This window comes from Amphiura filiformis, chromosome 14 (assembly GCF_039555335.1).
Source record: "Amphiura filiformis chromosome 14, Afil_fr2py, whole genome shotgun sequence".
Taxonomy (NCBI): domain Eukaryota; kingdom Metazoa; phylum Echinodermata; class Ophiuroidea; order Amphilepidida; family Amphiuridae; genus Amphiura; species Amphiura filiformis.
In genome coordinates, this window is record NC_092641.1 from 39,619,072 (window position 1) to 39,691,160 (window position 72,089).

The following is a 72,089-nucleotide window of genomic DNA, read 5'->3' on the forward strand; positions in this document are numbered from 1 at the left end:
TTTATCGAACAAAGAAAAAAATTCGAGTGGGTCCAATTTTTTGTTACGTATTGGGCTCTATACATTCTTTATGCGTTACACGGTCGGTAAAGCTCTTTTATCCGGATTTTTCGCATATATGGACATGACCTGACCTCCAGTTAATATCGAAGAAAGAAAAAAATTCGAGTGGGTCTAATTTTTTGTTACGTATTGGGTTCTATACATTTTTATGCGTTTTGGAGGTTACACCGTCGGAAAAGCTCTTTTATCCGGATTTTTTCGCATATATGGACATGACCTGACCTCCAGTCAATATTTATCGAAGAAAGAAAAAATTCGAGTGGGTCTAATTTTTGTAACGTTATGCGTTTTGGAGGTTACACTGTCGGAAAAGCTTCCTTTATCCGGATTTTTTCGCATAAATGGACATGACTTGACCTCCAGTTAATATTTATCGAAGAAAGAAAAAAAATTCGAGTGGGTCTAATTTTTTGTTACCTATTGGGATCTTTACATTTTTATACGTTTTGGAGGTTACACTGTCAGAAAAGCTCTTTTATCCGGATTTTTTCGCATATATGGACAGGACCTGACCTCCAGTAAATATTTATCGAAGAAAGAAAAAAAATCTAGTGTGTCTAATTTTTTGTTACGTATTGGGCTCGTTACATTTTTATGCGTTTTGGAGGTTACACCGTCGGAAAAGCTCTTTTATCCGGATTTTTTCGCATATATGGACAGGACCTGACCTCCAGTTAATATTTATCGAAGAAAGAAAAAAATCGAGTGGGTCTAATTTTTTGTTACGTATTGGGCTCTATACATTCTTTATGCGTTAAACGGTCGGTAAAGCTCTTTTATCCGGATTTTTTCGCATATATGGACATGACTTGACCTCCAGTTAATATTTATCGAAGAAAGAAAAAAAAAAAATTCGAGTGGGTCTAATTTTTTGTTACCTATTGGGATCTTTACATTTTTATACGTTTTGGAGGTTACACTGTCAGAAAAGCTCTTTTATCCGGATTTTTTCGCATATATGGACAGGACCTGACCTCCAGTTATTATTTATCGAAGAAAGAAAAAAAATTCGAGTGGGTCTAATTTTTTGTTACTTATTGGGCTCGTTACATTTTTATGCGTTTTGGAGGTTACACCGTCGGAAAAGCTCTTTTATCCGGATTTTTTCGCATATATGGACAGGACCTGACCTCCAGTTAATATTTATCGAAGAAAGAAAAAAAATCGAGTGGGTCTAATTTTTTGTTACGTATTGGGCTCTATACATTCTTTATGCGTTACACGGTCGGTAAAGCTCTTTTATCCGGATTTTTTCGCATATATGGACATGACCTGACCTCCAGTCAATATTTATCGAAGAAAGAAAAAATTCGAGTGGGTCTAATTTTTGTAACGTTATGCGTTTTGGAGGTTACACTGTCGGAAAAGCTTACTTTATCCGGATTTTTTCGCATATATGGACATGACTTGACCTCCAGTTAATATTTATCGAAGAAAGAAAAAATTTGAGTTGGTCTAATTTTTTGTTACCTATTGGGATCTTTACATTTTTATACGTTTTGGAGGTTACACTGTCAGAAAAGCTCTTTTATCCGGATTTTTTCGCATATATGGACAGGACCTGACCTCCAGTTAATATTTATCGAAGAAAGAAAAAAAAATCGAGTGGGTCTAATTTTTTGTTACGTATTGGGCTCGTTACATTTTTATGCGGTTTGGAGGTTACACCGTCGGAAAAGCTCTTTTATCCGGATTTTTTCGCATATATGGACAGGACCTGACCTCCAGTTAATATTTATCGAAGAAAGAAAAAAAATCGAGTGGGTCTAATTTTTTGTTACGTATTGGGCTCTATACATTCTTTATGCGTTACACGGTCGGTAAAGCTCTTTTATCCGGATTTTTTCGCATATATGGACATGACTTGACCTCCGGTTAATATTTATCGAAGAAAGAACAAAATTCGAGTGGTTCTAATTTTTTGTTACGTATTGGGCTCTTTACATTTTTGGTGCGTTTTGGAGATTACACTGTCGGAAAAGCCCTTTTATCTGGATTTTTTCGCATATATGGACATGGCCTAACCTCTAGTTAATATTTATCGAAGAAAGAAAAAAATTCGAGTGGGTCTAATTTTTTGTTACGTATTGGGCTCTTTACATTTTTATGCGTTTTGGAGGTTACACCGTCGGAAAAGCTCTTTTATCCGGATTTTTTCGCGTATATGGACATGAACTGACCTCCAGTTAATATTTATCGAAGAAAGAAAAAAATTCGAGTGTTTCTAATTTTTTGTTAGGTTATGCGTTTTGGAGGTTACACTGTCGGAAAAGCTTCCTTTATCAGGATTTTTTCGCATATATGGACATGACCTGACCTCTAGTTAATATTTATCAAAGAAAGAAAAAAATTCGAGTGGGTCTAATTTTTTGTTACGTATTGGGCTCTTTACATTTTTTGTGCGTTTTGGAAATTACACCGTCGGAAAAGCCCTTTTATCCGGATTTTTTCGCATATATGGACATGACCTAACCTCTAGTTAATATTTATCGAAGAAAGAAAAAAAAAATCGAGTAGGTCTAATTTTTTGTTACGTATTGGGCTCTTTGCATTTTTATGCGTTTTGGAGGTTACACTGTCGGAAAAGCTCTTTTATCCGGATTTTTTTTCATATATGGACATGACTTGACCTCCGGTTAATCAAAGAAAGAAAAAAATTCGAGTGGGTCTAATTTTTTGTTACGTATTGGGCTCGTTACATTTTTATGCGTTTTGGAGGTTACACCGTCGGAAAAGCTCTTTTATCCGGATTTTTTTCGCATATAAGGACAGGACCTGACCTCCAGTTAATATTTATCGAAGAAAGAAAAAATCGAGTGGGTCTAATTTTTTGTTACGTATTGGGCTCTATACATTCTTTATGCGTTACACGGTCGGTAAAGCTCTTTTATCCGGATTTTTTCGCATATATGGACATGACCTGACCTCCAGTCAATATTTATCGAAGAAAGAAAAAATTCGAGTGGGTCTAATTTTTGTAACGTTATGCGTTTTGGAGGTTACACTGTCGGAAAAGCTTCCTTTATCCGGATTTTTTCGCATATATGGACATGACTTGACCTCCAGTTAATATTTATCGAAGAAAGAAAAAAAATTCGAGTGGGTCTAATTTTTGTTACCTATTGGGATCTTTACATTTTTATACGTTTTGGAGGTTACACTGTCAGAAAAGCTCTTTTATCCGGATTTTTTTGCATGTATGGACAGGACCTGACCTCCAGTTAATATTTATCGAAGAAAGAAAAAAATTCGAGTGGGTCTAATTTTTTGTTACGTATTGGGCTCGTTACATTTTTATGCGGTTTGGAGGTTACACCGTCGGAAAAGCTCTTTTATCCGGATTTTTTCGCATATATGGACATGACCTAACCTCTAGTTAATATTTATCGAAGAAAGAAAAAAAAATCGAGTAGGTCTAATTTTTTGTTACGTATTGGGCTCTTTGCATTTTTATGCGTTTTGGAGGTTACACTGTCGGAAAAGCTCTTTTATCCGGATTTTTTCTCATATATGGACATGACTTGACCTCCGGTTAATCAAAGAAAGAAAAAAAATTCGAGTGGGTCTAATTTTTTGTTACGTATTGGGCTCGTTACATTTTTATGCGTTTTGGAGGTTACACCGTCGGAAAAGCTCTTTTATCCGGATTTTTTCGCATATAAGGACAGGACCTGACCTCCAGTTAATATTTATCGAAGAAAGAAAAAAATCGAGTTGGTCTAATTTTTTGTTACGTATTGGGCTCGTTACATTTTTATGCGGTTTGGAGGTTACACCGTCGGAAAAGCTCTTTTATCCGGATTTTTTCGCATATATGGACAGGACCTGACCTCCAGTTAATATTTATCGAAGAAAGAAAAAAAATCGAGTGGGTCTAATTTTTTGTTACGTATTGGGCTCTATACATTCTTTATGCGTTACACGGTCGTTAAAGCTCTTTTATCCGGATTTTTTCGCATATATGGACATGACCTGACCTCCAGTCAATATTTATCGAAGAAAGAAAAAATTCGAGTGGGTCTAATTTTTGTAACGTTATGCGTTTTGGAGGTTACACTGTCGGAAAAGCTTACTTTATCCGGATTTTTTCGCATATATGGACATGACTTGACCTCCAGTTAATATTTATCGAAGAAAGAAAAAAATTGAGTTGGTCTAATTTTTTGTTACCTATTGGGATCTTTACATTTTTATACGTTTTGGAGGTTACACTGTCAGAAAAGCTCTTTTATCCGGATTTTTTCGCATATATGGACAGGACCTGACCTCCAGTTAATATTTATCGAAGAAAGAAAAAAAATCGAGTGGGTCTAATTTTTTGTTACGTATTGGGCTCGTTACATTTTTATGCGGTTTGGAGGTTACACCGTCGGAAAAGCTCTTTTATCCGGATTTTTTCGCATATATGGACAGGACCTGACCTCCAGTTAATATTTATCGAAGAAAGAAAAAAAAATCGAGTGGGTCTAATTTTTTGTTACGTATTGGGCTCTATACATTCTTTATGCGTTACACGGTCGGTAAAAGCTCTTTTATCCGGATTTTTTCGCATATATGGACATGACTTGACCTCCGGTTAATATTTATCGAAGAAAGAACAAAATTCGAGTGGTTCTAATTTTTTGTTACGTATTGGGCTCTTTACATTTTTGGTGCGTTTTGGAGATTACACTGTCGGAAAAGCCCTTTTATCTGGATTTTTTCGCATATATGGACATGGCCTAACCTCTAGTTAATATTTATCGAAGAAAGAAAAAAATTCGAGTGGGTCTAATTTTTTGTTACGTATTAAACTCTTTACATTTTTATGCGTTTTGGAGGTTACACCGTCGGAAAAGCTCTTTTATCCGGATTTTTTCGCGTATATGGACATGAACTGACCTCCAGTTAATATTTATCGAAGAAAGAAAAAAATTCGAGTGTTTCTAATTTTGTGTTAGGTTATGCGTTTTGGAGGTTACACTGTCGGAAAAGCTTCCTTTATCAGGATTTTTTCGCATATATGGACATGACCTGACCTCTAGTTAATATTTATCAAAGAAAGAAAAAAATTCGAGTGGGTCTAATTTTTTGTTACGTATTGGGCTCTTTACATTTTTTGTGCGTTTTGGAAATTACACTGTCGGAAAAGCCCTTTTGTCCGGATTTTTTCGCATATATGGACATGACCTAACCTCTAGTTAATATTTATCGAAAAAAGAAAAAAAAAATCGAGTAGGTCTAATTTTTTGTTACGTATTGGGCTCTTTGCATTTTTATGCGTTTTGGAGGTTACACTGTCGGAAAAGCTCTTTTATCCGGATTTTTTTTCATATATGGACATGACTTGACCTCCGGTTAATCAAAGAAAGAAAAAAATTCGAGTGGGTCTAATTTTTTGTTACGTATTGGGCTCGTTACATTTTTATGCGTTTTGGAGGTTACACCGTCGGAAAAGCTCTTTTATCCGGATTTTTTCGCATATAAGGACAGGACCTGACCTCCAGTTAATATTTATCGAAGAAAGAAAAAAATCGAGTGGGTCTAATTTTTTGTTACGTATTGGGCTCTATACATTCTTTATGCGTTACACGGTCGGTAAAGCTCTTTTATCCGGATTTTTCGGATTTTTGCACATGACCTGACCTCCAGTCAATATTTATCGAAGAAAGAAAAAATTCGAGTGGGTCTAATTTTTGTAACGTTATGCGTTTTGGAGGTTACACTGTCGGAAAAGCTTCCTTTATCCGGATTTTTTCGCATATATGGACATGACTTGACCTCCAGTTAATATTTATCGAAGAAAGAAAAAAATTCGAGTGGGTCTAATTTTTTGTTACCTATTGGGATCTTTACATTTTTATACGTTTTGGAGGTTACACTGTCAGAAAAGCTCTTTTATCCGGATTTTTTTGCATGTATGGACAGGACCTGACCTCCAGTTAATATTTATCGAAGAAAGAAAAAATTCGAGTGGGTCTAATTTTTTGTTACGTATTGGGCTCGTTACATTTTTATGCGGTTTGGAGGTTACACCGTCGGAAAAGCTCTTTTATCCGGATTTTTTCGCATATATGGACATGACCTAACCTCTAGTTAATATTTATCGAAGAAAGAAAAAAAAAAAATCGAGTAGGTCTAATTTTTTGTTACGTATTGGGCTCTTTGCATTTTTATGCGTTTTGGAGGTTACACTGTCGGAAAAGCTCTTTTATCCGGATTTTTCTCATATATGGACATGACTTGACCTCCGGTTAATCAAAGAAAGAAAAAAAAAATTCGAGTGGGTCTAATTTTTGTTACGTATTGGGCTCGTTACATTTTTATGCGTTTTGGAGGTTACACCGTCGGAAAAGCTCTTTTATCCGGATTTTTTCGCATATGAGGACAGGACCTGACCTCCAGTTAATATTTATCGAAGAAAGAAAAAAATCGAGTGGGTCTAATTTTTTGTTACGTATTGGGCTCTATACATTCTTTATGCGTTACACGGTCGGTAAAGCTCTTTTATCCGGATTTTTTCGCATATATGGACATGACCTGACCTCCAGTCAATATTTATCGAAGAAAGAAAAATTCGAGTGGGTTTAATTTTTGTAACGTTATGCGTTTTGGAGGTTACACTGTCGGAAAAGCTTCCTTTATCCGGATTTTTTCGCATATATGGACATGACTTGACCTCCAGTTAATATTTATCGAAGAAAGAAAAAAAAAAATTCGAGTGGGTCTAATTTTTTGTTACCTATTGGGATCTTTACATTTGTATACGTTTTGGAGGTTACACTGTCAGAAAAGCTCTTTTATCCGGATTTTTTTGCATGTATGGACAGGACCTGACCTCCAGTTAATATTTATCGAAGAAAGAAAAAAATTCGAGTGGGTCTAATTTTTTGTTACGTATTGGGCTCTTTACATTTTTATGCGTTTTGGAGGTTACACCGTCGGAAAAGCTCTTTTATCCGGATTTTTTCGCGTATATGGACATGACCTGACCTCCAGTTAATATTTATCGAAGAAAGAAAAAAATTCGAGTGTTTCTAATTTTTTGTTACGTTATGCGTTTTGGAGGTTACACTGTCGGAAAAGCTTCCTTTATCAGGATTTTATCGCATATATGGACATGACCTGACCTCCAGTTAATATTTATCGAAGAAAGAAAAAAAAATTCGAGTGGTTCTAATTTTTTGTTACGTATTGGGCTCTTTACATTTTTGGGGCGTTTTGGAGATTACACTGTCGGAAAAGCCCTTTTATCTGGATTTTTTCGCATATATGGACATGACCTAACCTCCAGTTAATATTTATCGAAGAAAGAAAAAAATTCGAGTGGGTCTAATTTTTTGTTACGTATTAGGCTCTTTACATTTTTATGCGTTTTGGAGGTTACACCGTCGGAAAAGCTCTTTTATCCGGATTTTTTCGCGTATATGGTCATGACCTGACCTCCAGTTAATATTTATCGAAGAAAGAAAAAAATTCGAGTGTTTCTAATTTTTGTTACGTTATGCGTTTTGGAGGTTACACTGTCGGAAAAGCTTCCTTTATCAGGATTTTTTCGCATATATGGACATGACCTGACCTCTAGTTAATATTTATCAAAGAAAGAAAAAAAATCGAGTGGGTCTAATTTTTTGTTACGTATTGGGCTCTTTACATTTTTGTGCGTTTTGGAAATTACACCGTCGGAAAAGCCCTTTTATCCGGATTTTTTCGCATATATGGACATGACCTAACCTCTAGTTAATATTTATCGAAGAAAAAAAAAAAAATCGAGTAGGTCTAATTTTTTGTTACGTATTGGGCTCTTTGCATTTTTATGCGTTTTGGAGGTTACACTGTCGGAAAAGCTCTTTTATCCGGATTTTTTCTCATATATGGACATGACTTGACCTCCGGTTAATCAAAGAAAGAAAAAAATTCGAGTGGGTCTAATTTGTGTTACGTATTGGGCTCTATACATTTTTTATGCGTTTTGGAAGTTACACTGTCGGAAAAGCCCTTTTATCCAAATTTTTTTCGCATATATGGACATGACCTGACCTCCAGTTAATATTTATCGAAAGAAACAAATTCGAGTGGGTCTAATTTTTTGTTACGTATTGGGCTCTATACATTTTTTATGCGTTTTGGAGGTTACACTGTCGGAAAAGCTCTTTTATCCGGATTTTTTCGCATATATTGACATGACCTGACCTCCAGTTAATATTTATCGAAGAAAGAAAAAAAAACTCGAGTGGGTCTAATTTTTTGTTACGTATTGGGCCCTTGACATTTTTATGCGTTTTGGAGGTTACACTGTCGGAAAAGCTCTTTTATCCGGATTTTTTCGCATATATGGACATGACTTGTCCTCCGGTTAATATTTATCGAAGAAAGAAAAACATTCGAGTGGTTCTATTTTTTGTTACGTACTGGGCTTTATACATTTTCTATGCGTTTTAGAGGTTACACTGTTGGAAAAGCTCTTTTATCGGGATTTTTTTCGCATGGACATGACCTGACCTCCAGTTAATATTTATCGAGGAAAGAAAAAATTCGAATGGTTCTATTTTTTTGTTACGTATTGGGCTCTATACATTTTTGTGCGTTTTGGAGGTTACATTGTCGGAAAAGCTCTTTTATCCGGATTTTGTTCGTATATGGACATGACTTGACCTCCGGTTAATATTTATCGAAGAAAGAACAAAAGATCGAGTGGATCTAATTTTTTGTTACGTTATGCGTTTTGGAAGTTACACAGTCGGAAAAGTTCTTTTATGCGGAATTTTTCGCATGTATGAACTTGACCTCACCTCCGATTAATATTTATCGAAGTAAGAAAAAAATTCAATTTTTTTTGCATAAATGGAGTTGACCTGACTTACGGTTAATACCTATCGAAGAAAGAAAAAAGCGGAGAGGGTCTAATTGTTACGTTATGCGTTTTGGCTCCGACACTGTCGAAAAAGTTCTTTTTCCGGATTTTTCGCATAAATGCACTTGACTTGACCTCCGGTTAATATTTATCGAAGAAAGAAACAAAACCGAGAGGGTCTAATTTTTTGTTACGTTATGCGTTTTGGCTCCGACACTGTCCGAAAAGTTCTTTCATCCGGATTTTTTCGCATTTTGTCTTGACCTCCAACATTTATCGAAGAAAGATAAAAAAAAAATCGAGTGAGGATTAAAAAAAAAATTGTACAGATATAGAAACTAAATGGTTTTTTTTAATTTAATTTTTTTTGAAAGACTAGTCTTAATTGATTATCTAACAAGTAGGCCTATTCAGTAGTAAAAATTGACAATGTCCCTAATGGATGAACCAGTATTTAATACTTGTTAGGATTTTTAAAAGCTGAAGGTTTAAAAAATCGACTGGACCGACCGGCCCATTTTGAACATAGAATAGCTTGTTATTTAGAGGGCGAATGCGTACGGGATGAGAATGTGCTGGGATGAAAATGTGCGGGCCGCGTGGAAATATACGTGGTGAAAGTGTGCGGGGTGAAGTGTCCAGTATTATCCCATACTTACAATTTATTATGAATCGGATATTCATATTGGTATCGGTACCTTGCGAAAAAGTTATATTCGATCATCGATTTTTATTACACAAGATAATAATTATCTAGCTCAGTATGGGCGAATATCGTGAGTAATTATACAAAAAATATGTCCAATATACGATATTTGTTAATGTCACTGATATAATTTGATAACAAGCTATTTAAACGTGTGTGCAAATCCTATTGGGTGACGCACGTTATAAAAATGGAGAAATTATGAAAAATTATAAATTATTATCCTGGTGGGCCAGAAAATGTGTTATTTTAATGCTTACATTCTTAAGAGGGTTGACCATGTGTTGTATTCTTTCTTTTTTATTTTAAATTGTTTTATTATTATTGTTTTTCTCTCAAAACTTGCCCCTTCTCTAGATCGTGGCCCCATTTACTCCCATTTTTTATTTTACTGAGAAATTTGCTCAATTTTGCTGGGAGAATTTGCTTTAAAATGAGTATATATGGCCGTTGCCATGGAAACTGCCTTCACTTTGAATGCTCCTAATAGCTTAAAATTAAAGCTTGTATATCAATAATATAAAGTGTAATACAAACTTTTGTGATAAACATTTTCATTCCCCACAAACACTTTGTGGGTCAACCAGGAATCAAATTTAAAAGAAGAGAATCCATTTTTCTGGAATCCGTCACCCCGCCTCTAGCCTCCTGTTATGCATACGGTGCGCCTAACTTTATAGGCCATATGCCTTTAACCATTATTAGTTTTCTAAATCACACCAGAAAGCATCAAATTAGTTCAAAGTAGTCGAATGTCAATTTTCCGGGGGGCTTTCCCACTGAAGCTCTGGACCCCGACAGAGGCCTACCTAGCATTGAGCCCCTGGACCCCCTGTCGATGTCTTTGGGCACGCCCATGATATTCTTGCAGCAATTTCATGTTCAAGGGGGGGCAGGACACGTCATTCTCCTCCATAGTAATTGCTAACTTGTTTTTATACTTTTGTAGGCCTACATCGCGGCATCACATAATCAGTTGTACAGTGACTTGTTAACTCTAAAAGTAAATCTATGATTTTAGTGCTGTAACAGTTTGACTGGATAATGTGAGAACCAGTACAAGTGTCAACCGAAAGTATTCGATAAAAACAAATCAAAAACAAAAAAGACCAAGGACTTGTTTTTAGTTTAAAACATCAATTTTTTTTTACCTGATTGGTGGGGGAACCTGAAAGGGGAACGTAAAAATCGAGAAAAAATATGGAAATCCTCCATCCCCCTTTTCTGGCGTAGATATTAAATGACCGCTCCCTAAATACTGCAAAAATCTGAAATGTGTGAAAATCATAGATTTTCTATTATGTTGTCCTGCAATCACACCAAATTTGTCTGAAACCAATTAACATGAGTTTTGTGTAAGTTTGGCACATGTGTAAACATACAACAAATTTGCAAAAAAGGTTTTTAAAAAAACTGAAAAAAAATCGTGCATTAATTGTGGCTTTTAAGGGGGTATGCAAAATGAAGGGGCACATCTTCTCGTTCTATTGGTGGCATCGGTATCAATGTAACGTACATGCTTTTAAAGGTAGAAGCCAAAAGGTGGTACATCACTGGTGTTTTATATTCACTTCATTTTGGAAAGCTTACTATCAACGGATTTCGTTAAAATTTTGGATATGTGTTGCTAACACATTAGGGAAATAAAGTTGATATGTAAAATGGAAATAAGCGCTTCCTGATTTCTTTTATGACTTCATGAACTTGGTGCTCCACAAAAACAAAGTGGTTAAAATGCTTCTATTTTCAATTTTGAGCTATATTTTTAACTTGCGACATTTGCATTATTTCACTGAAACTTAATTAAGCCATAGGTAACAGGTTACCACAACCACACTACAGCAATTCTTGTCACCTATACCACCATATTAGGTAGTTTTTCGTAAGCCTCACTTTTGTGATTTTGGTAACTATTTTATATTTATGTGTCCAATCCATCTCAACTAGGCAATCTAAATTGTACTCACCATTTACATCCCAAGGTATTTTAGTATATCCACCTCACACCTTTTCAATATTATATCCAGTAAAAAACAAAATATTAAAATTGATGCCTCATTATAATATCACAGACTATCACAAGTTTTCAAAATGGATGCCTAAATTTGACCTGAACCAAGTGACCTATAACCTGACCTATGATGACATATAGCCTTTTTTTCGCTCAGGTACACCTGAGTGAAAATATACATCCAGTTTTGACCTTGGAATTAAAGTCGACCTTTGAACCTAAGTAGCTCCAAGTCAGGCTTCTTCTGCAAATGCTTTTGCTTTGTCTTCACTAAAAATATTTTACAGGATAATATTTGATAGGATAATGCCTGGTAATGGAAATGCAGACTATAAATGCTAGCTACTAAATTAACCTCACTCCCTATGACATAGTTCATAATATATATGCAGCAGTGAGATATCTAACTTGAGGTGGGCATAGAATATTAGCCTCATTTCCCATGAAATTACTTATAAAACTGTTCTGTAGCCCATAGTGGAGGGTTTTTTTTACCTGGGGATGATATTAGTTTCAATAGTTATAGGTGTTGACAGATTGATAGTGGTCTGGAAGTTCAAGTTAGTAAATTACATACTGCTCAGGAACTTCTTTAGATCAGATTTTGTTTGCCAGCCAACTAGATCAGTGTGCATGGCCAAATATACAATACCAAATGCCCATGAACTTCTTAAATTTGCATTGAGAGGTACTTGTTCTGACTGATATGGATTTGATATAATCAGCCCAGCATAACAACATTATTTACAACATTGAATTTTAAGGCCAAATGTTTATATCTTCTCCATTATTGCACACAGTATTTTGATGCATTATCTGAATAGGTATAGTTTCATACACGTAGCCCTTAAGGCTTCAACTTTTACTTTTCCTCTCTAGTTGAAAGTAAGTGACCACTAATGTAATGAAGTTCTTAGCATTAACCAAAACAGGTCCAGTTTTAAACCTTTAACTTGTTGTTTTCATACAATTTTAATTGATTTTGTATTAAATTATACAAGTTTTTGGTTATTTCATGATCCCACCAGCTACATCATAATTTTGCACTTCTGTACCAAAAACAAAACCAAAAACAGATAAAATGGGATATTCTTATCATTTTGGACAATGATAATCAGCCTTCTGGAACGTTAAACTTTTACTGTATTTCCTAAAAATCACCCAAGTCTTAAGAAACCTCATCATTATCATTATCTATCACACATCATATCATATCTATACATATCCCAACAGGCTCTACATTAGTAGATATGCAGTCTCTAAATATTGAAGAGCTAATCACCCTAGTGGAACGTTATATTTACCCTTTTAATCAAAATGCTTAAGGATCTTCACAATCTTATATCTTAATCTTATGTAGGCCTACATATAAAAAACAGTATCATTAGCCCTAATTATAAGAAACGCGACCTTATTCAACACCAACGACCTACATTGCATAACTATGTGTTCTAATCATGCCTGAGCACTCTCTTTTAAAGGGGTTTTTATTAAATCTCTTTTCCTAACAACACATTATAGAAGGTACATAGTATTAAATTGACTATGCATCCATTGTGGAAAAGTTTATTTAATTTATTCAGTGTTATTTAGCATGCATTGCTGAATAAGTTTTCTAAAGATAGTATCACAAAGGATTTAATGTATTCTATTCATGTACTCTACTTAAAGAGAATAAATTATAGTTTGTTATGAAACATGTACTTCATATATTTGTAACAAAAAAAAAGAAGAGGGATACTGATCAAAATCATGGTATTATATCCCCTTAAGCAGAATCCATATTACCTTCCCTGAGTCCTCGACCATACCCGTCCTGAGGGCCAGGTCGATTCGCACCCAAAACAATTCGGTCCCACGGCAATTCGGCCACAAACCACTTTGAGCACATGCAATTTCTGTTCCAAACAAAATCGGTAATTTACCAATAAACTGTATATGGTTTTTAATATAAATGTTACGTTCATCATTAAACAGAGAAAATTAAAAGATATATCATGAAAGAGGACGCCCCAAAAGGACAAAAACATGAAACTATACGAAGGAAGGAATATATGCTAGTATGGTGCCCAGTCATTCCTTTTTGATTGCGGTAACGTAACTTTGCGGGCTGCCGCTAGAAGGGGGTGGGGTGGTATGGGTTGAGACACCCCTCCTCCAATTTTTAATGTTGTCGGCAAAAGTGACGGTTGTCGGCAAAACATATAGGATTGTCGGCAGATTACAAAAGCCAATGTGCGGAATATTGTTATTGTAAAAGTAGTTAATAATGAAAAAAAAAATATTGAGGAAAAATTTTGATAATTACCCCCCCCCCCCCCACACACACACACACTTTTTAGATTCTTAAGAACAATTGTATTAGACAGACCAAGATCTTTCCGGCGGCAAAATTATGCCGTATACCCCACCACCCCCAATCCGATTGGTCTAACGACGCCTCTGCTTACTTTGGGTCAGGGTGCCTGGGGCCGAAAGTAGATCGGGTGCACTGACAAAGGGTGTAAAATGTTACTAAAGGTTCGCTATTCCGAAAAAACGGTTCTCTATTTTGAAGGTTATCTATTCCGAAAATTGTCAAAACACAAACAGGCTCTCTATTCCGAAAACAAAAAAGGTTCTATATTCCGAAGATGAAATAAGTTCGTTATTCCGAATATGAAAAATGGGTTCTCTATTCCGAAATCGAATAAAGGTTCTTTATTTCGAAACAAGTCACCGTGTTCTCTACTCCGAATATGAAAAAATGTTCTCTATTCGGAATATGAAAAAAACATTCTTCATTCCGAAATCTAAATAAGGTTCTTTATTCCGAAATGAGTCACCGTGATCTCTATTCCGAATCTGTCGTTGTTGAATCATGTTTGCGCCCTCTAGAAAGGTCCTTTGAAGTTGACCAAAGCACCACTAAACTAATGTGTCATGTGTGGAAGAACCGTAATAAATGTCTGGTTTAAAAAAAAAATATAATTCGATAGAGGTATCTGGAGTTCCTCTGATTTCTTGTGAAGGTAGAGAATAGTTTGAAGTTTGTAACTGTGGAGTCTGCAATGCTTTGCACGTGAAGAACAATTATAGAAAATTAGCTAATTTGCATACAATTTGCATGGTCACCTCACCGTCATCATGCATGGTCATCAAGTATATTGCTAATCAGACAATCTGAACATTCAACAAACTTTAACCATTATGTAGGCCTAATAATCACATATAATCACATAATCACTTACTTGGAATGAAGCAAATTTAAAACATTGCTGTTCCTTACCTACATAAATTTGCATACTACATTTTAACAATTTGGGCAATTTTACAATCTTGTAAATTTGCGTTGTTAGATAAAATATAATTCATATTTCTTTTATTGAGTATAGCTATAATCAAGGAAAAACATTTCTTCAGAAGAAGTTTGGGGTCCGGGTGTGAGCGTATTCGTGGGGAATCTACTGAAGATAGGTGATGGCGATGTCATTGCTATCTACTAAAGATAGCTGATGACTATGTGAAGTCATTTCTATCTACTGAAGATGGCTGATGGCTATATGTGATGTCAGTGCTACCTACTGATATTAGCGGAAGGCTATGTGAAGTCTTTGTTATCTGCTGAAGATAGCTGAAGTTATTCTCACCTACTAAAGGGAAACAGGCAGGCCTCGAAATAAGAAGAAAAATCCAAGGGTCCTCTGGACCCTTGGCCTTGAAATTTCAAGGGTCCTCACCAATTTTCAAGGGTCCGACCTCGGACCCTTGCCTTTATTAGCTACGGCGATAACAGTATGTAGATTGTAGAAAATTGAAAACCCGGGTTGAAAACTTGATGGGAAACTAAAATGAAAGTGTACCCAGGGAGCTGGACGTATAATGTGAACCAGATGTTCCAGTGGAACAACAAAACTAGGATTTTCTGCTCTTTGCCTAGTTCAATTTTTACGGGTCACGCGGACCCGTACCGTAGGAAATTTGTGGGTCCGCGCCTACTTTCACGGGTATTTGACGCAAGGACGCGCCTTATTTCGAGCGCTGGAAACAGGACATTTCGCATCCCTACCATTTCACCCCCTACGTGCTGAACTGCTGGATATAGTGCCCACACACCATGTATCTACTAAAGGGAAACAGGACACTTCGCCTACCTGACATTTCGCCCCCTATATGCTGAACTGCTAAATACAGTGCCAACCCACCGAATTAGTTATGGTTAGGGTTTAGGGTTTGGATTAGGGTAATGGTTTAGGGTTTAGGATATTCGGGTTAAGGTTTTCAGAGCGTAAGGGTAAGGGCGCTGCTTGTGGTTAGGGTTTTGGTTTGGGACTTGGGTTAAGATTTATAGTTATAGGGCTTAGGGTTAGGGTTAAAGGTTAGGGTTAGGGTATTGTCAACTTGATACAGTATTTGCCAATTTAGAAATGGTCATATAAAGTCATTGTTATCTATTGATATTAGCTGATGACTATGTAAAGTCATATATATTTACTGAGGTTGCTGATGTGAAGTAATTGCTATCTACTGAAGATAGCTGATGGCTATGTAAAGACAGTGCTATCAAATGATAGCAGGTTGTTCTGTGAAGTCATTGCTATCTACTGAAGATCTACTGAAGATCTACTGACGAGGGTCATTCAAAAAGTTCTACCTCCACTCTTATAACTTCTGTCCTGTATAAAATGATAGCTTCTTCAAGCTTAGCATAATTGTACATTTAAATGTTACCTACACTGTATTTTGATACATTTTCCATATTTTTGTAGGTGAACTCATAACCAGAGTAAGATTTTATATTCCGGAAACGATAAAAAGTCGTAAACATTTAAATGAAAATATGTGTGTATTCCTCTTAGGAGATTAGATCGATCTACAAGTGTTATGATTAGGTAAAGAAAAAGTTGTTGCATTGCCCTCCGCGGCCGGGTCAAAATCGCGAAAATAATTATGGGCCCGGTTTTTTGGGGTTTAAAAAATAAATAAATCAGTAAACTAAGAGTTAATTGTGAAAGACCTTGATATTATTTACTTCAATAAAAATTTCTTTAAACATCGGGTAGAAAATACAGCCGATATTATGCATTTGCCTCTCTTCACTCATGTTACTGTAAAATAGTAGGTATCAAATGGTTGAGTTGGTACAAAAAAGTCCGGCCGGCTGTACCAAGATTTTAGGCTTGGGAGGGCAAGACAACAATTTAGTTTTTTTGGCCTAATATGCTAGCATATTATAACTGAAACAACATCAAATGTGTAACCAAACATCAATAATACCAGTTATAACAATGTATTTTAGGTTTAAAAACATATCCCAGCATCCCATTATTTTCGGTAAATCCCATAAGCCTTTGCGAGTACACCTGAGATGTCGTTACTTGACGTCACGTCGACATATATAATGCGCAGTAACGATGTTTGCTAAACGATGTTCGCATCGGCCTGACGCGTACTGAAGTCAAATGACGACATATCAGGTGTAATCGCAAAGGCTTATGGGTTCACCGAAAAGATCAATTACACGAAATAGATACTGAAGTAATAATTTAGCAAGATTGAAAAAATATTTGCGTGTCCGATTACCGCTCCGCACCACACCCTAAATCAGCACCAATGGAGTATGGAGTAGGCCTATTTTAGAACCGGAAACTGGGGCGGGTTAATGGGGTTACAGAACTTTTTGTTCATAGGTCGTACGTAATTATGTATCATTCCATTATCCAACCGAACCAAGATTGTGGGACAGTCTGTGCACACATCTCACACAACACGCATCTCAAAGTTTGTTCGGTGCATCATGCAGTTATTGTTGCCTACATGTATGCACACAACACAGGGGCACTCACAATAGGCAATTGATCCCTACTGGTAGCGCTGTGTTGTAGATATAGGAGATGAATTAGTTAGCGTCATATATCAAAAAGTATAAAAGCTATGATTTTAGTACTTGCTCTATGTTTCAATTACTTATTCTTTTCAAAATTTCTGAATTTTCAACCCGGTACATGCTTCAATAACGAGGGACCATACATTTGTATGAGAAAGAAATCCTACCATCTATATCCAAACTCCCGTGTGTCACGAAACCGTAATAGGTACAAACTTAGTACTTTCTGTCAATCAAGTATGGTTTATTCTCTACATGTCAATCTTTAAATCAATAGCATAGTCCTTAAAATAACGGGGGACCACCTTGATGAGTAAATGACAGCAAACCATTGCAAAATACCCCAAAACTCGGTCAGTGGAGCTCTGCCCGTACATGTCAATAACGTCATTATCCATTGGATTAGTCGACCGTAGCGGACAATTCGATCGCTCATTGGATTTATATTATCACGTGGTAATAAATTTGCATTGGACAACCGATTACTACAGGGTGAGTCAAAAAAAGTGCAATAGAGAAAAGAATCCATTTTTATTTAAGAACCGATTTGAACCTTACAGGTTTTAAAACATTTTATGAATGATATATCCATTAGTAACATTGTGTGAAAAAACCAAGGAATTAGCATTTACCGTTTTGTTTTTATGATACATTTTATAGCGATACCCAATTTTAATGTTTGTCCAAGAAACATCTAAAATTTGAAAGTGAGCCCACTTTGTGTAAGGTAGATTTGGAACAACTGCTATTTTCTTAACCTCATTGGCGTTGAAATAAAATGGAGCACCCAAATTGTTATTGTCCTTGGTCTTGTTTAAGGAAAAGAAACATTATTTGTTGTTATTTTCATTTTACCTTTACTTTAAAGATGTTTATTCTCTATCAAAAACATACAAATTTGCAGGCGGATTTTTTCAAATGACAAATTGAAATGCGCGTAAATTGAAGTGGAGCGAATTATAAAATATCCAGTAAGTTGGACATACTGGGATTAAAAAAACTGGAGCTGTTGGAGTCGAGTGAGGTGTGAAGGACTTAAAGTAATGTTTAAAAGTTTGTTTGAACAGAAAAAGAAATGAAAATAACGCAAAAATCAACCAAGTTTAAGTTAAAGTCAGTTTCGGAGCTGATGCCTTTATCGTGCATTGTGTGCTCTCATTCAAAATACATGGTACCTCGTGGACAAATAATGAAATTGGGTATCATAGCAAAATGACTCATAAAAATTAAACAATAGATGTGATTGACTTCAGTTTTTCACAGAAGGTGCCTATTGAGTGTGGCATTTATTAAAACTTTCAATAATAGGAAAGTTCAAAGTAATTCTTACGTAATTATCGATTCTTTGCGCTATTGCACTTTTTTTGACTCACCCTGTATAATGGTTTAGTACTGCATATCTCGGTTTAATCTTCACTAAGCGGGTTTATGGTTGGAAATGTCACGGTGAATTTGTCGTGGACATAACTGCACTATGGTTTTAACAAGCGATTTGTTACATGGGTATTGTTTCAGTTGGCTTCGCCGCTAAAAATATCAGAATAAAACCATTTTTTTTACATTAACACCTACACATGGAATAACCTATCAAAAATAACACTTTTTTGTCTATAACTAATATTAATGGGATATCAAATGAAGTCGAACCATGAAACCAAAAAATCCTATAAACCCCATTTTTTGACACGCAAACCTCCAATCGCATACCATAACAAAATCTGTGAACTTTTAGTCCTAATGTATATGGCATATTGGATGGCCTAGGGGAAAGTTAGCCCATATTTGCAAGACTATCCTTGCCTTCAAGGTAAAACAAACATACTCATGTTACCCTGGCCATGGGCTGGCCTGGTGTCAGATCTTACCCAGGGAAAGAGGACATGCCAATACGGTATGCGCCTATAAAAGAAATAGTCGGTACTTCATGTTTCTTCAATAAATAAATATTAATTGGAGATCAAATCAAGTAAATCCTTGCGAAAATCCGGATAAAAGAACTTTTCCGAGAGTGTAACCTCCAAAACGCATAACGTAACAAAAAATTAGACCCCCACTTGAATTTTTTTCTTTCTTCGATAAATATTAACTGGAGGTCAGGTCATGTCCATATATGCGAAAAAATCCGGATAAAGGAGCTTTATTGACAGTGTAACGCATAAAAAACGCAAATACGTAAAAAAAAAATTAGACCCACTCGAATTGTTTTTCTTTCTTCGATAAATATTAACTGGAGGTCGGGTCATGTCCATATATGCGAAAAAATCTGGATAAAAGAGCTTTTCCGACAGTGTAACCTCCAAAACGCATAAAAATGTATAGAGCCCAATACGTAACAAAAAATTAGACCCACTCGATTTTTTTTCTTTCTTCAATAAATATTAACCTGAGGTCAAGTCATGGCCATATATGAGAAAAATCCGGATAAAAGAGTTTTTCCGACAGTGTAACCTCCAAAACGCACAAAAAATGTATAGAGCCCAATACGTAACAAAAAATTAGAACCACTCGAATTTTGTTCTTTCTTCGATAAATATTAACTGGAGGTCAGGTAATGTCCATATATGCGAAAAAATCCGGATAAAAGAGCTTTTCCGACAGTGTAAACTCCAAAACGTATAAAAAATGTAAAGAGCCCAATACGTAACAAAAAATTAGACCCACTCGAATTTTTTTCTTTCTACGATAAATATTAACTGGAGGTCAGGTCATGTCCATATATGCGAACAAATCCGGATAAAAGAGCTTTACCGACCGTGTAACGCATAAAGAATGTATAGAGCCCAATACGTAACAAAAAAATTAGACCCACTCGAATTTTTTTCTTTCTTTCTTCGATAAATATTAACTGGAGGTCAGCTCATGTCCATATTTGCGAAAAAATCCGGATAAAAGAACTTTACCGACAGTGTAACCTCCAAAACGCATACAAAATGCAAAGAGCCCAATACTTAACAAAAAATTAGACCCACTCGAATTTTTTTCTTTCTTCGATAAATATTAACTGGAGGTCAGGTCATGTCCATATATGCGAACAAATCCAGATAAAGGAGCTTTACCGACAGTGTAACGCAAAAAAATATATAGAGCCCAATACGTAACACAAAATTAGACCCACTCGATTTTTTTTCTTTGTTCGATAAATATTTACTGGAGGTCAGGTCATGTCCATATATGCGAACAAATCCGGATAAAGGAGCTTTACCGACAGTATAACCCATAAAGAATGTATAGAGCTCAATACGTATCAAAAAATTAGACCCATTCGATTTTTTTCTTTCTTCGATAAATATTAACTGGAGGTCAGCTCATGTCCATATATGCGAAAAAATCCGGATAAAAGAGCTTTACTGACAGTGTAACCTCCAAAACACATAAAAAATGTATAGAGCCCAATACGTAACAAAAAATTAGACCCACTCGATTTTTTTTCTTTCTTCGATAAATATTAACCGGAGGTCAAGTCATGTCCATATATGCGAAAAATCCGGATTAAAGAGCTTTTCCGGATCCAAAACGCATAAAAATGTAAAGAGCCCAATACGTAACAAAAAATTAGACCCACTCGAATTTTTTTTCTTTCTTCGATAAATATTAAATGGAGGTCAGGTCATGTCCATATATGCGAAAAATCCGGATAAAAGAGCTTTTCCGACAGTGTAACCTCCAAAACGCATAAAAAATGTAAAGAGCCCAATACGTAACAATAAATTAGACACACTCGAATTTTTTTTCTTTCTTCGATAAATATTAACTGGAGGTCATGTCATGTCCATATATGCGAAAAATCCGGATAAAGGAGCTTTACCGACAGTGTTACGCATAAAGAATGTATATAGCCCAATACGTAACAAAAAATTAGACCCACTCGAATTTTTTACTTTGTTCGATAAATATTAACTGGAGGTCAGGTCATGTCCATATATGCGAACAAATCCGGATAAAGGAGCTTTACCGACAGTGTAACCCATAAAGAATGTATAGAGCCCAATACGTAACAAAAATTAGACCCATTCGATTTTTTTTCTTTGTTCGATAAATATTAACTGGAGGTCAGGTCATGTCCATATATGCGAACAAATCCGGATAAAGGAGCTTTACCGACAGTATAACCCATAAAGAATGTATAGAGCCCAATACGTATCAAAAAATTAGACCCATTCGATTTTTTTTTTCTTCGATAAATATTAACTGGAGGTCAGCTCATGTCCATATATGCGAAAAAATCCGGATAAAAGAGCTTTACTGACAGTGTAACCTCCAAAACACATAAAAAATGTATAGAGCCCAATACGTAACAAAAAATTAGACCCACTCGATTTTTTTTTTTCTTTCTTCGATAAATATTAACCGGAGGTCAAGTCATGTCCATATAGGCGTAAAAATCCGGATTAAAGAGCTTTTCCGACAGTGTAACCTCCAAAACGCATAAAAAATGTAAAGAGCCCAATACGTAACAAAAAATTAGACCCACTCGAATTTTTTCTTTCTTCGATAAATATTAAATGGAGGTCAGGTCATGTCCATATATGCGAAAAAATCCGGATAAAAGAGCTTTTCCGACAGTGTAACCTCCAAAACGCATAAAAAATGTAAAGAGCCCAATACGTAACAATAAATTAGACACACTCGAATTTTTTTTCTTTCTTCGATAAATATTAACTGGAGGTCATGTCATGTCCATATATGCGAAAAATCCGGATAAAGGAGCTTTACCGACAGTGTTACGCATAAAGAATGTATATAGCCCAATACGTAACAAAAAATTAGACCCACTCGAATTTTTTACTTTGTTCGATAAATATTAACTGGAGGTCAGGTCATGTCCATATGTGCGAAAAATCCGGATAAAAGAGCTTTACCGACCGTGTAACACATAAAGAATGTATAGAGCCCAATACGTAACAAAAAATTAGACTCACTCGAATTTTTTTCTTTCTTCGATAAATATTAAATGGAGGTCAGTTCATGTCCATATATGCAAAAAATCCGGATAAAAGAGCTTTTCCGACAGTGTAACCTCCAAAACGCATAAAAAATGTAAAGAGCCCAATACGTAACAAAAAATTAGACCCACTCGAATTTTTTTTCTTCTTCGATAAATATTAACTGGAGGTCAGCTCATGTCCATGTATGCGAAAAAATCCGGATAAAAGAGCTTTACCGACAGTGTAACCTCCAAAACACATAAAAAATGTATAGAGCCCAATACGTAACAAAAAATTAGACCCACTCGAATTGTTTTCTTTCTTCGATAAATATTAACCGGAGGTCAAGTCATTTCCATATATGCGAAAAAATCCGGATAAAAGAGCTTTTCCGACAGTGTAACCTCCAAAACACATAAAAAATGTAAAGAGCCCAATACGTAACAAAAAATTAGACCCACTCGATTTTTTTTCTTTGTTCGATAAATATTAACTGGAGGTCAGGTCATGTCCATATATGCGAAAAATCCGGATAAAAGAGCTTTACCGACCGTGAAACGCATAAAAAATGTATAGAGCCCAATACGTAACAAAAAATTAGACCCACTCGAATTTTTTCTTTCTTCGATAAATATTAACTGGAGGTCAGCTCATGTCCATATTTGCGAAAAAATCCGGATAAAAGAACTTTACCGACAGTGTAACCTCCAAAACGCATAAAAAATGCAAAGAGCCCAATACTTAACAAAAAATTAGACCCACTCGAATTTTTTTCTTTGTTCGATAAATATTAACTGGAGGTCAGGTCATGTCCATATATGCGAACAAATCCGGATAAAGGAGCTTTACCGACAGTGTAACCCATAAAGAATGTATAGAGCCCAATACGTAACAAAAAATTAGACCCATTCGATTTTTGTTCTTTGTTCGATAAATATTAACTGGAGGTCAGGTCATGTCCATATATGCGAACAAATCCGGATAAAGGAGCTTTACCGACAGTGTAACCCATAAAGAATGTATAGAGCCCAATACGTAACAAAAAATTAGACCCATTCGATTTTTTTTCTTTCTTCGATAAATATTAACTGGAGGTCAGCTCATGTCCATATATGCGAAACAATCCGGATAAAAGAGCTTTACTGACAGTGTAACCTCCAAAACACATAAAAAATGTATAGAGCCCAATACGTAACAAAAAATTAGACCCACTCGATTTTTTTTCTTTCTTCGATAAATATTAACCGGAGGTCAAGTCATGTCCATATAGGCGTAAAAATCCGGATTAAAGAGCTTTTCCGACAGTGTAACCTCCAAAACGCATAAAAATGTAAAGAGCCCAATACGTAACAAAAAATTAGACCCACTCGAATTTTTTCTTTTTTCGATAAATATTAACTGGAGGTCAGCTCATGTCCATATATGCGAAAAAATCCGGTTAAAAGAGCTTTACCGACAGTGTAACCTCCAAAACACATAAAAATGTATAGAGCCCAATACGTAACAAAAAAAATCCAGCCGAAAAACACTGACAAATATTTTGTTCTAAAAAAAGAGCTTTACCGACAGTGTAACCTCCAAAACACATAAAAATTGTATAGAGCCCAATACGTAACAAAAAAAAATCCAGCCGAAAAACACTGACAAATATTTTGTTCTAAAAATACTCAAAATGATTCTAGAAAGAGTCACAAATGACTCAAAATGAGTTACTGGGTCAATATAAAGTAATTCTATAACAAAAACACGCACTAATAATCATAATTTGCTTTAAAAATAACCAGAGCCCAATACGTAACAAGAAAAATTCTATGTCTAAAGAAAAAAACACTGTCAATTTTTTTTCTAGACGACTCAAAATGACTCAAAATGAGTTACTGAGTCAATATAAAGTAATTCTATAACAAAAACATGCACCTAATAACCATAATCAGCTTTGTTCTAGAATTATTCAAAATGACTCAAAATGAGTTACCGGGTCAATATAAAGTAAGTTTATAGCAAACAAAAAATGCAACTAATCACCACAATAACCAGAGACCAATACGTAACAAAAAATTCTAAGTCTAGAGAAAAAACACTGTCAAAAATTTTTTTCTAGAAAGAATCAAAATGACTCAAAAGGATTTACTGAGTCAATATAAAGTAATTCTATAACAAAAACATGCACCTAAAACCCATAATTTGCTTTAAAAATAACCAGAGCCCAATACGTAACAAAAAATTCTTAAGTCTAGAAAAAAACACTGTCAATTTTTTTTTCTAGAAAGACTCAAAATGACTCAAAAGGATTTACTGAGTCAATATAAAGTAATTCTATAACAAAAACATGCACCTAAAACCCATAATTTGCTTTAAAAATAACCAGAGCCCAATACGTAACAAAAAATTCTAAGTCTAGAGAAAAAACACTGTCAAAATTTTTTTTCTAGAAAGAATCAAAATGACTCAAAAGGATTTACTGAGTCAATATAAAGTAATTCTATAACAAAAACATGCACCTAAAACCCATAATTTGCTTTAAAAATAACCAGAGCCCAATACGTAACAAAAAATTCTAAGTGTAGAGAAAAAACACTGTCAATTTTTTTTTCTAGAAAGACTCAAAATGACTCAAAAGGATTTACTGAGTCAATATAAAGTAATTCTATAACAAAAACATGCATTTAATCATGATAATGTCCTTTTAAAATAACCAGAGGCCAATACGTAATACGACGTAAATAAATTCCAAGTCTAGAGATAAAACACTGTCAAATATTTTGTTCTAGAACGACTCAAAATGAGTTACTGGGTCAATATAAAGTACTTCTATAAAACACATGCACATAATATCCATAATTTGCTTGAAAAACAACCGGAGCCCAATACGTAACAAAAAAATGTATAGAGCCCAATACGTAACAAAAACCACTACAGAGGGAGGGAGTATGAATACAGTAATTTTAATCAAATTTTAGTTTTGTTACGTATTGGGCGGGATGAATTATTTTTTGCCACTTTTTGTTCTAGGTAGAAGAGGTTGAGCCCAATACGTATCAAATTGATACGTACTGGGATTTTGTTACGTACTGGGCTCTTACAGACGTGATATAATTAGCCAATTAGAACCACACTTCTGTATACGCCATAAACTGCGCCAAATTGGCAGACCACTGAAGTTCTCTGCTGAAAATTATACCATAATATATTCATGTTTTCTCTTTTGAATGAATAAAGTAAATGTTAAACGAACATTTGTATTGGTGCATATATGCTCAATTTATTGGTGTGAACCCTGGTATTTCATTGACGATATACCAATGTTGAAGTTGCATAACAAGATACTCTAAACTGGCGAGGCTTATTAATATCTACGTTATGCTTTGCCGCTCATAATTTGAACAGGTCCCCAGAGATGGTATAGTATGCGCTTTACAATTGTGCGGACACGTCGGGTTTGACAGGCAAGATCAGTCGCAATAATTAGAGCTTATCTTCTTGTAGCACAGGGCAGTGTGGTGTAATATTTAATCTCAAATGTTAAAAAGCGTTATTTATGAGATCTGTGTATAACATTGAAATTTTATTTTATCTATTTAATTAGAAACAAAATAAGAATGGTTGGTGGGACCTCAATCATTTCAGGAAGACGTAGACATGCAATGATGAAATGACGTTATAAAATGACCTTGAAACAAATGCAAGCAGGACATTTGTACATTTACAAATTACGGAGTTTTGGCCCACTTCTTAAACGATCTAGTTTATAATCTAGATTTTTGGTGAAAAAAACATGTCACTAGATATAGCGGGTAAAATGGGACCCATAATATGCTTTAATATACCCAAGTGTGTAAAAATATTGAATTCAAAACATGTAATAATGATAACATTGGAATCCTATTGAAGCTATTGGATCGGAGCTGGATCGGAAAATCCCCCGATTGAACAATATCGCGATGCTTATAAATGCAGTACAAGTACGAAATGAAAATGGCTAGGAAGCCAAAAACGTTCGCGGAAAGCATCTGGTGCACTTGTCGAAAAGGGGAAGGGTAAGCCTGACAATGTAACCTGCTGTCATGCTGCTTGATTTAACTAAATGGTGATCATAAACATACAGGGAGAATAGTGCATGTTCTGCCGAATATTTGATTGGATACTAGTCATTCGTCACAAATAAAATGAGTACACTGTGCGCAACAATTTGAATATCTGATTTTTATAATGTGAAAGGAAACTATTAAAATTATACAAATTCGCCCAAAGGTTAGCAAATCGGCGACCACTCTAAGAGTTGAAAGTCAAATGTTTTGATGAAATTTAAAAATTATGTATGGTTATTAAGTGGTTCTGTGGACAGTTTAGTATACATTATTTTGTTTTTTCAACTGAGTTTATTTGGATTGATTTTCTTAAAAGTCATAATGTTGTCATAATGTTTAAGTAACTGTGTCATTCTTAGGAAAAATATAAATGGCTCTATTGGTCTTAAATCTTGTTTGCATGTTTAAAAGGGGTAGATACTATTGTCTTGTGTATTGTGTTAGAATATCAGAATAAATACAAACAAATGTTAAGGAAACTTTCAAAAAACTTTTTATCATGAAATATATGTATATAGCGCCCTCAATTTGCGCACAAATGTACAGTTTATAGAATACAAATGACCACAAAAATATATTTGATGCGATCAAGCAAAATCAGTTTGAAGTAGGCCTGGTCAATTTTGATATTCTTACATTTTCATTTTTAGGGTATCCAAAGCTCCACATTGATGATACCCCATGTCAATACGAAAATTGGTTACAGAGTTAGATAATTTGAACACCGGTACATTAAGAAAAAATTAGAAACGGAAAACAAATTGACGTATCATTATACCCAGGGAGCAAACCCCCATATTTTGATGCAAACTGACTTGGCAAGATATAAAAACGTGTCCTATATAGATGGATTCTATGGACTATAGGCCACATTCCTGTCCAGTGTCCCCTATAGCCCCTTCTCCGGTACCCCTAAACATGCCTTTCGTATTCCCAACTCCATCCTCAGTACACCTAACTCTGTCCCCGGTACCCATGTTCCAAATCCTGGGACTTCTAACTCCATCATTAGTACCCCTAACCTTATCCCTGGGTCCCCTAACACCAACTATGGGACTCTCCTCACTCCTGGACCCCTAACTCTGTCCACTGAACCCCTAACCTTGGTACCCAAAACCCCATTGCTGATACCCCTAATCCCATCCCTGGGTCCCCTAACCCCTTCACCTGAACCCATAAACTGTTGTCCCCATGACCCTCGTAACCCTTTACCCTGTCATTGGCACACCTAACCCCTTTCCTGGTACTCCTAAAGATATCTTTGGACTTTATCAGTGGACGAGACATTACCAGCTACCTTTTCTTCATCGGAAAACCTACATGGTTAGAGTAAAGCAAGACTGTTCCATTGAATCATCCTGCTAGTTTTGCAAGGGCTGACCACAACCTGACAGATGACGACATTGACCAGGCGAGGCAGTTGTTCATTTCAGTCTATTCTAGCAATGACATCGCCCAGTGTAATAGTCTTACAGAGCTCAGGGCTCACAAATTTCTGAAGAGTGATACTACTAACATAAAGAGATTACCGCCAACTGAGGATGGAAAGAGCAGCCTATGCATGCATTATAGACAAAACTGTGATATATCGCTCACGGTGATGTGCGTTAGAAACTTGGTAAAATCCTTCATTAGCGAACTATATTACTTTGAAAAGCTAAAAGGTTGATCCAAAAAAAGGCTCGCGGGCAGAGTTTAAGCGTATCAAAATCGAAAATCTTACACGAAATGACTGAATTTTACGCCTAAGTTTAACACTAGGATGTGAAAAAAAATACAGTATCAAGCACTACAATTTGACCTGACATTTTCTTAAAAAAATGAAAATGATTGCTTTTCATTTGGCCGAGAAAATTAATTTTACATTGAAAAGGTGTAACTCAAAATTTAGCTCATTTCAACACCAAATTCGATCGTTTGTATTGCCACATTAAATGAATGAGTGAGCCTTGCATAACAAAAGAATCGGTTGTCCAGGTTGCTAACTGTACGGTCATATGATCATATAAGGGGAAACATTAACCATGCTCCAAATTCAAAGCATGTCAAATTACTCGCCTAGGTCTTTACTTAGGATGTCTTAAAATACATGTATAACATATTTGAGCATATGACATATAGTTACCAACTAACCAAGTTATGGGCTCAACAGGTCCAGATTAAATTTTTATGTTGCTCCGATCTTCGTAAAAAGTGATGCAAACTGTTCCTCAAGTTTAAGGGATTCAGGAAGTTAATAGTTTTTACTATCTGTGGGGGTCAGAAGATAGATGGTCAATGGATTTTTTTTAATGAAATGCACATCTTTTAACTATTTGCTGTGTAACATGCTAACTGAACATCGCAAACTATCCCTTACTGAAACCTCTAAGCTATCCGAACAATTTGCCTCAACTAATACGGAAATTAGAGCAGCTTTGACTTTTGTCCCATACACAACAAGCAAATCGACCTTAGACCTTTTGTGCCTAATAACCTCTTAACGATATAGGTCATACACGCACACACATTACATTTCTGGGATCCATGTAGTCAGACGTATACTTTTACATATCTGAAAGTGTTATTGGAATCAAATTAATTTGTGCCCCCTGTACGATCCTATGTGGTCATGAGGGGAGGGGAGAAGGTCTCTTTGAGGGTAACGGTCTCAAAATATTGCTTGGCAGACAATAGCATACACAATTTAACAAAAACAAGCTGGTTGTCAACTTTTACGCAAACTTGGAACGTGATTTTTCTAAAATAGAACCAGTCTACTTGAGGTAACACGCAATTGAAACTAAGAAGGAGACTCAAGAGTGAAGTAGGATGCAGGGACCACGCTTTAGCACTAATGTTATACCAAAATAAGTTCAAATCAATCCAAACAACCTCATATTGAAAAAAAAAATAGTATGTTACCGCAGAGCCCCCCATAACTATATGCATATTCTGTCAAAACAAGTCCGTCTCTCAGTTTTATTAAAAACCCATGATGGTTTGTTGAGAATTGTTTTTTAAATAAGCATCATTGCAACATACCTACTATATTGGCATCATTTTACCACATTGCGTACAAAATTTGAATTATGTTTTCATGTGACAGACAACTCTGGTATTATTATACAAATTAGCCCGTCATCTCTAAAGGGAAATTATAAATCTCTGTTAAATATACCTTATTATCGAATAGCCTATATCTGTCGGTCGTGTATAATTTGTATATATGATATGAGTAAATGCCAGACTATATCATTTGTTATCACGACAAGTACAAGGACCTATATCAAAATAACTGTTTTCAGGTATCCACCTACACATAAAAAATACCGCAATCCAACTCTGACTACTTTTGTCTCTACATTGTTAACCCTCAATGGTCATAATACTTTGAGTTAAGTATGTCAATATCAAGTTTGTCTGCGGAATTGGAAATCATACAGCTAAGATTAGTGTTTATTAAACCATCGCATTGATTGAAATGATTGAAACATTATTACAACTCTATAAGAAACTGAAAATTCGACTTCAGACTGATTTTGCTTGTTCACACAACACAGTCGATGAGCTATTGTCATTCAAATGAATATCGACGTATTCATAGTTTTACTCACACAACATGAAAATGAAAATGCTGTAGAAGAAGTGATGTAAGAGGAGTATTAGCATAGCATTGTATGCAGCCTACTTAGAGTGCAGGACAATATATTCAAGGATTTTTCTTTTGTGAAGCTGATTTTTTATTTTGAATGGAAAGCTCCTAAAATAGCCGTTACAAGATGCAAACATTATCAAAGTCGTGTTCGTTTGTTGTTGTTGTTGTTGTTTGTTTTTTCATCTCTGGCTTAAATTTAGAAAATTAAAATCTGACATGCGGCCGGTTTAGAAACTTGCTTCGCTCGCTTGCGCAACACATTGTCACACAAAATTGTGTATAACTATTTGAAAAGGTTCAGACCATTATATTTTATGCAATAAATAAGGGCACTATTCGCCATGTGTATCAAAATCATGAATAACTATTCTAAAGGGTTCAGACCATATTTGGTTTGCAATAAATAAGGGCACTATTCCCCATGTTTATCAAGAAGCAGTAATACATTCTTTAATTGGCAAACATTTTCATCTCACAACCCAGAGAAGATTATTACCTTTCCCAGAATCCTTTGCAACATAATACATCCCTTCATTTCAACAAATGACGTTCTCTTAACTTTGTACATGTTTCATTCACAAATACCCGATTATCGTGCAATGTTCTGTGAGTGTCTAGACAATATGTTTTAACCTAAAAGGAATTTTATTTAAGAGAGAGTGACTTTTGAGCGTTGCTTTCATCACTTTCTATGCCCGAATTGAACATGGTCTAAATAAGGTATGGCGACAGTAAAAAGTGCTGCCGAAATACCGACCGTGCTGCAATTTACTCTGAATGTCTAGAAAATATGTCTCAACCTAAATCTGAAATCTATATAACCACACACAAAAAAACCTGAAAATTTCAAATAAAGAGTACTACACACATGTAAACTAGAGGTTTAGGATTTTATTTATTGCTCGCAAAACAGCAAAAAAATATTTACAAGCTGAGTTGACAAATTTGTTGCTACAAGCCAGTAGGAAACTACATTCAAAAAGCAATAATATTCTACAGTAATTTAAAGCAATAATGCGTTGTATAACAACTATGTTATTTCTACTTGATGCAACTAGCGAATACTTAATCGTATTCGGCTGTTCCAGTTAAAACCCACACCACTCTAATGAAGGAGACCACTCTAATGAAGGAGATGACCTCAATATCCCACACAAGGAGTGTATATTTCAAATGCAGACACCTTCGGGTACTAATAAATTTACACTCCCTGTGTAAAGATGAATGCCATGTCTTTCATATAACAGCGGTACAGTGGTGTACGGTAAAAATTCGATAATACGCATGTGTGCCTATTAACGTGTTGCTCGGACAAGAATATGATTTTATGGTAGTTTGTTAAACCTTTTCTTCGTTTTTTCTTTTCTTTAAAAGAAAACAAATGAAAAAGTTTAACAACTACCGTAACATGCACATATGCTTATTATCAAATGTTTACGGTATATGGATTTCATCTGGAAATAAAAATACAATATTTGGGCTATGATTTACAATTAGGTACGCCACCCACGCCATTCTCACAATATTCAGAGGGCGTATGACAGGGGTGGTGTATCAGATTCCAAAGTGGAGACCTTGAACCAGTTATCTTCCAAAGTAGAAATGCCGTATCTACAATACGCATACGGTATAAGAATAAGTTTGGTATCTTATTTGGGAGGTAGATATTTTGAATGAATGAAAATCCAAATATATTAATTAGTGGTGAAGTGTGACTTTCCTTTACGCGAGTGTCGACTGCGGACATCAAGTTTCCAAAAAATGTTTAAAATTCAAAAATGTCAGAATTTTACATTTTATGACCATATTTGGAATCAGCTTGAAAATGCGTTAAAATGTGTACAAACAAGCCTGATATTGGTTCAGTGGTTATTGAGATAGCTCATGATGTTTTGAGAAAATATCGCAAAAATTGGAAACTTTATGTTGAAATGTGGCTATAGCATCAAGAGCATTGACTAGTTAATAATTAGCCATAGTCATTACAAATAGGAAGATTTATCATAGTTATAATTACTGAAAAAAATAGCCGAAGAATGAAGCTATGATCATGTCTATCTGTGTCAGCGATGGTATCGAACATTGAGTGTGGTAATTCATGAAAGCCGACTTTGTCATGTAACTTACATTAATCACATGACAAATTATTTCTCCAAGTATTTTGCGTTTCATACGACTAATCTAAATTACACTACAAACGTATCCATGATAGAAATATGTGTTATATTCTTGGTAAATTATTTTTCCAGCATTGGAAAATTGGTTTCATATTCTTGGCAAATTATTTTTTCAGCATTATAAATCATTTTACAAACTTGATAAATCTTCCATTATAATGATTTTTTTCATATTAGTCGAATAAAACACTTTTCATGACTAATCAATATTGTCAGTCAACCACTCTACTCACATAGTAAAGAACACTACCTGCTAGTAATTTGCAAAGCACTTATGGCATTTTTACTTTGGAGGGAAAATTTCTGAACTATTCGTCAAACTAATCAAAGCATGGGGAAAAGAGACACTAGTCTTAAATATACGTCGACTTCTTTTATGAACCAACAAACATGAAGTGTGAAGAATTAACAATTACACACACACAGGGGTGTGTCGTTCTTTGCTGAAAACATTGAATTATGTGCACCATCAACAAAAACAAAAAGACTCTTATCTTGATATACTTAGATTACACTTATCTGGATTTTTAAATGCGCAGAACATTTTTGAATTAACAGATCACAAAGCAACAACTGTGCCCATAATGTTATAGAAACACTGTAATTGTTACATAAAAGAAAAATTTAATTTAATTCCTTTGATGAATTATTTCCCAAATTAATAACATTCACTTACATCTCTTGATAATTGCACCATTGCGAGTACATTGGCTATACCTGTTTTATATTACTATATTGAACGAAAAATGAGTAATGGTCAATATAAATTTGTGACCACACCCTTTTCCCGCATATTGCCATTTCTCAATGATTGTCAAATATAAACGCATGTATTTTCTTAAAAGAAAAATGTATAGTAAATAGTTCGAGTAGGTTACCTAGTAAGGCTACCATAGCTTCATAAGTATTATACACTTATAAGTAGAAATCTAAGGAACACATTATTTACATACTCTGCTAAAAACAGAATAAAGGCTTACGGTTATTATTCACTCAGACCGTTATTGGGCTATTCCTGTTGAAATGCACACAACTCCTATGACAGATTTAGGAAATATCTCCCACAAGCAAGGGGAGTAATGTAACTTGTCAGGGTTCATCATTTTGAAACCCAGACTCCACTACAATGGCTTCATCTATATCATTCCACAACTGGAGTAAGTATTTCAAATGGATGTTACCCAATTCACAGTGTTTATTCTATTCAAAATTCACACTCCCTCTATGGAAGACTTTAGATAAAATCTTCCACAGGTATAGTGTGGATTTTAAATGGAATAGCCCGTTATTGTGACATCCATTAAAGATTCGTTAAATGGATCCCATTTCTATACTAGCTCAGAATACAAACAAATCTCTTAATTGAAAATGTGTACAGAATGTCATTGACCTGTCTTTTTAAAATACAATTTCTTAAGTGAAGAAGACATGTACTTCCTTTGTCCTGCCCACATAATTAGTGATAAATGACTTGAAGTATAGTTTTGGATTACGTACGAAATAAAGTACACGTATTACGCACTAATTATGTACTACCATTTCTATTATTTTAATGGTAGTAAGCACAAATAAATTCGCACCACGCCTCTGAATATTTTTGCCTTTCCCTCTTTCCAAGGAGAGATATTGCTATATGCCCTACATGTCACAGAATTTGGCACTGAATTTTAAACGACATAAAAAGAAAAAATGCGTTCCGCAGTGGAATCGAGCATTATTTGTGGCATATTCATGATACAAAATAAATGATAAAACTGAGTTATTTATTATCATAACTTTGAATTTCATACAACTTTTAAAACAATGTACCTCAAATGAATGTCAGGAATGATATTAAAGATTAATGCATTGTTAATAGCTGTGACTTGAACTGACGCAAGATAGCCACAACGATATTTCTTCATTAATGTTAATTTTGCCGCGATCAAATGCTTTCCAGCAACCGAGCATTCTACTCACAAAGTCATAAATATAGACCGTGCAATGTGGTTGGTTATTGGGATATTCCAATTGATATCCATATAACCCTATGGAATACGTTACAATACTCTCCCAAAAAAGGGGTTTAGATTTGGACTCATCCATTCAGGTAATCCCATTGGAAATTCACACTCTTAAGGTTAAGGTGTGTATTGATTTCAATTGGAATACCCTATTGATTTCAGTTGGAATACCCTATTGGTCGAAACCCAGGATAGGACAGACTACATTTCCATGCATGCGTGCGGCTCATAAGGAATACATCATGACACTACTGGTGAATACTTCCCGCCAGTAGCCTCAAGTTGTGTATGTTATGTCACAATTAGGTGACGAAAAAGACACCAACTCTTATGAAAATGTCAATTGACAACATTATCTTTTCTAACATTATCTTTTCTTAGTTGCTTCTAAAATTGATTCAATCGCGAAATAAAATCTGTTTATACAATAGAAATGGTCGTTGAATCTTCTTCCACCTCAGTCTGCATTTGTCATTATTTCTTACTTCTAATGTACATGTAAAATGACAATTAGCAAGGAATTTGATATACCAAATAACATAATAATTACAAAATGAACACGACAAACAATCACGTCTCGGTAGATGGTCTACTTCTTTCACAAATTGATAATTTATTGAACATGTTGAACATAATACGCCGTATGTTGAATGGCTTAATGATCCGACCACTACTATTATGTCTACTGTCTTAATCACATTAATTATAGTAGTGTTTCGTTCATGTTTATTTCCAGTTTAAAACATATTTTTAGTAAATCATATTTTGCCTTAATTGTCTTTCAACTTTAAAGCAAAGCAACGTAATCTAAGACAAAAAGATTGATAACAGCACCATACCAATTATTTTCTATTACATTAATTCATCTGTTTTGTAGACAATATGTTTCTTCTTCTTCACAAGTTATTATAATGACATGAAGTACTCGTAGCCATGCAAATTTTGATTTTCCAAATATACCATGGAGTATATTATTGGTAATACCCTGACAGATGTCGAGCGCAATTGGTGAATCATTGACAGCTAGCTAGTTGGTTAGTAGATGGTTGCGCTGAAGCATAAAGAAGCCGGTGTATATTCAACAACTTTTAGCCAGTGTAGATGAAATAACTAATGGGTTCGTCCCAATCCCTCTGTAACAAGGACAGAAAAATAGTAAATAAATTAACAATTGTTGATTTAACACGCGAACAATTTGGGAATCATAAAATAAAGCTTTCACGAAGGGTGACGAAGAATTGATCTTTATTTGGAAAGAGGGGTGATTAACGTGATAGGTTGGGACATTTTCGTTGGCATCATGTTTGGTTTACAACGGGAAATAGCTACTTAACAATATTTTCTCTGCAGAAAACGTACCCAAGGTTAAGGTTTAAGTAACCATCATAAGGATTATATAAAGTTGCATTTGTGGACGCCGGCCGCCAATCAATAACCCGTACGAAACTCGGGAACTTGGGTCAGCGACAACCTATAAAGTATGGCAAGGCTTGTGGATCAACGTCTAGGCATTGTGGCAGTGCTTAGCACACTGTAAATCACTGCGCTTTTACCCCTTATTCCTCAGCCGAATTGGCGGGTATGTGGTATTAAGCAAAGCGTACATTTTCCGCTAGCGGAGTCGCTTTGTATACAATACGCTGTCAAGCAGCGCAAGAGGCCAAAGTAAATTTACATGAGCAAGGCCAAGACGGCGGATGAAAATTTGTTTAATAAACTTCTACGGCTACACATTATGCACTCGATCAAATTCGTCAATTTCAAATAGTTATAATTAAGTTTAGTAAAATCATCAGTATTCGGAGAAAAAGTCCAAAATTATCCCAATTAACAGATTTGGTATTTATAGCCCACGCTAATTCAAGCGAGGGGCGTCATTATTTAGTTAAATGCACGCGCAACTGGCGTCATAATTTTAGCCACCGGCACAATACCTATACTATACACTTAGATGGTTAAATGGTTGGTAATGACGCATGCGTGTTTCAAAGGGTGACTCCATTTGCATAGTCACGTATGGTTTGGAAATGCATTGCTAAATATACTTCTTATTAGGTTGTAGGCGTAGGTGGGTGTGACTTATGGAATGGGAATTTTGCTCCAATAAACATGCTCATCAAGATGACGTTATCGAAATGATAACGCGGAACAACTTCCTGTGATCCAATCACTTGGTGGTTACACGTACAACCCGTGATATTATATTCCAGATAGAAGCAATGACCAATATCGATGGTGGTCACTGCTTCTAGAACATAATGTCACATACTTCTATGCATTAATTGTGTTACTGTAAATTTTGTCCAAAAAGTGATTTGGCCATTGTAATTGACCTGGGTTGATGAAAAAAAAAAGAACTTTGACATCTGGTTGGATTACAGTTACGCGACATTTGAACTCTTCTTTACTTCTGACTGAACCAATCTTTTCTGAGTCAAACATCCACACTTGTCTACATTAGAGCGATCTCAAAACATTTTACAATCCAAGCAAAATAATAATAATAAAGTGCTTTCTTTGTTTATCTGACTCATAAGTCTGTGGAAAGCGGAATAATTTATCCGACACTTGGCTTTTACCCCATCCTCTTTAAACATCCACATCTAAAGATATGATTATACATAAAGAAGAGAAAACCCTTAGTTGTTCCACTTTTCAATGTACTTAGCTTGATATATTCTTCTTTGTATAGAAATTGGACCCGGTAAATTATGGCTTGTCCCAGTAAATTAACTGTCATTTTAAAACCAAAGCTCTAAAAACGACAATTTTAATTGGCTGATATCATACAAATATACCTACAACCAACAGAAAATATTTTGGACTATCACTTAGTCAAAAAATACTACTTGAAATTGTAACATGTTTGAGATACACTCTAACGAGTTATTATACAAATGTTTCATTACAGAGGCACAACAACACAATATCACAAGCAGATGAAAATCACGAGCACACCGAGTGTCTGAATATGTTAACTGTACAATAGATAACCACTCCTTGATTATTAAAGAAGCGTTTCTCAAGTACAAAGAAAGTGACTTAATTTCTTTTTCTTGTGATGAGCGCATCAACACGTCTATTGGTTAGTCCTGTGAGTAGCATCGTGCAATGAGCATGCGTGCTATAACTGTAACAGTGGCTTGGGGGAGGGTTTTAAGTCCATAGAAAGTTAAGAAATGATGGCGCTGTTCAAGTAACACTGCAAGTACATGTAGAACATGCCAATAAAGACGGTAATGGAGTTAGAATGATTTGAAATTTCTGATATCGTTGTAAGTGTCGCAACTACTATGACAAATTGTTGGTATTATTTAATTTACTTTTTGACTATTATAATAGGGCATTGTTTATACTCCTGTGCTTTTCACGCTGCGATACATGCAGCATGTTTGTAGTATCTAAATTATGTGAAGTGGTACAAAGCAGTGTAGTGGTATAGGGAGCCTCCAACGGGGAAATGACTGTTCCTATAAATTGTAAATGCTATTCGCCATAATTTGAATGTGTTAACATTATTCTATGGTCACATATTTATTATCTGACGGTGTAGTAGTAGTTGTGATTTGTGCAGAACGACAAATAACAGTTTGCTATCAACCGTCTCTATTATGTTAACAGGTGACGTATTTCACGCGATTCGCTGAACGCGAGTAGCGAGTAAGACAGAATGGGAATTTAATAATATAATACAGACGGTTTATAGTTTAATTATATTCGGCGATATGCCGTGAAGTGAAACCTAGCTTATGTTGTTAACTACCCGATGGTATCAAAAATCATCATGCATCAAAAGTCATGCAATGGTACAGACTAGAATATAATGCAATACAGTTGGTCCATGCAACAAATATAATAAGTAAAATAACAATAAATAAACATAATAAAAGATACATTTGAAATGATATGAAATGACGTGGTTTATGTAAATCAAAGTTATGAGATTTTAAATCTGAATTTATAACTATAATGTAATGAGATAACCGATTCTGAATTCCGTATCCAATACAAATGCATGCTTGCTTGTACAACCTATCCTATAAAATGGCGTAATAAATACGGTTGATTTGCTCCTAAATTTTGTGATCAAAATAGTTATCTAAACCATACTACAGCAGCGATATTCAGCTCTCCAATACTTTTGTTTTAAATGTAAAAGTCTGAGAGCAATTCAGCCCTTGGTATTATAATGACCTGCTCAAGCGAAATGAGTGAAAAATTGCAAGTTTCAAGAGCTTTTGGCTGCTGAGTTCCTTGTTTGGTGCACACCTGGACATGTGCAGCTAGTCGTATGTCCTTTGTGAATGCTCCATTGTGCCCCATTCACAGATGATTCACCATGGGCTTGCAAAATTCCTCATTTACAAATACCATATACTGCGCACAAAAAGTATTCGGACACTTAAAACAAAAGCAATATCTAAAAGACACTAAAACTAAATTGCAAAATAAAGTAGTCGATAGATGGAGAATTTTGTTCTGGGTACTTTTTCTGCTCAGTGCGATTTTATTCCACTACATTATATGCATTTGACACAAGCTCGAGTTTCAAAGGGAACAAACTTAGATACTTCCTCCTTCAAGGCAATTTCTGCTACCTTTTATCACGGGTATCGACTGCTTTATTTGGTAATTTAGTTTTCGTGTCCTTAAGAAATGCTTTTGTTTTAAGTGTTCGATTACTTTTTGAGCGCATTTTATAAATAATACCAACTCAGGAGTCAAGGGGTCTCAAAAACATAAACTGGAAACTCAAATCTCATTTCGTGGGAGCAGATTACGTTAGGGATATAATGCACTATATGTATATTTGTATTATAAAATGATACCTGATGATTGCTACATGCTTGTAGCATGAAACTCGGAGTAGTGGCCATGATGTGTTAATTAAACTTAATTAATTATTTTATAATTAGCTCTACTGACAGTAATGTTAGTATTGAGCACTCTTGTATAAGGCCTATGATAACTTTTTCAGTGGATGTATATTTGTATTATATATAACTTAATAAGGTTTTGAGTTAAGGTAAGGACTAGGGTGGGGGTAAATAATGTGTTAACAAGTTGAGTAGTGGCTGTATGTATTTGTATTGGATATTTCAAACGAATCAGTTGGATGAGATGATGGTCAGATGAATTTGATCATGATATGATTTAATGTGACTTGGAACACGGGGTAACAAATGCATAAATTTGGATAATGTTTTGAAATCACAAGCGTTTGTTATATATGGCATGATTTACGTATACATGGCCACATTAACAAAAAATGAGAGAATAATCAAAATCAACAATGATCTTGTTAATGGGTGATTGTCATGGATCGCTTTATTCAACAAAGTTTTTCACAGATGTTCAAACAATTCAGATTGCGTAGGCAAATGGACAATATGCCCCTTTTATTATGTTTGTTCTCTCCTAATCATGTACAATTCTTATAAAAGGGACACTTCTCGTTACTCCATATCCTCTATATACGCATTATATTTTTGTTTTTATTGGTATCTGACCTTTCATAATATCCCATGGGTAAAGAAAGTGTGGGTTTACAGTTAACCCGTTATAAAAGCTACAATAACACCTATAAAATTGATGGAATGGCTTTATAACCACTACCCCGAATATTAGACACTTAAAACAATATATATAAACATTTTAGTTGTATCAAAATTGTCAGGTCCTTGTGGTTCAAAATTTAACTCTAAAATGTATTATTTATGATTCAAGGAGCCCAAGCATGCATGGTCATGCAAGTATATTTACTAACTACAAGGTATTTAAACGCAAAAATATGTATGTTACGCTTTATTCAACATGGATCAATCACTTTTCACCGATTGAACAATAAATTGATTGACACCAGAAGCGGTATCAAGCCCGCTGGGAAAGCCAGTCCCTATGCAGCGACTGTAAGAATAATTGACGAAGCAAAATCATGTAACAACGCGATCTTCATGCTATTTCTTCCGCCCCATTCCCAAGATAATATAATGATACATGTTTTATATAATACACAACGAATGTACTTCCACACCTTGCCGAAATGATTGTACATGTAATGATGGAGTTAACGGACACACCCGCAATGCCTTTGATAGTTACGCTGCAGTGTGCGCAAATTGTGAAACCCTTTGAGTTGCTATAGAGGATGCTGCAGGAGGATGCTGCAATTTATAATGGGATACGCTGGTTTCCACATCTGGATTTGAACATCGTGATCTACTCTGCTGGCTAGTGACAAAATGCACATGTCTTTAGAAACATGGAACATAACACAAAGGATATATTTATTTAGTTGATGGAAACAATAAAAAAGAACTTGGCTTGGATGTCATAATTGAATACATTTGTCTAATCAAACTGAAAATCAAGATATCCCAGGTAGGTTGGTCACCGTGTTCCGTCACAAATATGTAATAAGCAAGTTTTCAACTAAAGATTATTTATTTAATAGATAACTTTGCATGAAATTGTTGCATCGCAGTTTTCAAGTACCGCGTCTCACTACTTACTGCATAGAGTGTTTGCTTTGGGGTCCAAACTAGCTAGAAGTCTAGGCGGTATAGAATAGTCGGGTCTTACAAAAAGGCCAACACTTTTTTTGATCCTGCTTTTCTACTATGTAATCCTGATGGAAAAATTGAAGGTCATATTTTTATATAAAAAAAAGCTTACCTGGGGGGATAATGATAGATCATAAAGACATCAAAAATGGGCACACAATTTGGTTGATTCGCTTGATCATTACATTACTAAACACATTGATACACATTATTTTACTATGTGATTATGTCAGCGAGATTTTCAAAATCTATCATTAATGGGGGTAATAAACAAAACACAAATCAACAAAATTAAAAAAATAAACTACAATTTCAAAACATAAGCATTTGTCATAGTGGCAGATCTGAAAGCAAATTAATCGTGAATAGAATGATTTCCCACTTTTGCCAGATTTGTCAATATTTGAAACGTTGGCAACCAAATGCAAATCAGTGTTTAGTGATAGTACCATATCTTGTTATGCAGTAGGTGTTGTTATATTTATAAATACAGACAGCTCGTTAACCAAATACATATTCATTTCGTTTGATATACACCGTTCAAGACAGCCAGTCACTTAATATCTTATAGTATAATATATTATTAGGTTATATAGTAATGGTGTAAGAAAAAATAACAGAACAACACGCCTTAGAGTATCAACTACAAGTAACACGAGAGGGCGTTGTTTTTTGCCCTAAGTGCTCAATATTGGCATATTACTTTATTTAGAGTGCTTAACATTAAATTTGGAAGAGAGGCTTTGTCGAATCTAAACGTTGCGTATATTTTGATCACTGTTCAAACTGTATAACGTGTGTATTAGTTACAATATAAACTGGACTGTGTACATCACAAACAATTGACTTATTTTAAAAAGAAATCATTCCATTTCACGAAACAGCAAGTGTTTTATCTGCAAAAGAAACCAAAGTCATCTAAACAGTGTCATATTAGAAGCTGCATAGTGTGTGCCTAAACACAAAATGAACATTTATATGACCATATTACATACAAACAGCTTCAACCCGACGATTAATAATACCTGTTATCTTTCTATTTTGTAGAATTTTACTTGGCACCGTGAAGACCTAGTGAGGGTACAAGTTGTTATTAATATTGTCACAATATTTTTGACGTCCATGTATTAAAATTAAAATGGTTTAGATTAGAAAAACTTCTAAGATGAGGGTAAAATCTAGAAACATATTTAACTAGAACTAAGTAAGCATAAAAAAATGTCATCTTGTAAAACACCATAGATTAGCGACAAGAATAAGTATGAATACAACGAATACAGGCAGTTAGTCAAGTAAAAAAGGATGAAAAGCAGCAAAGGAAAGGAAGGGTGGAAAAGAGGAAGGGGAGAAGGGACGAGAGAGAAAAATTAAAATAACATGATGAAACAGCACCGAAGACAGACTTGTACCAAATGGAAAATTTATAAAAACACAAATTAATGATTCATATATTCTAAAGACAACGGTTAGCAATATTCTCAAAGAGTGTCAAGTATATCTATCTTGTGTTTTGTAAGCCACTTGTATTGTTTGTCAGTCGTTAGCCCAAAGATAAACTTTTAAACCTTGCGTAATAGATACGCGGCGAACCGAACTCTCTTTGAAAAATCTATATTCCCAAGGAAAAACGTATTATCTGCTTTGGTTATTACTATAGCAGATGATGCCTTTTGCTTTGGAACAGACTGATTGCTTCAAAAATAACTATACAAACTATAGTTTTTTCGACTTATATAAGGAGGAAAAATCAGACTCATAACACTGTGTAATTTGATATAGAATGACGTGCACCCAGTTGGGCTCAGTCATACCGCGGAAACATGGCATGTTGCCTCAGGGGATCGACGCTAATCAGGTACCGCGTGAGCAAACTCAAAAATAGCGTAAACAGCGCGAGCGTACACAAAAGAAACTTCTCGCGTAAGATAAGCGATCTCGCCAGGTCTGTACGCTGTACCGGCGTCAGCTGAATTCGAGTACGCTTAGAGGGCACAGGCATGGAAAATTCCAATAATGTGTATTAATAATCTAAGGGCTCAGTGCTTACGCTAGTTGTGAGTTGCGTAATGCATGACTGGCGCACGTGTATGGAAATTTACGCGAGCGTGAGTTGGGACTTAATTGACGCGCGCAGTAACAAAAGCCGATATAATTGTTGCCTTATATAAATCAAGCAAACTTTATGTGGTTCGCATCAAACTACTGAATTTTTACATTGCGGGCAAACTGATACAGGGATACCAAGTAAAATGGCAGTATCTGATTCGTAATATGTCGTAGATACTGCGTTATAGACATTTTCAAATCAAACTTTTCCAAAGTTTATTATGGATGACCCCGTTAACAAACCCGCAACTATTACGTCTGAACACAAATCTGGGTGAAAGACACGGCCAAGCGTTGGATATGGCTTGTGCAAGATTTTAAAATTTATATCAGTATTGTGAAGACCACACGTAGACCAATCAAATGTGCCGCAGACGACAAACATTTGCATTTTTCTTTCTTTAACTGTCACATTGTGACGTGCTAATTCAATACGTTATATTTTCACTCAAAAAGGGTATGTGATCCCGCTTGAATCATTGTGCACCAATTTCACCCCCTAGCTTACTGAATTATACTACGATTTGATTTGAAAAGGTCTATTACTTGGGAGGTCAGAATTGTCTCCATGTATAATTAAGCTTATACATTCAACGCGCGATCAGAGGCACTTCACTCCGCATCACGCGCTTTAAATACGTGGAAGTTACTGTCTCAAGGAACCCAAACTTTATTTAAAAATCAATATGTATATCCAACTATATCAACAACTCATGTTTGATAGAATCCAATTTTTTGCTCAGTTGTTGAGTTGTTCATAGTGGTCTAAAACGTTGGGTAAACTATTCAACTTACAGTGTATACAATTTAAAAGAACATATCGAGGGTTTAGGAGCAGAAGGTCCAATTTACAATAGCTACCAGGTTTCATTTTTTAAGATGTATTGCAGCAATTGTCAACATATGTGTAGGTCAGCTATTGCACAAAGGGCTTTCATGCCTTAAACCCTCTAGATGAAATATCAGGCAAAGTTGGAACAAATGGGTATAGCATGCTTGGAAATATAGGAAAAGATGTAGAACAGGAAAGTGTCTAATATCTAAAGAAGTAAAGAATATTTACAAACGAACAAATATTGAGTTTTGAAAACAATTCTGTCTAACTGGATCTGCAATGATAATAAAAATGACCATGCTATTCGATAGCTATGTAAAGTTAACCCCTGGTTTTGATTTCGTAGGTATATATTATGCCACCAAATCACCAAATCACCATGACGACTGCATAGAGTCAGTTTTCTCCCAAATTTCGTGTATTAGCCTAAAACAATAAAAGTTCATATTCCAGAAGGTCCACTTTCATTGTTTTAGACTGGTAACCAGCTCTGATATGTTCTAATGAATCACGGATCTATCATTCCGACTTACTTTGCGATCTCCTTATCCTTTAGGCCCGCCTAAAAGCAGGAAAACGAAAAAGTCAGTCAGTGTTATTTTTCTTCTTTACAGACATTAGAAATACAAGAAATTGCTTACTTCCAAAAAACTTCAAATATTTTTCGCATACATTGTGATCTTAAATCCACTAACGATGTAAATGTCCACGCGATTCTAGTATGCCGTAGCTATCTGTTCCAACTTTGCTTACGATGATATCGTGGCATACCTTCAAGTAATGGTGATTTGGTTGCATATATTATTTCTATCGATCATCAAGTCATTGATGTTAACTCCCAGAAGCATAAAAAACCGCGCCAATTCGCCCATGCGGTAGGTCAATTGATATAGGCAACGATTACGAATTTCTGAGATTTAAAAACGGGCAATGATAATATTATTGAAATGGTTCTAGTTAAAAAATCTAAACATCAAGGTCAATGTAAATGGTGAATTATGTATTCATTTTCTCAACCAAACTATATTTAGCATTAATTTCAACAACATCTTGAAGACAATTCAATTTACATATTCATATGTTTTCGGGAAAATATAATATAGTAAGTTGACAAGCGTACACCGTCGCCCACACAATGAGTATTAAGTGACAAATGGGTAGTTTTGAGATATTCCGGCTACTGAGTTGTTCTTTGCTTGATGCGAAGCCTGTACAAGCCATTGGTATGTCCTTTATACGAATGCCCCATTGTGCTCATTCACATAAGACGTACTATATTCGCCGTAGAAGTGGTGATGTAACATGATTAACTACCATAGGTTAATTTTTTTTTAATATATCACCTGCTCTACAAGCACCTGCACATATGTACGTATGTCTGCAATCATATATAGATTGAACAAAGTACCGCTCTTTTCAAAGATACTAATCTTACAGATGCGAGTGATCAGTATGACATGAATATTCTACAGAATTATGATTCAGGTCTTTATCCCTGTTCTGTGACATATATGGTTCATAGCAGAGGTACCGCGTGAGCGTACTAGTGAAGTACGATATATGCAAAACTTGTTTTAACCTAATTGTTATGGTAGTTAATCATGTTACATCATCACTCCTACGGCAAATAATGACTTGCAGAATGCCCATTCAATAGCCATACAGGTACACGTCAAGAACACCAACTCATCAGTCAGAGGATCTCGAAACTACAAACATTAGACTATATACTCATTCCGTGGAAGCATTCAATTCATTCTCTGATTTGGAAGATTAAAAAAGAAAGGTACGTACATAATGTAAGCAAAGCAGCCCTCCAATACAAACCGCAGTATCTGACTTGTTATTACCACTGGCAGATACGTTGTATTACGTTGGGATCAGGATGATTTAATAACATTTGTCACCTAAGTTAAAATGCTGCATTAGTGTTACTTATATCTACGTATGAAGAGTTTGGTTCCAAAAGGCGCTTACTTCAAATGCTGCTTTGTGTACAAAACATTTTAAGATATTCCTAAGTAAGCAGTAACCTTGCTAATCTAATAACATTGGACCACTCAAATAGTTATAATAATTATTCGTTTATCTTTAAAAAAATAATTGCAAATCTCTCTAAGAAGAATAAAGTAATAAATATGTCCAACATGTCCAAAAGGCGTTATATCCATCGGCAGCTATTTTTAAACTGTGCATTGGGGAATTTTTAAGGGATAAAATATGCTAGAGTTATATACAAACATATCCATTCCAATCGTTAAACATCATTTAAACTTAAAAATGTTAAAATATACCAGAAAATGTGACACAAGGCAGCTATTGGATTTAGCGCCTTTTGGAAACAAACTTGTCAAATAATGTCTTTTACTTATAAAGAAGAACAGAAACCTACACATAATGCTTTGACATAAACACAACAACACCAAACAAACAAACACTAACAACAATACTAAAACTAAGAATTATGTCTTACTTCTGCAATCGGTATATCTCCTGCCACTTGATGTTGAAAATCTCATGTCACATGTACATACTTTGCCTTCAGTTAAACATTCTTTATATAAAAATGAAAAAAATAAATAGACAAGACAGTTTGTTAGAAAGTTAATGAGGGATTATATTTGAGTTATGAAAAGAAGGGCATGTACGGCCCAGTTTTACTTTAATTATGCCGTTCTATTTAATCATCAATATCGAAATATAGTTAAGATAATTTTCTGACAATGAAACTAACTATATGTAAACTGCTTCGTGTCTAGCACGAGGAATCGATATCTATAGGGCAACACTTAAACTAGTTTTAAAAGATTGATGGTAGGTAGTCGAAATCTTGAGATAAGCAAAAACGTCTATGATCACAATAGGCGAGTGAACTGTACGGATGGTGTACGGGTGTTTCTAATCTTTCCTTTTTTTTATCATTATTATCATGTAAATCATATTTCGTGTTTAAAGTTTCACTGGGATCACTTCTGATGAAAATTAACGGGAATCTAGTCATTCACCTTTAAAGAAAACTTAGACAACTTATGAAACTCGTCCAATATTATGATTTAAATCGTTACCATGGTTACGTTTTCTTCCATGAAGGTTATTAGTTCAAAATTAATTTTAAAAAAATGTAATGTCGTTTACGTCATATGGCCACCACGATACGTTACAATGATCGTTTTAGTTCTCCTGACAGGCTCCTAGAGAATGACCCCATCATTCATGGTTGAATGAACTTCAATCAATCCCCTCAATTAGCTTCCAATCACCTATTTCGTTTGCTAGCGCTATAAATCAATCGACTATTATAATTGACCCCTTCCAGCCGGTGATGGCGTTTTGGCTCGGCAAATACCAATCAATCCGGAATTCGCGAAGAGGAAAACTGAAATCGTAAGAAACTTTATAGATGCGTTGACATGTGTTTATATTTAGTACGCCCTCTGTTGCTCTTTTATTCTACATGGAGGCTGTTCATTTCCTTGACATGAACTTTCGCTTCAAAACTTGTAATATTAATGCCTTGTGTCAAACAGCAGATCGTCCTGAATGTTGTCATGTGATATGATAGGTCCACGGTCTATAATCACCTCAACTGACGCCCGGCTCCGTACGACGACGATCACGTGATTTCCTTAAGGACAAGGCATATGCCTATATAAATATACAGTGAGCCAAAAAATTAAGGTACCAGTTGTGTTCACCCCTGTATATCCTAAATAAAGACAAATATGTCAAAATTAAAACAAGCAGCTAATATCTGAACTCGTTAGCTCTGATTCAAGACCTTATTTGTTGAAATTGGTTGAGAATTAAAGAAACGGTGATCTAAAACCTACCGAGACGAAATCAAAAGTTGCACTTTTTGTGTTCTTATCAATGAAAGCACGGCGCTAGTTTTAACGTGCTATTCAATGGAAGCACGGCGCTAGTTCCTTTGTTCGCGAACGGTTTGTGTACAAATCAATAGCGCATGCAATGGAGGAAACTGCAACTTTTAAAGTGACACCTACCTTGGGATTTGGGATCGTCGTGTCTTTAGTTCTTAAACATTTTCAACAAATGAGGTCTTAAATTGGAGCTAAAAGATGCAGCTATTGGCTACTGGTTCCAATTATGACATATCTGTCTTTTTTAGGATATACAGGGGGTAAACATAACTGGTACCTTATTTTTTTGCTTACTGTACAAAAAATTAATCAAACGGATCTTACTGTGAATGAATTTTGTTTTCCCTCTTTTTTCATATGGTACAATCAAATCTGCAAGTGCGAGTTGATCTGTTCTTTTGTCATATGGTTCGTATTCTTCTAAATTCCATGTTTCAAAATCTTCATCGGCCGCCTGTTACAAAAGACAAAAGGTAATAACGGTTAGTCACAAGACACTAAGCAGTCACATATATGAAAGACTAGTTCATCGTTTGTTCGACAATCTACGCCATGATAAACCCTTACCCTAACATTAACGCTAATCCTAGCCCTAACCATATCGTAAATAAATCTTTTTTCTATCCTAAATCAATAGGTCTGGCCCTATATGCGTATTTATTATGGCGGCGTTAGTCTTTGTGAAGTCTTTACATGTGTAATGCGTGAAATGCCTGATACAAATTTCACTGAACGTGGATAGCGACTGTGGCGGCAAAAAAGGCTTTATCTGAAAAAAAAACGTCCTCTGTCCTCTGTCAGTGTAAATACAAAGTGATGGCTCATATGTATACGGGATGTCGTCAGTATGATAATATTACAACGATTATGCAATAAACTTTGTTTGCTCGTCGATTTTACAGCACCAATATCAGAAAAAAATCGAAACTTTACTGTGCTCAATATATAAAGTATAAAAATTTGAAGCGATGACAATAGACAATAAAAGAATAATTACATTTAAGAGCAATTAACAAGAGCAATTATTAAAAAAAAATCGGTATTTATGAACAAATTCCAATATCATGTGAAGTGGACTGCTGCATGCTGCCATCATTGTGATAATAAAGACTCGTTGTAATATTACCGTAATAACATATTAGCGCCATCACGCTGTTTAGCTACGTGTGATTTTGAGAGCGGGCGAAAGTCTCTGCTTGAATTGAAACAGGAGGAGCATTAAATTGACGACTGCGTCCTAAAACATTTCGTGTTATTAGACACCAGTGATCGAGGAGCGGTCGGGAAGTGGGCGAATCAAAAGTCAGACGTGTCACGCTCCTCACCTATTTAAAATTGTCACATCACGATTTCCCACCCGTTTTAGTTGTCAGCCATTCCACGCAAAAGTAATTAAAGCATGAGAACCCATATATATCCCCCGTACATACAAGAAAATGGAAAATAAATTGTCCATTTTTACGGCCAGGCGAGATAACCGAGTCCCTCGTTTAGGGTATCAAAAACAGCAAAAATGGGGCGGGGGAAATGATGTCTTAATCGCACATTATGTTACCGACAAAAATATGCCGACACAATCAAATTAATTAATGTAGAATTTTAGGTGAAAATGTATTAAAAACTCTTCAAATGTGTTCGTTGTCATTGGTTTCCTTCAGTCCTCTTGACTGATTGCACCGTGGCGGTTGTAGGTATGTTCATCACGACTCATAACAGTAAAACACTAGCTTAGGGTTTTAAAACATAGTCGTTTTGGGTCCTTTTTAAACTTATGAAAATTACTTTTTGAAAGTCCTTGTACGCGGGTGATATACAACTTGGAAATACAGTACACCCCACCCCGGCATGAGAAGTATAAAAGCATCAATGATGTTCTGTTGATCGCATGATGCAGTCATGTCTACAGTAGAATTCATCTCGACCTTTGCAGGACTTAACCCCATTAAAAGCTATTAAACCAAGATAACACTCATTGAAACAGCTCAACTGATTAAATCGGATCTTCTCTGGTTGTGCACAAGTGACTGTTTTCATGTGCGATATCGCAATAAAGCTGGTATTCATAGCTTCAGTTGGGTAACCGATTATAAAGGAAACGAAAGGAAACAATGTTATGTGTGGCTTTGTTCACGAAATCAGACAATGTCGTGCTTTTTGTAAACCAGCATTCTTGAAAATGAGCAACATAATGATTTTTGAGGCTAAACACGGTTTAGAAATAATTTCTTCATATTTTTGGTGTTATCTGTCGTTTACATGTCCTTCCTAAAACACAAAAGTACGACCCTCTCCAAACACCTAAATTAGCTAAAAATTTAGGACATGTTACAAAACTTTATTTTCTAGAACCTATTTGGAATAATTTAAATGTAGCTTTTACCGGTTTTTTTGTGGCATCCTTCAGAAGTGAGCGGTCCGATACCAATATTTTCGGTCAAATCTCCATTCAAATAACACGGGGAGTTGGCTAGCTATGCCTTGCCCTCACTCATATTTTACAAAAGTGCGACCATTTCTGAACATCTAACCTAGCTGTAATTTTAGGTCATGTTAGAGAAATATATTTGCTAGAAGTTTTGGAGAATAAATAAAATATTGGCTGGTTATTTTTCACACAGTGATGTTAACTAGTCAAGTGTCCATTCTCCCAACATACATCATTTGTAGGGGTCACGCGTCAATGGTGAGAGCACTGTGTATTGTGTATAGGAAAACGGACAGTAACTGCAGTATGGTTTGCCGATATAGCGACAGACATGTGTAACATATCTAAAAAAGCGAACATCAAATGCATTGCATTACAAGTAAAATCTACTGCCACCGAAAGTATATATAATAATTATGTATATTTCCAAAATATTACTAGCGCCATCAGTTGTTGTCAATATATCATTTGAATGGAGGGCGAGAGTGTCTGCTTGTATTATTGGAAGTAAAAAGGAGGAGCTTAGTCTTTGAATCATACCTGTGCTACTATAACTGCTACTAGAAGTATAACAGATGATACTATTAAAATCGCCTTTGGTACCATGTTGGTGTCTGTGTGGTGTTGTTTCTGAGGAAAGAACATATTAAAACAAAATGTATGAAGGTTATTGTTACCATTACATTCCAGTTTTATTACAGTATTGTATTTATTACATTTAAATAACAAAACGTAACCTCTTGTTATATAGATAATTGTGTTTGATTGGTACATTGTCCATTTTTTGGAAGAAACGGTATAGTTAATGGTACGTTATGAAACCTATAGAGTTAGTCCATAATAATATATAAAACAAACAAATAAACCAATATATATATACTCTGTCCAGGCGAAATTGATACGCAACATCTATATTCCATTTGTGATATGCTTTAATTTACGCCAAAAAGTGTAATGGTGTAAACTATAAGAACACACGTAGATTCAAGTGTTTGCTTTAGTTCTCGTTTGGTTTTTGCAAATTGTTATTCTACGGAATGTTATTTACAGCTTAACGCACGAACTGACCAAAACGCTTAATTCATGTCAACAGTCAACCTCCTCGATGTCGATTTACTAATGCAACTTGTAATAGACCCACTCCAAACAATAGTCCAAAGTTACATTCCCGAATGAAAATCTTGCACGAGTGGACCAAAAGAAAAATAATCCCGGGAACAGTTGTTATAATTGTGTCAAATATATACATCCATTAAAAACTTCCTAGCAGGTATAACTAAAGAATTGCACCCACATTGGTCAAACATGCACATTTTAATCAATATGTCTACTTCCAAAACACTATAACCTGATGAACGGTAGTGATGGAATTGTTAACAGGTGTCAACAATAATATTTGTACTATAATTTACAGGTCACGCAATTACTATATAAATAAATTAGTGGCTTCCCATGATTGGAATTACATCAGATTATAAAAACTTTACAAAAAAGACACGATTTCTTTGTCTGCAAGTTAAAAATTGTAGATTAAGGACTGAAATTAAAATACTGTATTGTGTAAACTCGTTTGACCTTGGTAAAATCTCATGCAGATTTTAAATACACATTTTTTTTCTTGGCTCGCAGAAGTTAGTGTCTGCGTTGTGTTTAAACAAAAATGGTTAAAGATTAAAAATAGTTTGATCACTCATAAGAACAAAATCTAAACATATCAAATATGCATTGATTAATGGCACACTGACCTATTAACAATTAGACCGATTTTCAGTTCTGGTCATTATGTGTCAGAATAACAATTTATGATAGCAGGGTAATAGAGCTCCATTGAAAAATAAACACGACAAAATTCTGCTGACATTAGTCTCTGATGATATGTTATAATGTTGTGGAATTTTATGTGGGGCAATATATTCGATCAATCGCTGAGAGGAATGATCATAATGATTATTTGCGATCAGCGGACGTCGAAACATTAGTACATGATTAGATACTCGTTGACCCTATCTTTGTCAAATAATACTCAAGATCGTGGCGTGGTGGTTGGAGCGGCGAAGCTGTCACAATGAGGCTTGAAGCGGCTGTAGTTTCTCTCCCTAATGGTAATATTGCTACAAAGCACGGACTAGCATCCCTACAAGCTCCTCTGGGTCCTACGGTGCCAGGTCCGTCCCTCATAATGTTTTCATCTCTCTGTCCCTTTTGTCCTTGCCTGTGTATCTTGCGATAAGTATTAAACCAGATATTTCCTTACTGCATGGATATGGGTTGCTTTGAATCACAAAGAAAACACAATTTAACTGAATATTTACGAGTAAATATTACAGATCCTGTATTTTTAACTGAATATTACACACTCCCTGTGTAGAAGATAGGGGGTGTATGGATTTGTAATGAAATAACTCATTGCAGCTTCATATTGACTTATTCAAGCCTCGGGAAGCTAAGAGTTGAACAGATTACCCATCGATGAACATCTCCGTATATTTGGTAAACTCTGAATTGCTGGTAGTGTTGAATGATTATGGTGCACGGGTATTCTGGTAAAAATATCATGTACGATGAAATAAACAACAATCATTACAGAACGATTGTCAAATCAAAAACCCTGTTTAAAATTATATTGATTTCTCTTGGTTCTGCTAAATCTTATGGTTGAAACGTGACTATTTTATTTAAATTTTTAAAGCCAAAATCTGTCTAAAGTGGGGTTAACTATTTATCATGATTATTCGTCAAACAGAGTACTGCAGAGCCTTGAAAATAACACGCAAGTGTTTGCACCTCTATCAAAAGGCATTGAAGTATTACTATGAGACATAACAAGTGAGACAAATGATTGAAAGTGATTCTAACAAGTTGGAAATGGAATGTGATGAAAACGGACTCCTGAATATTTCACTTAAAATTGACCTAAAAACCATTTTTGATGGTAAAAGCTAAATATCGATTTGAGTCTAATTTGTTGACGCTTAAGGAAAATATAGTTTCATTGCTACTTTGTAGCCTAAATAGGGCAGTTACCGTATACAGTTTTTGGACTAATAGATGATAATAAAAGTAAATTGGCCAATTTTCGGCTGTTTGCATGATGATGGGATTGATCTTTGAGCACATAAGGGAAATAGATTCTCTATGTGCGTGTTAAAGTTTTTGTTTTGTTTTCTCTTCATAGCGGTGATAAATGATACTTGTGAGAAACAGTGCGTGAAGACATAAATAACTTTAGACACATCGAAATTTATGACATGTGATGCATAATTTACATAATTGTATTACTTCCTTTGAGGCAATATTGTACAGTTTATTGTGATATTTAGTTTTCAAATATTCAGCTCAGGAAATTTGATTCATCTGCGATCTTTTACAATCAAAACGGTTTTAAGTGAAATATTCTGAAACAGGGTGGTCTGTTGTCATCACATACCATTTGAAACTTATTAGAATTACTCTTAAAAATATTTCCCACTTGTAGTGTTTTAGAGTGATACTTTAATCCCTTTCGATATAGGAGAGAACAATGTCGCATCATTTTCAATGCTCTGCAGTACACTGTTTGAAACATAATCATGATAAATGGGTAACCCCATTTTAGACAGATTTTGGCTTAGAAAATCCTAACAAACTAATAACGTTTCGATCATAATGTTTAACCGAACAATGATATAAATATGCGTCTCCTGGAGCTATGATAAACTTTTAGTAGCTAAAAGTGAAACTAATGTTGCGAACGGTTATTTATTTATATAATAACTATGTTTCTGTAATGTATTTTGTTAATTCTATTCTGCATCATAATTCTCTAAAATTCTCCGTGCAACACAATCATTTAATGTGATACGATCAAGCAAAATCAGTCGGAACTCGGAAATATTAATTTTGAGATATAGTCAAAGAAAAAGGAAATATTTCCTTTTGTTTCACTTTGTTTTGGAAACTCTTTAATTGCTCATATCTTTGGAACTAGTTGTTTAATTTCAATGGGGCTTTTTACTATCCTATATCGCATGGGTAAAGAAAGTCTGGGGTTTTACTCGTAGCTACAATAACACCTGGTGAATTGGTGGAATGGCTTTGTAACCACATCCATTAATATTAGACACTTAAAACAATGCGGCCATATAATATAAACAATTTAGTTGTATCAAAATTGTCAGGTCCTTGTGGTTCAAACTAAAGAAACTAAAAATTTATATTTCCGAGTTCCGACTGATTTTGCTTGATCGTATCACAAATAATACCAGTAACAATGCAAAGTTTTCCAAATCGATTTTCATCGAGCTATAATCTTAGTAACTGTTTGCTTCCATAGGCAGGGATAAGTCAATATGATGCTAAAATGGGTTATTCTATTTGAAATCCATACACCCCCTATGGAAGACACGACCTTAATCTTCTACACAGGGAGTGTGGATTTTAAATGAATTTACCTGAAGAGGTGACTCTGATCTAAAATCCGATCCAATGTGTGAAAGCTTAAGGTCGTGTCTTCCATGGGGTGAATGGAGTTCAAGTGGAATAGCCCTATCGCATTGTCCTCTCATGTTTAAAAGTCGTATATGCATTAATAATATTACTAGAACGTTTTATCCAAGTTGTCATCGCATCGCATAATCAATACAGTTTTGAAATGTTTGGATTTATTTTTCTTATAAAACTAGTTTTAATCTTGAAGTAGTCTTCTTTAAACACAACGCAGATACTAACTTGTGAAAGTTATGATTTTCGTTTGTCCCAGGAAAATAATTCTATATACTAAAGGATAAGCGGAACTACTTGGTAATTTGCACCTTTGCACCATTACGAATACCAAAGCCATCATGCTCATGACTAATTTCTCTTAACAAGTGCTACATATACGATCTATATACGATCGAATATGCTCCGCAAAATGCTAAATCAGCAGACTCGTACTCGTATTTTCAAGTTCGAAAACATTTATACGTTAAGAGAAAAAAATGATGCATAAAAACATAATAGTGTGTAATCCTTCATGCTTCAAGAAGATAATAATAATAATATGGAAATTTATAATGCGCAAGTATCCGTCAGAGCCGCTCACTGCGCAACAACAGGAATATGACCACAAAGGGGAACATGATGAACAGAGCAAAAACAGATAATATACAACAAACCATAATAAACATTCTACACTACAAGTCATCAGCAAAAGCGATATTAAACAGATGTGTTTTAACAAAGATTTAAAAGAGTCCAAAGTATTACAGTTTTTAATGTGAATTGGTAGATTGTTCCAAAGTTTAGGAGCACAAATGACAAAAGAACGGTCGCCAAAAGAGTTGCTAGATCGTGGTTCCTGAAGAAGATGAAGATTGGCTGAACGAAGTCCAGTGCGCCCAGGTATATAAATGTGTAGAAGATCGGCGATATATGATGGTGCAAGTCCGTTTTGTGATTTGAAAACAAAAGTGAGGATCTTAAATTCAATGCGTTGTTCAACAGGCAGCCAGTGCAAGTCAATTAGAATTGGAGTGATGTGCGAACGTTTCTTTGTGAGAGTGATGAGGCGAGCGGCAGTATTTTGAACCAATTGCAGACGACGAAGTTGTGATTGTGGAAGACCGTACAAAAGAGAATTACATGTTTCCAAGATATTCTCCTTAAATGCATGGAGTGAAATGGTGTACCACCTATATATCATGTTCCGCTCTGGGCTCTCTGTGTTGAATTGTAGATGATTTTTAACTGAAAGATAATACAAGTTAACTCCCGGGGCATAATTGGAATTCAAAAATATCTATCATCTAATGCAATACCTAACTAACTTACTTTATGGGACACATTGAACTGTTTTCCAGTTCAGTGGCTTATAAAAATGTCAAATGGCCATTCACACTCAGCACAGTTTTGCTCACTATATGCAGCCTTTCCGATTCAAATTTTCCCAAGCTGTGTCACTTTGTCAGTGTAAAAAGAAATTAATTAATTATACCCCTATCATATGTCATTCAACGCCGTTATAATTATAAATATCCCTATCATTACTTCGAGCCACGGTTTACATCGCCCATTATGACATAGTTAATACACATGTCTCAATTCTACCGCATTATTAATTTCATCGCATGGCATCACATATATTCATATCTCGTAAGTGACTTTTCAACACTAGGATATTATTACGCTTGTCACACAAAGATTACCTCGGAAGACGTACCAAAGACAACTATTGAAGAAAGTGTAAGCAATATAATAACACAGCTTTGGTAATAACCCACTTCGAAGGGTAGACGCTTGCATAAAGGTACTAGAACATCAGAAAAAAGACTAACAAATGACAAGCAAACTTTCAAAAACTTTTTTACCATAAAATGTAAGGAAATATCTCATATTATTTGGCTAATTTAAATTATAATAAATGTAAATAGCGCCCTCAAATTTCACACAAATGCGCAATACTAAAAACAAACAAAAAACAGACAAAGATGAATAATTTAATATAGAAACGAAAATCTATGTTATAAATAGCTAAAAATATATATGTATATATTAGTGTGATAGCTTTTGGTTATGTCCATGTCTAGAATTGAACATTATATAATTTTATCTTAGAAAAAATAATAAATTATCACATCAAACAACCGTGGTGCGCATATATATCACTTCATCAAGGTGCTAATTCCAAAGACTTTCGGGATATACCAAAAAGATGAACTGGTGTTCCCTATGGTGATACACAATTTATATAATAACGTGTCTTCAGAAATGCATTTTAATGTGACGATACGTATATCGTTGAATCTGACACACTGCCGAATCCGGATTCGCATTTTTGTTTATTTCATGTTACGCATTAATTATTTTGAATTAGCGAACAAGGGGACAGCATATCGATTTTCTTAACGGTGATCAGCGTGATAATCAAGCGAAGGAGGGCGGCTTACAGGATTAGCTAACGGTACGGCGCAGAAGTCGATGCTGATCTAAAATTTATATCATGATTCCCTCAAAATAATGCATGCGTTCGGCAGTCTGTCACTCATATAAGTTTATATCCAAATATTTATAAGAACATTAAATTATATTATAATTAGCAGCTGCTGGATTTACGAGTCCCAATTTGAAATCTCGTTACAGCGAAAGGAAACCAACCCCACCCCTATTCCTTCGTAACTTTTACCATGCTTTGGAAGACCCCTTTTCATATAAATTTCATCATTTTAAATACATGATAATCCTATGAATTTTAATTTTTGTATGAGTTTTTATTTCAGATTTTTCATTTCAATTTGTGATAATCATTTGCATGTTTGCTCGATTAAAGGTAGACGTGATGTTGTATTTGATACCAATGATGTGGGTTTGATCTATCCAGTGATACCAATATAATATTGGGAAAACTATGTACATAGACCCCGGGATATAGACCAACAATTTACTTTTGGCTAAAAAAAGAACAAACATGAGATTTCACCGGATATTGGGCTAAATGTGAAAGGAAATTGCTATTTTAATGTAAATAGCTGTAAATATCATGTTTGGACTCATTATACCTTAGAAAAATTACGTAACAGCAAAAACAAATATCAATGGGCTCAGCCACTTCCTATCCGCGAGGTTTGATCTTTCACCTTTTAGGTAAGTTGTAGGCCACCTTGTTTCATTAAAATGAGCTCAAGTGGACGAACGGCAGATTAGCTAAAGGCATTTGGTTGCTTAAAGCATTGTAGTGTACCGTGAGGGGAAACAAGAGTTAAGGAAGAGTAGTTAAAACGCGTACATGATATCGATATTTTCGTGGGGGATTAACTATAGTTATGTTTAACATGTTTGTGTTTGGGTCAGACTTGGGTCGGACTTGCCCTACTTGAACAGTTATGTGAGTGACTTGCTTGTCCGGTAGTGACATTAGGGAAGCATGAGGGAAGGGTGTATAACTACATATGGTAAACAACAGGGATGTATTCTAACTTTGTGGCCCATAGCTAGTCGGGCAGGTAACTCATACAATTTACTGGGCCGACAGAAATTGTACATGCAGAGTTCTAGGGCTAAGCCAGAGCCACACTCCATCACAATTTACAAACATCTAACTTACTGATATTGTTGCTTTGCATATTATTGATGCATGGGAAATGGGACCTATTCATTGTTCCTTGTTTTCGAATGATATTTCACTATCCACTACAATTCACACGCACATTCAATCAATACATACGGCGTCGTCAGGCCCGTACGCATATTTATTGGGAGATATCCACGAAAAAAAGTTTATTTCAAAAATTTCAGTGGATTTCGACTTTGCGTTCGATGATGCTCCGTGGGCCACTGTGCTGTAATTCCGTTATGTTAACAGAATGTAAATACACACTTGACGGTATTTTTCTAAGCGATTGAATCTGCAAGAGTTTATTTGCAGACAAACAATATGTAGTCAAAAGTTTCCGGTTGTTTGAGAAAAGTGGGGTATAAACAAGAATAAAAATGATACTTCAGTGATTTGTGTTTTAATTAAATACACTCCTTTATCAATTGGACAGTTACCGTTGCAAGGCATCTTCCTCATAAATAGGTAATGCGAAACCTTACCAAGGTTATCATTTGAACAAATCAATTCGAAGGAATTCCGTTTTATGGTTCTCGAATCACAAGCCAAAAAGTTCGCATTTTGGACTCAAACATTGGGTTAATCATTTGAAACCTAAATAATTTCCCAATTTTAACTAACATTTGTAAGGAATTATTTTACTTTCATGAACGAATTGTAAGATTCTTTTCTAAACTCGTGTGGTCAGTAATCCACATAACTAAGTCCCAACCTGATCAGCCCCAATATCATTTATATACAATTTCGGTCAGCATTTGCAATGCTTTCCCTTGTAATTGATCTTCCACTCTTATTTCTGCAGGGTTAAATTTCAGAGTAATGACTCCCAGCATAGTTGAATTTTTCGAGTTAAGTGCTAGTTTGACTCGGGATTTGAGTGTGCTGGGAGTCATTACTAGGACATTTGACTCCGCAGAACTAAGACTGTCAATCAGACCTGCAAAAATGGAAGGAGATGATATTTTATTTAAAAAAATACATGCCAACCTTATTTTTTGAATAACAATAGTACCACTCAATATAGCAATAAATTCAGTATCATAGAAAGAATTTTTATCATCCTAACTAATATTGTGTTTTCTCATTTCATATTTTACAGCAAATGTTCCTAAATTAAAATGTCTACAACAAATATAATTTGAATGCATAAAAGTAAAACGAACTAAGTTGTAAAAGAATTAAAGTTGAAATTGACCTATTATATTCGGGACGCTTTTAAATAAATGTAAAACATTTATGTTTTGTTTTTCATAATTGTATTTATAATTTAACAAAACGTCCATAAAAGTAAAAATAACAAAGAGCGTTATTCATGTAGTGGTTCTTTAACTTAAACGTTATTTTTATTGAATAATAGGATCATTTAGTCACATCCCTTGAAAATAACATTATAGTTGCTAAACCGGTGACGTCCACAAAACTTTAATATGTTTAAGTGTATCTATGGTCAGGTTGGTAATGAAACAAAGCGTCTTTTCCAAACAGATTTTTCATCTGTATAGTTGCCGCAGGCCTTGAAAAATTGAATGTAGCACCTGATTAAACGTTACTTTCTTTACTTGGCAATGTTATCATTTCTTATGACAACATAGCTTATATTTACTATAGAAAAATATCATATTTGACTGACCGTCCAATTATTTTATATTAGATTCGAGCTATTTGACTGTTTTGATTATTTCTATTTAATCATTAGATTAGCAAAATGGAACTGTAACTGTCTTAGAAGGTGAAGGTGTATCTACGTGGGATGTATTAAAATCGGTATGACACTGAAATGTTATACGCCAATTATTTCTTTTCTGAGAAATCCGAGGGATCCGAAGCTTAATATAGAGTTATTATCAGTGCCAACGATATCAAAACAATAACAATAACAATTATTGATATACACGATAACAATCACAGTCCCTGTGTCAATGACCATGTTTAGATCAATTGCATGTTCATAGTTTATATATTATTACAACTAACAACCTTTGTCACTCTAGGCTTAAAAAGGTGACTGGTCTTACGTATGAATTTCCTAGAATAAGGTCTTTGTCCACAAGGCCAGAGCCTTAAAAATCCAGCCAAAGCTTGGCATTCGGGTACATTACCGATATAGATACTGCATTTTGACTTTGGGAGCAAACTGAATAAAACAGCGCCCTCCGGTGTCAGATATTGGGCCTGACGAGTAAACTGGATGAAAGCTTCCTCTTTCGGTAAGCAATCTTATATAATGAGAAATAAGAATCGAAAAACATGACTAAAAACACCAAAGTAAAGAAGTAGTTCTGCAGCTACGGCGTTTTTGATTTGGAGGGCAGATATGATAAACTGACAATAACAGCGGCGTTTATATTGAATCAGATGATACATCTTTTGGAATTGCAATTATGCCCTGGGATGTTACTTCATATTATCTTTCAGTTATAAGTCATCTGCTATTCAACACACAGAGCCCAGAGCGGAACATGATATATGGGTAGTACACTATTTAACTCCATGCATTTAAGGAGAATATCTTCTTGAAAGAGCATGAACGATTACATCATAATGTTTTTACGCGTCAATTGTTTCGAACTTTTGGGAAACATATTCTTTATGTAGCACTTGTTGACAGGAATTAGTCATTAGTATATGGCTCCGGTCGTATACTCGGTGCAAAGGTGAATTGCCATGTAGTCCTGCTGATCAGTTAGTATATATAATGCCCGGGACTAACTTAAAATTGCACTTTTCATGCTTAAATGGGCGATGTATGTCGCAAATAATGTTCAGGTATATCAATACTGTGGATGGGCAAAGCCAAATTATTTGTCTCGGTTTCAGTCATTTTAATGACACTTCATAAGTTGCTTTCCTCATTTTAACCCTGAAAATTTTCTGTGGGTGTGTGGGAGGGAATTTTTCAGATTGTTTTCAAAACATCAGGTTATTCTGATGTAAACGCATGTCAAGGGCTTCCTTATGCGTGCCAAGCGCTAGAAAATCCGATGAAAGTCGTGGGATTTTTAGCTGAAAATATATCAGACTTTACTCTACTTAGCCAGAATTCAAAATTTGCCCTTATTTTGCGAGGGCGCGCTTACAATATGACGTCAACGTAAAATTAAATAGGGACATGTTTGTACTTATTTTGGTATCATTGGATAGGGGCAACTAATAATAAGGACGTTTAGTATAGAAATAACTATAGAAGGCTTTATTAGCTTCTCAATTACCGATATTTCATTTGGTGAACATGGCTATTGCGTTCTTTTAACGATTGTTTTTAAGCTAAGTGTTGTTGTAAGTCACTCTAGCTTACGGAAGAAAATAAATATTTTCTGTTAATGATTCACTAATAAGTGTAATTAGTGGTAGTTTTTATGTAAAGCCTTTCATACGAAGTCAATGTTTTCTCTACGAAGTATTAAAACACATCGAAACGAAAGCAATTTGTGGGAGGTGATTGGCCGTATCGACAGGATTGTGTAATAGCTAAACCGTTGTATATTATATCGAATCAAGCATTATAAACGCATGCATTAGAAGAAATCTGTTTGGATTTTTTACATTGCGCGTATTTATCATTTCGAAATTCCCCCGGGGTTATGTGATTTATTATGTTGTAGTTTACATAGTTAACGCCATATTATGTGCTAGATTTCGTGATTTTAAGCTTGACAAAATTGATTTATTATAGCGCCTTGGGATACTGGAGCATTAACGCCAGTCTCGGTAAAGAGACATGCTCATTGACTATCCGTTCACAAAATGGGTATTTCATGTAAAATGGATTGTGAAGTTGTTACAAAAGTAGTAAATAGTGAGTAGTGGTATATAGATAATAGCAATTATCAACAATAGCAATAGTAATATAATAATAAATAGAGAAAAAATATTGGGAAAGGAAAACTTTCAAGACAAAAAAGAAGACGCAGAAGCAGGGATGCAAATTGTGCGGGAGCGGGGAGCACCGCTCCTAGGAAATGGGAGTCAAAATTGAGGAAATAATGCCATGTGAAGAAAAAGAAAGAGAGGAAAAAGGGGGGAGACAGAAGAAAAGAAAAGAGGAGAGGAAGGGGGAAAGAAAAAGAAGAGAAGTGAGGTACAAGATAATAGGAGAGGGCTGTGAGGCAGTGAAGCTACTGAATGGAAGAGAGGGAGTCTTTAAAGACACTGGTTGTGCACAATTTGGAGGAATCCACAACATTGTTCAAGAAATAAGAGCAAAAAAAGGAAGATGTTGGTGTTAGAATATGGAAACGGGATACGAGGAAATTTACAATTATCACCATAGGAATTATTCAATGTAATTTAACAGGAAAAAAATAAGTTGGATGAAAGCAGGTGGAAACAGGGCACATATCTGAGGAAACTTACAGAGAGGCGTCAATCATATCTGAGAAAATTTATAGAGAGGCAGCAATGAGGATTTTATGGGAACAAAAGTTATGAAGGAATTCAGTGTATCAATACTACTGCCACTGAGAAGAGGACAAACTGGAAAATATTGCGGAAATTTAAAAATAAGAACCATAAAGTACTGAACAAGTTGTGCTCCCTCTGACAAAAAAAAATGAAAGAGGAAATGGGGGTTAAAGGAAAATAAAAGGGGATAGGAAACCAAAATTGACCCCAAACTAGTGTAAAATACCAAGAAGAAGAAGAAGAAGAAGACGAAGAAGAAGAAGAAGAAGAAGAAGAAGAAGAAGAAGAAGAAGAAGAAGAAGAAGAAGAAGAAGAAGAAGAAGAAGAAGAAGAAGAAGAAGAAGAAGAAGAAGAAGAAGAAGAAGAAGAAGAAGAAGAAGAAGAAGAAGAAGAAGGAGGAGGCACCTAGAAAAACAACGTACATATCAAAAGCAAAACAACAACTTGTAGTTTTGTGTACGTGTTAGGAATTGTTCTACTTCAATTAATCTAAGTTTAAGTTAAGCATGCAAGCACATCATCTGTAAAATCATAAATATTTAATTCACGTGACTCTTGTTCACACAATATTAATTGTTTTATGCTATTATTGTATTCAATTTCAAATTTGCAAAAACAGAGAAAGTTTAAGTTAAAAATGCAAGGGCACTATTCTTACAATTATAAATAATAAATTGTCACGTCGTTTCTGTTCTTACAACACCAATTGTTTTGCCCTAATGACATTCTGAATACAATTTTTATCAAACAGTTCGTTTGGTTACCGTGAGCGCCGCGATAATTTTTAAACACCTTTAAAGTGAATATTGAATTTCTGTGTGTATATAGATACACACACACAGTAAAACTGTGTGTTGAATAGCAGACTTATATAACATATAATGCTTAGAATGGACAGTGAACTTGAGAACCATAAATATGTAATCAAGATTAAGATTATGGATTATATTGTCTCTTTTAATTTCCAAAAGTTTAAAATATTAATTACATCCTAAAAGCCGAAGACAAAACAATGTTTGGACAATGATGAACCATCTTTCCAAAACATATTACGAACATTGATGACTAGTATCACCATGATCGTCGCCATTGAGTACTTGAACTGAAATACACTTTGAGATGGGGAAATATTATGCAATGAAAATAATAAGCTCAAGCCATAGCAACAATTTTTAACAGGATGTCTTATAAATACTTATAAATGTGTTTTGATATTACCAATTTGCTCTAAAACAACCACATTATCACGTCACATCTCTGCGCTATCATACTGTTAATAAATGTTCTGAGTGTTCGAAAATATATTTGGAAATTTAATCAGATAAAAACAAAACAAAATATTGTGGTCTTTGTCACATACACGTTGTAAAGAAACCAGTGCATCTAACCGGATTCGTATGACTAGCACAATGTTCTATGTATAACAATCTGCCTCATAGGTTCGAATTACATATTTTTACAAATACGTGAAATCACGTACAGCGGGTGAAATGTGTTATTCTAAGAACCTGTCTACCCACAGAACTAAGTATTTTCATCTCTACTTGTTCATCCTATAGCAGTGAACTAAGTCTAATTTCAATCACATTCGTACTTGAAATTCTTAATTAAAGAAAAAAATATTGTCCTACAATTACTCACAGAGTCATAGAAAAGAAAAACAAGTTAGCTTCACAACTTCTATGGCACCTAATAGCCTTTTAAATCCGTGGGTTGACTATAAAAACAAATGGGAAAACATAACATAAAATATTGATTACTGTTGATATAGTTGGCTCAACGTGGCTCAACGTGTTACTGGTTAATAACGTTGACTTTGCAGTTGAAAATTTTTTGGAGAAATAGCGTGAACAGATCTGGTATTCGACGGTAAAGTTTGATTTCACACATTGTTTGGTATAATTATTATTGAATAATTGACAATGAGTTATTCGGTGCAATCAATACAGAGAGTCACTGATCGTAGTCTCCACGGCAGCCAGTTTGGTTCCGCTCCCTCCACACAAACAGTCTGCCAATGGCGAGATGGCGGGTCAAAATTGCTCATGAATAATTAAGTAGCCGTCTAGCCGATCGACCAATAGAGGTTATCCGTGTTCTATAAGCTGCATATCCTATCAGCGACTGCTATACCTTGTTTAGGACTTTCAAAAGAATTACCTGCATGTGCAACCATGACTGTTTCAAAATAGCCCGCCAAAGCCATGCAGGTAACTCCGAGGTCGTGCATTGAATTTGTTTGAATGAAGAATACTACGGGAATCAGCGCCTTTTGTTAGTAGGCACGTATGAGTAAAGTGGATAACCTCTATTGAAAGCTTTGTTTGACGTCAAGCTGGATGACGTAGTCAAAATACCGTTATCCAATCAAAAAGGACCAGTTCGTCATCATTGGCAGACTGTTTGTGTGGAGGGAGCGTAACCAAACTGGCTGCGAAGGAGACTACACTGATCGTTGGCCTAGGACATATTGATAATGGCCAATTACAATTAATTAACAGCGATCAATCTTGTATGTAACCACCTGAATTTTTTTTAGTATGCCGTAAGATTGTCGCTGGTATTATCAAGTTTGAAATCCAAACAAAACTAATTGCGTTTCTCTGCTTGTGCCATTTAAAACGTAGAAACATACACAAAACGTCAGTGTTGGGGCGAATATACAATTTATGTTCTTAATTTCATGCTTCGAAGCGTAGGAATTAGTAAGTAAATATCCTTTCTTACCACGGTAAATATTGGATGAACGGTTATTTTATGTTTAAGAGAAGTTGTTAACATTTATCATGGATCGTGGTACATTTTTCAACTCTATGGATGGGTGAAATTATGGAGTTTACCTAACTCTAACGCCCCAGTGCTTTTTGGCGACTTGTAGGTAAAAAAGAAGGAATAAAGAGAGTAAACGAACAAATAAGTTTTCTTTTGGTCGAGATTAGAACCCGATGGGTGGATGGATAAAATGTAATTGTAATTATCAACCACGGAATATGAGCCTATGATTCAATTGTATCTTGTATTTTTGTTACATTTTGAATTAGATTGATTGATAGCCCGTTTGTGACATACTGAAATAATAAAAGGCTTTGTTATTTAATAAAGCAAATTACCAGACTTAAACCGAGCCGCTATTAATATTTGACTCATGGGTGGGTATCGTTTACACATAGTAAAGAACCAATATTAATATCAATATTCCCTCTTTCAGAATAATAGAAACTGTTAACACGATTAAGTTATTTTCATTGAATACACCTCTAATGCTTACTTTTAGAACCTTTGCTTTCTTAAGTTCTTTCTATAAATTTTTGATAGGTTTCAAAAATGGGAATAACGGGCCACGAAAGGTTGAGGAAATACTGCAAATCTAGATAAAACAAATTTTATATCGCAAATCCATTATTACGTTGAATATGTGGAACTAATGGGGGCAATTCTACAAGATCCTAATCGCACAAATTTGACTCATTCTCAACTTGTCTTAATCAGATAAACAAATATCGAGAGAGGGTAACTTAAAACGTAGTAAAATATTTTGATGCATGAAACAAAACTGCGTACTTCAATCTAAACGAATTGACTGAGAAAGAAAAAGGCTTTTCTGTCATTTGCTCTACTTTTCTGCGGTTTTGGAACATTTAATCGCCGAGATTTACTTAAAGGTTAGCCCCGTGTGCATTGCTTAACAACATTAACGCTTGCATATACACACTTCATATCATCAAGCACGCCCTTTCTAATAACGACCTTAGTAGTAAGTTCACCTTTAAAGTTGACATAAATTTCAAACATGTGGAAACCCCTAAGCATTAATAATTAATGAAGTAGCCATACTGCAGGAAATCCTATTCCACATACGTAATCCGTCAAGCGGTATTCTGAGTATAGGTACTCGACAAGCTGAAGTATCTAGGCTTCTATTTATTAGCTACTCCGCCATTAAAAATGGGAATATAATAAATATCTTGTAATGAGTAGCTACGTAGGATGCATAAAGACAAGGACATAATGTAATTATTCACATGGAGTCTTATTTTTCTTGTTGGGCCATTTTGTGCGATCTTGTAACTAAACTGAATTTATGATTCCACATACTGCGGCAACGGAATGCTGCTTGATTGGTGTAGCTGTAAACCAGCCAATCCGTGTTATACCAATTATAAATTGTTTTCTTGGAAAGTTTAATATAAATGATACGAACATTTAATTGACGCAAAGATATGTGAATAGAAAGAACACACTCATGACTACATCTTGAGAGAACATTTTGTCAGTGTGTGGTGGGTGGTCACCACTTTCTCGTTAATAAAGTACGTACGTAAAATAATAACTTGCTGAGACGAGGGGTAGGCGAACTAGCCAAGTTATTGCGATAGATTGCGATTTCTTATGTAAACGCTAGCTACTGCGCGTGTGCCAGTTAAATCAAATCGAAACCACTCCACTGAGACGGATGTTTAATAGATTGAACTGGGGTATGCATTTGAGTAAGCAATAGCAATATATACATTTATATAACCGAGTCTCTCATTCTGTACTGCATTGAATATCTCTCACTGGTTACTGAAACCGCGGATTATGACACCTACTATTAATAGACTACTGTTCCATGATCTAATTTTGACCACATTTCATTAGGTTAAAATACTTCGTATTTCTTGTTGTGCAAACTAAATCCCAACAGAGACAGATGCGATGGATTCTAAAAACAAAGCTACCCTGGAGTATGTAACCAAGGGTCAAACAAAACCATGGGACCAATTAAATTAAGTTACTTAACTCTTAAAAGCCGGAAATGATTTGCTATTTTTTGTTTCTCTGTTGGTACAAATTTTACTTTAAGCACCTTCACCTTTCAACATAGATATAGTCTTGCAATTACTGTCTGATTTCCCCAGTTCTCCCTACAATAGGCTACATAGTTTGGAGCACCATTTGATTTCCAGGGGAATTATGAGAGTTTTTTGAAGGAAAAAAAAACTTCGCCCGCTAGTGAGACCAAAAAATAAAATATTTAGCCCATTGCTGAGTAAAAACAAATTCTCCTACCAAACTCTCTATGAAGGTATACATAAGAATTGAAAATAACCGAAATTCCCATGCCGCTCTAATGAGAACCAAAAAGTGCGTCACTTATATCAATGTAGTTTACATTCCGTCTCACCTTGTATACATCATTCAATACTTTAAACTTCAATTATTTAAAAGTCAATCGCTCCATAAATAGATGTTTGATACTATTTGAATGTTTTTCTCCTACATAAATACATTGAGATACGTTAGCAGAAGTGTCATTTCTCTGAACTATGCATATCTTACAAGTCAATAATTATTAAGTTTATTACCGCGTCCAAAGTTGTCGAATTTCCTTACGTTGATTTATTCCATGCAATGAAAGATAATATCCGCGCGAAGCTTGCGGCGATGTGAAATGCGTTAATACAAATGACAACACAAAGCTGGTTTGTAATGCTTACTTGGTTTATTATACTTTCAGATGTCACGCGTATTTACTGGAATCCCGGTGGTACCTGATATGCCATGTAACGATTGTCAAATTGTGTTAAACATGACACTTTGAGTTTAGTATTCCGCATACCCATAATGCCGGATTGATGAAATCGTGATCAGTGCATTTGAACACATATCAACATTTTGTTTGTCTTTTCTGAAATGCTAATGTTATGAAAGCATTGCGATCTAAAGAGATATAATAAAGAATAAAAGAAAAAGGTCGCCAATGTCTCAATTTCCTGATTTAGGGAAACGATTCACCACAAACCAGAACATTTGTTGTTGTAACTTACCAAACTATATAGAATATATTATCCTGGATTGTTGAGATGGACCCAGATGCGGTATATTCTCTTCGAATAATAGATTAATAATTATGTTAGTCAAATTTATCGTGTAGTGGTCTTAACTACACAAAACCATGATCTGTCAGAAATTAATGCCATTCTCCAAAATACTGTTCAGCCCAAAAGAAGTGAGTGTGTTAGCAACTACGGAGGGCCTATTTGCCATCTCATTGGATAGGTTGTTTGTCATCTTCTATCATAACTTCTATCAACTTTATTTAGCATAGTTTTAATATGGCGTCAAATTTGAACACATATGTAAGTCACCAATCTTTGCCAGGAAGACGGACAATTGGGTTTTTATGAGTATCATGGCTTGACTCAAATGTTTGGCAAAGGCCGGTGGGATAGCAGTAGTTTCTTCTTTGACGTGACGAAAGCTAAAACTGTCCATTGCAAAATCCCCTTTCCTTGTCACGATCGCACATGCCTCCAATATCGATCAAAGTGATTATATGCCCAATTATATTCTGAATGTACTACCTGATGTTAACAATCATTGCACTTATTGGTATAATTACCGTGGTTTGATTTCGCCAGAAGATTAGATTTATTTCCTTTTTACAATAATGTAGGTGCTTGGGAGATCGCTTACATAATTATGGGAATGACATGAACAATAATATCTTAGGGCTATTATTAATGTAGTTAATTGTAGGGAATCATGCTGGATACTGCCACAAATGAAGACAATTTGTTACATATGGCATGTTTCACACAGGGGATCCATTGGAATAAAATTACGCAATGAAAAAACATACATTTCGATATGTAAGGTTGATTTCCTCAGTGCGGAAGAATGATTCCTGATGGAATTTTCTGTAGGTGGTTATGATAATAAATAGTATGTTCTTTAACATATAACTGGACTCTTGAAAATGTTAGCTGGGGTAAATGAATTCTCAATTACTTAGATAATATCAACTGATAAATTAATCTAATAAATGAACATTAATTTTTGTATCAATTTCTCCAATAAATACCTTGGTGAAACTCTACAGCCATGATTGGTCAGCAAGGGACGACAAAGAGTGGACCTCATGATAGTTATAAACTTGAAAGAATAAAACAAGTTTATTTATACTAATTAAACTTTCAGTTGTATAATGCTATAGACAAAAGGCGCTACCGTTGTGACATAAGATATAAAAATGGCCTTTTCAAATAATTGTGTTGGTGTGCCTGGTTTGACTTTAAGATACTTCATGATATATCACCAGGGTTTTGAGCTATTTTAATCCCAACAAAACTAAACTTTGTTACTCGTCTTCTTATCATTAAATTTTCAGATGAGAATTTTTAACCGCAGACTAAGTTAGTTACTTTTTAATAATTGATGTTTAATGTCTGGTAACAGTCAAAATGAGCTAATATCAATCATAGTAGTTCATATTATTCCACGCCCACGAATACCTCGTATTGAAAATCGACCTAGATGTGTTACGTCACTGAAAGAAAAAAAAAGTTTCATAAAATGTTAATTAATAGCTTATGGATAGATTTTAATTAAGTGGTTCTAATGTCATGAACTGCTCTATTTTATTCTTGCTTTGGTTTAATTTGCTGTCAAACCCCCACAAGCGTATATCTTTTGGCTGACACACGTCACAATTGACCACTTGAGTAGCGTTCTTATTGCATATCTTGTACAAGGATATTCAAATTAACAGAACATAAAACATAAAGGAACCCTCAAGTAGTATTTTGATAAGATGCAGTAGCTTCCTCTTCAGTGTCTGTGATGGAAGGGTTTTTTACGCAGGTGTGTGTGTGTTTTAGGGTGTATGAATAGGGATGGTGTGGGAAGCTTTTATTGCACCACCATCAGAGGTACTACGGTATAATACCTTAACTAATTTTCTAACGGTTTATGTATTTCGCGACCATGTCATGAAGCAATTTTTGTCCAGCTATTCTCTTTTCTGATCCCTTAAAACACATATCTACATAAATTGTACGGTTACTTTGTAAGATTGCATTTTTCGTCACGGTGTTTACTTCATATACTCCTATAAGCTGGGAGTAGAGCACATGCAACTGGTATATGGTTCAAGTCACCACACAGAATTTTTTACTGGTTAATCTGTTTATGAATGTCATTTTGATTTCGAGCGCTAGTTTGCAATGTTTCTATGTTCCAGTGTTCCATTTATTGATCTCGTACGCTCGTGTGTTGTACTGTTTACACTGACTGCTCATATCCATAAGTAAGAGATTTTGAGCCCAGGGACAGAATGTGTAGCTCATTGGTTAGAATGTTTTCTTACCTGCTTATTGTTAAGATTTGATACCATAATGGTTTATTTATTTTCCCAATCAGTAAACTCTATTACAGTCGATTAATTTCAGCGATTTATTCAAATAGTCATTGATGGGGTTATCACATCTATTGAGATCACACTTATTATGCCAAGTACATACTCTTTAAAGCCATATTATAACATTTCTGTAAAAATAGATTAGTATTTATTTTCCATAAAATGTTAGCTTTTACTGTCAGATATGCCCCCTTTTAATTTTGAGCCGAACAAGTGAGGTAAAGCATAGAAAATTGAATTTACTACTAGCGCCCATGCATTTACTCCCGCGGTTGTAATACGGTACGATCCTCGGGGTGTGTGGGGGTGTGTGTGTATCCCGCACGCCGTGTACGTACTGTGCATACGTGTTCGAGTAATATTTCTATCGTAATAATAAAACGCCGGTTCCATCGTTTTATTCAAAATCTCGGATTTTGACAAAACTACAGCACCTAAAGTCTTGATTTTTGCATTACAATCGTGTAAAAACCAAAATTTAAAAAAAATTGAGGGCGTTCTCCTTAGCAAATGTTATAATATGTCGTAAATCCCGATTTTGACAAACATCGAATACTCCCTGTATAATATTAATGTGTACAGTTACGCGATTTTTCAAACTACTAAAGCTTCTGAATTTGGGTAAAGAAGTGGTTGAAAAATCTTAATTGTGTATTCAATTTCATTAAATAAGCTACAAACGTAATCAGGTCAAGAAGTCCTTCGTATTTACCGTAACATTTGCAGTGAAATGTGTGAAGTGACTTTGGTGGAATTTCCGGGTCTTTAGGAGGACGAACCTTTAAACTCATGCGAATATACCTTTAAACTAAGTATGCTTTCATATCACATGTAAAGCGTTAAACAAAGAGGTACTCAAGATATTCTTGATGTGGATTATAAGTTCACACTTAAAGGTTATGAAAACAAATTGTGTGATTTTACAGATGTTTATCTTTAAATTTCCTCTTAATTGAAAATTACAACGGTAACGGCATGTACGATTTATACACACCAAGGTGCGTGACGCAGTTATACCAGTAGTTCATGAGTTATATAACTATTTCGTTATATAAAATCACTAACTTTATTTGCCTCAGTATAGAAGGCCGAATGAGCCACTCTACCATAATAAAGAAATCAAAGACAATTTGGAGTAAATTATTTAAGTTTAGGCATAATTGATGACTGACGTAATTTTAACCAATGTTCACTATTTGTCAGTGGCGTAGCCATGATTTTGGAACCGAGGAGGCACAACTTGTAAATGTACCGACGGAAATATTTTTTGCCGACGGGAGATGTGATTTGTTGACCCAAAATTGTTTTGCATGGTTTGAAAA

General features: G+C 35.1%; 1 protein-coding gene across 5 annotated transcripts; it reads right to left on the bottom strand.

Moving 5' to 3' along the window:
* Window positions 1-31,005: 31,005 nt before the first annotated feature.
* Window positions 31,006-50,756, bottom strand: LOC140170076 (uncharacterized). Of its 5 annotated transcripts, XR_011861477.1 has the most exons (6): window positions 50,660-50,756; window positions 48,019-48,148; window positions 46,287-46,367; window positions 44,347-44,375; window positions 41,898-41,943; window positions 31,006-35,442 (listed from the first exon to the last, which is right to left on the bottom strand). XR_011861477.1 is itself a non-coding variant. In XM_072193396.1 (5 exons), exons 1-4 carry the CDS (start codon window positions 50,723-50,725, stop codon window positions 41,924-41,926), a joined length of 297 nt encoding a protein of 98 aa, XP_072049497.1. In that variant the 5' UTR covers window positions 50,726-50,756; the 3' UTR covers window positions 31,006-35,442; window positions 41,898-41,923. The 5 variants fall into 5 exon arrangements, 3 of the variants coding, with proteins under 3 accessions (XP_072049497.1, XP_072049498.1, XP_072049496.1); XR_011861476.1 differs by lacking the exons at window positions 41,898-41,943; window positions 44,347-44,375 and adding an exon at window positions 40,822-40,937; XM_072193396.1 differs by lacking the exon at window positions 44,347-44,375.
* Between the last annotated feature and the right edge of the window lie 21,333 nt (window positions 50,757-72,089).

Coding starts and splice junctions, on each gene's coding strand:
- LOC140170076 (XM_072193395.1), bottom strand. CDS start 50,725: ATGGTACCAAAGGCGATTTTAATAGTATCATCTGTTATACTTCTAGTA. Junction 48,149..50,659: donor TAGCAGTTATAGTAGCACAG/GTATGATTCAAA, acceptor CTTTTGTAACAG/GCGGCCGATGAAGATTTTGA. Junction 46,368..48,018: donor GAAAACAAAATTCATTCACA/GTAAGATCCGTT, acceptor TTTTATATAAAG/AATGTTTAACTGAAGGCAAA.